Genomic DNA, 58,740 nt, shown 5'->3' on the forward strand with positions numbered 1-58,740 from the left:
CAGAACCCTTCCTTGTTATCTTCTCTCCCCCGTCCCCCACCATCTCTCTGTGCTGTAAAGGTTAACTCTCCAGTACCCACCAGTGTAGGAGACACGTGTGTCGCTCCGCTTTGCTTTTTATATAGCCCCAGAGATTTCCCCACTTTGCTTTCTCCCACTCCCTTCCTCTACCACGAAAGGATTTTTGTAATCTCTATGTCTCCTCCGTTTAGTCTAACGTATAAAATAAGTAGCAAAGAACAGCCATTCTCTGGAGCATTATCTCAATCTATTGAGATTGTGTTTTTCGGAAACTGTCAGTTTGGTTCAAATAATCTCTTTTGAAGACATCTTCTTAGGCTGGACTTCCCCTCCTCTACATTTTCAACCTTTATAACTTTTCCTGCGTCTGGGGAGGCGTCCTCTGTGGTTCTTTCCTGGCCATGGAAACGCAGCTGCGCGGCTTCCCCAGGCAATACGGCGTCGGGGCTGCAGTACTCGGGAGCTTACGGCAGCGCGGCGCCCACGCGGCCCGGAGTCCTAGCGACACCGCGCGGCCCGCCCGCCCCACGGTCAGCTGATGGGCCGCCCGCCCGGGAGGCCGCCGCCGCCGCTGCCGCCGCCGCCGCCGCCGCCGCGCGAACATGGCGGCTGAGATCCACTCCAGGCCGCAGAGCAGCCGCCCGGTGCTGCTGAGCAAGATCGAGGGGCACCAGGACGCTGTCACGGCCGCGCTGCTCATCCCCAAGGAGGACGGCGTGATCACCGCCAGCGAGGACAGGTCTGGACGGCGGGTCCGGCGCGGGACGCGGGGCGCGGGGCGAGGGGCGAGGGCCGGCGGGGGCGGCCCGTCCTCCCGTCCCGCAGGAGACAGGGTGCAGGGACGGAGGGGCCCGCGGCCCCGGCCCTCTCCGGTGGGGGCGCCCCGGCCCCTAGGACGCGCGGCCCGCTGCGCGCCTCTGTCCGCGGCGTTCCCGGTTCCCCCCCGCCGCTCCCCTCCGGTCCGGGACCCGGGACCCGGGCCCTGCCACGCCCCTCCACCCCGGGCCCCATGACCCCCGGCGCCCTTCCAGGCGGGGGACCCGGGTCCCGGGCCCCTTTCAGCCGGGGATGCCCGTCCCCATGCGCCCCACCCGCCCTGCCGCGCCTCTCCAGTCGGGGACCCCTGCCGCCCTTCCATCCCGGGACCCCAGTCTCCGCCTCTCCTTTGTGGGATTTCGTCGGGCTCCGGGGGGGTTCTCGGCCTGCCCTGGTCGGTTCCGAGCCTCCTTCTTCGGGAGCCGGGAGAACGGGCGCGGGGCACCGCGACTCCGGGTGTCCGGATTCCCTGATAGTGACGAACCACCAGGGCTTTCACTGTCTTCCTTCTGCTTCTCTCCGGGCTTGACGCGTTTCTTTCGCGCACCGCCAGTGTTCCTAGAGATCATTTATTTTTTGCACAGCTGCTAGAACCACCCGAACTTTTGTTTACTATATAGTTGTGGGTTGTTTTTTTCCCCTAACAGTGACTCTCCTTTTTTTTTTTTTTTTTTTAAGTCTTAGATGCTTTTATTTTCAAGGAAATTTTACATTCCCACCATCAGTGGAAAAACAGTGTCATCTGCCATAGAGAATTGAACTAATAGCTAAAACATATTAATGTGTGTGTACCTAAAAATCAGCTTTTTCTTGTATTAAGACGTCTTGCATTGAATTCCCATCGTACTTTGGGAAACACTGATACGATAAGGTTTTCTCTTTTTTTCCCAAGAGAAAAACTGAGGCTCATGGAGGGCACCAAGATACGGGTGAAGCTAGAAATGCAACCCTGGACTCGCCCTTGCAGCTATCTGGTCTGCCCAGCACTGTGTGAGGGACTGGAGAGGTAGTTACTTAAAACGTTAGAGTTTTTAAAACCCTCACCGTTGAACAGGTTAGTGCTTAACTGTGGGAACTCGGAGGAAATGACTGCTGCTCATTGTGGGAAAGTGTTTCCTTGGTACAGTGAATAGTCTTAAACGTTGATATTCCAAAAGTTGAAAGGCTTTGTGGAAGACAAAAGGTACTGCTGTTCTGGGAAAGCTGAAGGCATAGTGTCCAGCCTCTTGTAATCATATGTTTGCAAATGAGTAACTTTGAGAGCCCGTCCCGGAACCGGAAAAGAAAACCTGCAGCCCCCGTGCTTGTATGACGTCTGCCTGTATTTGGCTTTTGAGTGAGTTTATTGTGAGCAGGCACTGGCCTCTCCCTGCCTGGTTACAAGTCGCTGACCTCCAGCCAGGTAGGGGGTGCTAAGTAGGAACTTGCTGTGGGAGAGAGAGAGGTGCATGAGTCCTTAGGAGAAAAGGGGAATGTAAAAAAAAAAAAAAAAAAAAAAAAAAAAAAAGCAAAGGACAGAATAATGATATTTGCCTGATATGGATATAGATGGAGAGACTTTATAAAAGTTAGCTATTTTTATTCAGTAAAATATTTCATTTATGACTCATGCATATTGGGTAAATTGCTGAATATTTGAGATTATTGGCCAGGAGCAGTGCTGATAACTATTTTATGGAAAGCGGTTGCGTGGCTGCTCTGGGTCTGAGACTGCTCTGTTCTAGGGGAGCCTTAGGTCAGCTCTTTTCCCGCGGGCACAGCGGGGCACTGGCAGATGACTAAGCCAGGTGAGCCTGGGCACCTTGGGGTTCCGATTTGTGTTTCAGGCCCATGGAACGTCCCTTGGAGGTAGGACAGCCTTTTTAGCCGGTGCCACATTCTGTGAGATTTAATGAAAGAACATGGCTGTGGGTATACGTTTTGTTCTTGTTTGTCATGGTGGTTTGTTTTTACGTTGTCATACATTTGTGTCCTACTCTTCATTTATTCATTCGTTCACTTGCTCATTCATATATTTAGAAATGCTCTGTTTATTGAGTACCAGGCCCTGGGGTTACAACAGGGATCAAAAGCCACAGTACCTGCCCTCATATAACTTCTGATTCATTGAATTTTACGGCCCCTGACCTGGCGGAACTGGCATGTTAAGGAAACAGACTACTGGACCACCCTTATTAATCAAACAAGCATTGATTGGATACTTACTGTGTACAGATGTGCGAATAGAAAGTCAGAGGACTGCAAAATCGCTGTTTCCAAAGGGCTGGACAGTGTGGTGAAGAGCTGGCCCCATGCTCCCAGCTTCCAGGGTGCTGGGAAGGCAGGAAGGAGGGTCATTGGTGGGGGGGCAGAGCTCAAGGAAAGCCTCCTGGGGGACATGTCACCGGATGGAGGAGTGGTTGGCGTGCAGGAAGGAGGGTGCACATCCGCCCTACAGGCAGAGGGGAGGGAGGGAGGGATCAAGAACCACAGTTATTTCGAGTTGACGGGAGCAAAAGGTGTGTTGGGGACCATGGCAGAAGAGCGCAGTGACAGCTGAAAGAAGGCCCTGTGTCCAGTTTTGGAAAGGACATCATTTTGGACCTCTCGTAGAGTTTTGGACTTTCTTTTTCAGGCTGTGAGGAGCCATCAGATTTCAAAGCAATAGGTGACACAGTCAGAATTTGTACTTTAGAAATAACAATAGCTGGCTAATATTTTAGAAGTCCCTTGTCTGTCTGTGTCAGTTCAGAACTGGGCCTGCGTCTGTTACTGCATCCAGTCCGCATGCCTCCCCATGCGCCAGTCACCGTCCCTTACCAGCAGTTTCAAAACTCAGTACATTCTAATCGTCAGAAGTGATTTTATCTTTTTGTTTTTTGTTGTAAGTTGGGCCTGAAGACTCATTGTGCTAAAACTTGACCTGAGTAGGTGAGATTGTTTGTACTCTTTATTTATCCCATGCAACGTAAAGACTGTATTTGTTTCACTGCAGAAATAGCAATGCATCTAATTGCAGGTGCTGTCCCATCCTATTGCAGTGGACATTTGACAGTTTAGAAAACTGAGGAACAAAGACATTGAAGTAACTGCCCAAGGTCACACGGCTAGCAAAGAGTGGGACTGAGATGTGAAGCCAGGTCTTCCTCGGGCGCTAGTTCTTTCTGCCGTCCGTCAAGTTTTCTACTTATTGGGAGAAGCCGAGTCCAGGCAGTATCCGCCGGTAACTGACTGCTCTGGCAGCGAGTGTAAAATATTAGGATTCTGCCTTTTGCTATCGACCAGTTATCCTTCCTTTACACCAGTTTTCAGGGCTTTAGATACTGGCTTGCAGCCTTTCTCTACCGCTTCGGCTTTAAGGCTCAGAAAAAGAACTCGTCTTTGAAGTGGGACTCAGCTGACATTTCTTCATTTATAAAAGCTAAAAGCAGTGAGAACTGGCTGAGAGCATCTTGAGAGGAAAAGTGAAAGATGTGAGGATTGTCTTGAATTTTGTGTCCATTTTTTTTACTCTAAGCCAGTGATTCTCAGCCAGGTGTGACTTTGCCCCCCAGGGGACATTTGGCAATATGGTGAGACATTTTTGCTGTGACTGCTGGTACCAGGTGGGTTAGGACAGGGATGTGGCTCAGCCTTCTGTAGAGCACAGCACAGCCTGCACACAGACAATTATCCAGCCCCCAGCGGCAGAGGTTGAGCTTGAGAACCCCGGCCTGGGCTTCCGGTGCCTGCTCATCTGGTCTCGGTCAGACAGTGGTTCTCAAACTGGAGCGGGCATGGGGGTCATGATAACACAAGGATGGCTGGGCCCACCCCACCGGTTCTGATTCAGTGTGTCTGGGGTGGGGCCTAAGAGTCTGCATTTCTGCCGGGTTCCCAGGGATGTTGGTGCTGGTGCTGCTGGTCCCGGATTCACACCGTGAAACCACGGCTTGACGGGAATGACCAGTGGCGGGCCACTGTGCTTGCCTGCGTAGACCCCCTGGGAGGCAGACTGCGTACACTTCGTCTGCTTTGGTTGTTTTGTCGCCTTCTGGGTTATAATATCCCTGGAGGCATTTTCATGTGTCCACCTTTCCCAGTAAAACCAAACTATACATGACAGAACTAAATACAAGTAATCCCCCCAAAATGGATTAAACCAGTGAAGAATGTTGAGCTTAACTCCATCAGACCTGGACTCACTTGGTCGTGGCTCGGGCAGTGAGTCTAGAGGTCCGATCAGAAGCGTTCAAAGGGGTAACCGAGAATGGCTGTCTTCTCTTGTATGCGTTCATTTCTGTTTCCTTGGGGTGATGAATACCCTAAGCTCTTTTGTTTGAACTTGATTCACCCACTAAACCTAAGTTAGTATTTTTTTTTAACTGTAGTTTTAAGCGGCCTGCACTTTGGAATGAGAATATTGGAGCGTGCATACTTTTCAAAGGAGGAGAAGGATGCAGTTGTAAAGTTTAAAAAAAGATTCTTGCGTCAATCAAGTATGACTATCTTTCTAGACAGGAAACTGTAAAAATAAAAGAACCGAGCATGAACTTGAAGGATTTGAGCTGCAGCTGTCGTTTTCCTGACGGGCGAGCAGAAAACGAGGCTGCTTTCAGAACGCCGGTGACGCGTGGTGTGGTGACACGTGGTGTGGTGACACGTGGTGTGGTGAGGCTGCAGGAGCCGATGCCCCGGACCGTGTGCTTTCTGAACTTCTTTCTCGTGGAATGCGCCAAAATTTTCGAGGTCGGTCGCTGGAAGGATAGGCTTTTCGAAAGGCAAACGCTGTATTAGAAAGCCATATAAATAAGTGAAGGCTTGTGGGCCTGCTGTCTTCGTTTCTGACAAGTAGGGTTTGGAAATGAGCGTGCTTTTACACCAAAACCGACCTGCAGAATCTTGCAGAAGAAACTCAGTTTTGTCTGGCCTCAGTCAAGCATCGGCAGATCCCGTGTGTGTTAAAAGACTTTTTAGGATGTTGCACGTAGGCTGGTAAACAAGAACAATTACAGAAAACCAACTTTAAAAACTATCGGGGTAGCATTTTTTTGTTACACCAGCAGTTTACCTTAATGTATGTGTTTTCCCATTAGACATTTTTAAATATCTTAAGATGGTTTGAGGGGAAAGTTGTATATTTACAAACTGTTCACATGGAAACAGTCTGAGGGAAACAGCTGGATTGTGAAGTGCCGTGCTCAGGAGAGCTGGCGTAGCTGGGAGCTGATGGTTTGTGCAGAAGACCAGGCCACTACCTGCTGTATTTTTGTCGTCACAGTGTCTAAAAGTATACCATTTGATTCGTGTTAGAAAAACAAAGTAAAAAAGTGAAGAGTCAGGCAGCCTGGGTGGGAATGCCTTTATTCCTCTGTTGGGAGAGTGGCCCTCATTGCTACATTCATTTTCTTTTTGTATTGTGGTTAAGAACAGATTCTGGATCCAGAATGCCCAAGTTTGAATCCCACGTGACATTGGGCAGGTTACTTAGCATAGTTTTTTCATTTGCAAATTTGGGATAATAATTGTACCCATGTGGCAGGGTTTTGATATGTGTAAGACACGAAGAACAGTGCGCAGCGCAGAGAAAGGACTGGGGTTTTCACTGTTATTTTCATTCCCACCTATTTTCTGTGTAATTAATGGGAGTCTCACCACCAGCCAAAAGATTGTGTCTGTTTACTTGCCTGTATGGGTGTGTGAGTGTGTGTGCAAATAAAAAATTTTCTTCTGGATAGGACAGTACCATTTTGGGGGCCACTTATAGACCTAAGTTCTTATAACTATGAGCCACGCCTCTTCATCGTTTTATACTTGTTCACTTACAGGTCATGTCAGTCTTAAGTTCTTCTTAAGAAATCTTTGCCCTGTCCCTGGCCAGTTGGCTCAGTGGTAGAGCGTCGGCCTGGCGTGCAGAAGTCCTGGGTTCGATTCCCGGCCAGGGCACACAGGAGAAACACCCATCTGCTTCTCCACCCTCCCCCTCTCCTTCCTCTCTGTCTCTCTCTTCCCCTCCCACAGCGAGGCTCCATTGGAGCAAAGATGGCCTGGGCACTGGGGATGGCTCCTTAGCCTCTGCCCCAGGTGCTGGAGTGGCTCTGGTTGCAACAGAGCGACTCCCCGCAGGGGCAGAGCATCGCCCCCTGGTGGGCAGAGCGTTGCCCTCTGGTGGGCGTGCCGGGTGGATACCGGTCGGGCGCATGCAGGAGTCTGTCTGACTGTCTCTCCCCGTTTCCAGCTTCAGAAAAATACAAAAAAAAAAAAAAAAGAAATCTTTGCCCTGATGGGCTAGGGGATCGGGTTTGTTGATTGACTAGGGGGACTGCCACTCATACGCTCATACTCATGGCCATGATTTATTACAGCAAAAAGACACAGAACAAAATCGGCAAAGGGAGAGGTGTGCTGTGAAGTCCGGAGAGGACCAGGCCTGGGCTGCCAGGAGTCCCCACCGCATGTGGCCTTGGGAGGCACCCCTCCCCTCCAGGGCTGGGTGGTGGGCACATGCGTGAAGTAGGGCCTTCACATGCGTGAAGAAGCTCCCGCGATGCTCAGGGTTTATCGGGCCCTGTCAACTCCCTCTGCCAGCACGTGCCCGAATTCACTTAGAAGGAACGCGAGGTTCAGTGGTCCCTCAAGCATTAACTTAATGAACCAATAAACAAACCTGCAGAAATAAGGAAGCATGGAGCATGGGAGATTAAACCCGGGCTGCTCCTGACCGCCTCCAACTGCTTCTCTGGGGTTAGTTTAGCTTGTCTTTTAAGCCGTGGATGGAGTTCAAACCTTTTTTTTTTTTTGCAAGTGAAGTAACCGTGTTTCCTGGACCCTGCAACAACCCCCTCCTGTCTTTTCAGAGCTGGAAGTGGCTCTTAGCTTTCTTGGCACAAGGGTCACAAAAAGTTGTTTTGTTGCTAAGTGAAAAGATAGCAGGAATTTGTTTCTTGAATGAAAAAGAACACATCTGTCTCCAGGTAGATAAGCAGCCATCTGGCTTTAGGAGAGGAGTGATTCGATCAAGTTCTGGTGCAGATGTCACAGAAGTGACCCCTGTCCCCTTCATACAGACCTGCCAGCCAGGAAGTCCTCAGGCTGAGTGCCTGCGGCCTTAAAGCTGTCCGGGGTCCCTTCCCCAGACTGTAGACGGGATGGAAATGTAAATGTTTCTTAGTCAATCTCATTCTCTACAAGAAGAGGCTCCTTTCTCTCTGTCTTTTCACTTAAGAATCAATTCAATAAAAATCTCGTGCTTTCCCCCTTTGTGGCCAAAAGAGAAAGGGTTCTTTCTGCAGCAGGAATGCGGAGGGCAGAGTTCAGAAGACTTGGCTGGAAGGAAATTGCTATTTATTTGATAAAAGCAGATTGTACCGATGACCCTGTCTGTGCCTCTTCCTTTCAGGCTTAATGTTAGGGAATCCATCCAGGCTTCCAGAATTACACCTTTTTGTCAGACCAGGAAAAGTATCCATTTCAGTAGATAACAGAAATGTTTGAAGATTTAGGAGGATGAGACATAGTATGTATCAGCAGCCCTAAGAGCAAGGGGGAAATAAGTTTTCCTCAAGCTTACTATTTTGCTGGGAGTTTAAAAGAAATCAGCGGGGAGCTTAGTTTGTAACATATGCTATACTCTGTCTTCTCTTTTTCATTCATTAACTGAGTAATCCCTCTACATCACTTTGTAATTTAAATATGGCTAAATTGCCTTAATGTAGCTGTTTGGAGATGATTAGGATGTTTTTAAAGAAAGTTTCAGAAAGACTTGACTTGAGAAAGGCGGACTTGTCAGGCCAGGTAGAAGTTGGCCTCGTGATTTTCCAGAAACACGTGTGTGTTTACTGGAATCTGCCTAAGAGTGGGCATGATTTTCAAGGTAATCATACTGGAAAATAACATGTATTGAACCCAAATAAACGTTCTTATGGATTTACAGGTTTAAAAACAATACTGATCATGACTCCCCACAGATGTCTCCTGGCTTGAGAGAGTGCTTTTCAGAAGAAAATTCATTCTTTAAGTCTATAATTTCTCCTACTGTATTTAGCTTAACTAGATGAGGCTTTGTAGATTTGGTGATTCCATAAGGGTATTTTTAACTCCCTTTTAGTCAGCTCTTTGAGGGGGTTAAACAAAGTGGCTGGAAATATTAAAAGGAGCCTCTCTATCTATTCTGATCCTCTGGCATATATCTGAGCAGATCAAAGTTTAATCTTCCTGGAATAAGTACTTTTTTCTTAATCAGAATTGTGGGTTTTAGTCTACTTTTCATGTATCTACTATAGTAAGGTAAAAGAACAGAATTATTATCCTTGGTAAATGGTGAAAAATATTGAACAACATTGGCATCATAAATTCATTTATGCTTTTTTACAGGTAATTTTCTCAGTTGCTTAGGATTCAAGTTAGCTTACGTGCAAAGTTAGCATTCTGTATTTCAATTAAAAGTTGAAGTGGAGTTGTTTGTTTACTAAGTACTTTGAAACCCTTGACACTCAGTTAAGGATAGCAAAGGCTAGTTTTAATTTTAAGGTCAGATTCCTTAGAGTTCTTAAAGGTATATATTTGGAACAAATGACATTGTATCAGTTAGCTATTGCTACATAACGAACCACCCCAAAATTCAGTGCCTTAAAACAGAAAGTATTATCAATGTTCATGAGCCTGTGGGTCCCCCCCTCCCCCGACAGCCCTCTCGTCACACAGCCAGGATCTGTCATATGTGTGTCAGTCCTTCTGGTCTAGCTGGCCCTTTTACATGTTTGGGGACTAGTGAGCTATAAGGTGGTGGAAGGGTGTTCAGCCGGTCGTGCAGGGGTGTTTAACTGTTGGCTTGTTGTTAGTGCTTACCGAGTGGGGGGCTGGGCACCTGCTTTTTTCCTTTTCTCAGATCAGCTCCAAGTCCTTTCTCCGGTGGGGTGGGGGGCTACAAGGAGGCAGAGTCATTGCCTGCCTTTAGGTATGTTCCCTTCTGCCGTCCCTGCTCCTCCTCAGCCTCCTGACCCGCCCTCCGCAGCCTGATTCGGCATAGTTACGGAATTTAGTTATATCATTTTATATTTTGCTTTTCTAAAACAAGATAACATTTCATAAACTTTTCTCATGATTCCATTGTCTTCATAACTACTTTTAATGACTTTATAAGTTACTGAATTAATATATCATTAATCTATCCTTTAACGTGTTTTTCCAAATTTTTATCCCTTTGAATGATGCTCATATAAACTTTTTCAGTGTATAGTTCTTTTCCTTCCTATTAAATAATTTCTTTAACATCCGTTGCCATGCCTGGAATTATTAAATAATTTTATTGTTGTTGCCATTACTATTACTATTGTTATCATTGTTATATTAAGATTAGGTGGGAAATAATGTTTCTTGCTCTGTGGAGCAAAATTGCAAAATTCTTGCCCAAGAGTCAGTTCTAATTTACAATGCTGACAAAAAAAAAATTACGAGAACCCTAGAGACGGCACTTCATTATTGTTTTCAGCTGTTTCCTGCGCAGTAAAACATTTTTAAAACATTTCAGTCTGAAATATTTAAAATAAAAAAACTGCAACCTAACATTGGGGTTGCATTTACCTAGAAAATAAGTGGGTCATCTACCATGCTGAACACGATAGGTAAGTAAGGGAATGGCAGTGGTGTGTGCACTCTGTAGTTGTGTAGCTACAACACTGCAGAGATGCCTTCCCTCATCTGTCCGTGCAAGACATGCAGCAGCATGTGAGTCCGTCCTCCTCTAACTAGAAGGCCAAGGAGATGATGGTAGAGCCCTCCCTTCCCGAGGATATTAGCAGCATGGGGAAGTGTGAAGAGAAACATTTATGTAGCCCCTAAAAGAAATGACACATTTCCTTTCTAAATACCTTTTGGAAAAATATCAGACTATTGTTTTAAAGTAAAAATAAAGCTTGGCACAGAATGAACATGTTTCTCACTTTTTGATGAAGAGAAGACTTTTTTTTTTTTAAGCTGGACATTGTCTTGGAATATTAAAAAAAAAATCCATCCATTAGGAAAATGGATAGAATAAACAGCAAGAAAAGCACAAAGTGAGTTCAGGTGAGCGGCTGTCAGGTTGTCAGTCTGTTAAAGGAGAAGTCAAGATGTTCTATCTTAGTGGGAAGAGTTGCTTAGATATTCATCTAGGCAGAAAATATTGTGGTTTTTGTAAAAATGAAACCGTCTGATCTTGACACTTTGGTGATTACATGATTTATCAATATCGTCCTAGAGTTTTTACTAGTTCACTCCTGTAAAATGTTACCAAACTGTATTACTGTGTTGCTTTCAACTTATTGAATGGTAGATCTTGCTGCCAATTTACTGAATATTAATATTTTTTAATCAGTGGAAGTTGTTGACTTTAATAAGCAGCCCAATTTAAGCCTGTTTTTACAACCATTGTCTGAACAATGGGGCGTATTCAGAAAGACAAAATCAATTCCTATTATTACTTAGTAGAAATTGCACAACTTTGTTAGATTCTTGGGAGTACTGGAGTGTTAGCGGTCAAACTTAACATTGTTTTGATTTAATCTTGGAAGTGGGAGACTTGAATGCCTTTGTCTGAGGAAAGGAAGGAACAGGGCTTGAAGCCTGAAGGAGGGAGTCCCGACAGAAGGGGTGAATGCAGAGGTAGGCTGACCAGCGAGGGCGAGTACCTAATGTGGAACCTGATTCCCAGGCAAAGCTGGTCTTTTCTCAGCCTGGATGTGACCAACAATTAATTGTTGGATGAAACAGCCTAAGACATCATTTAGGCCTTGCTAATTTCCTAGTGTGGAAGCTGGGTACACACCACGTTGCAGCACTGTTGCTTGTCCTCCAAAAGAAATAAGACCGTGTTTCAGAAATGCTGGGGCCTGGGTGTTCCTGCCCAGTTCCACTTGACTCTGGGGGAATTTCAGTATCATTCTGATGCTGTGTGAAATTAAAACGTGACTCTGTAGGTTAGATAATTGTTTGGAAGAGACAACCTGTAGGGTCTCCCGCTCGCAGCCGCTTCTCTGCTGTCCCAATGTGCTCTTCTGTCAAGGGGACCCCAGGGAGAGAGCACGTGTCTCTAGTCCTCTCTTGAGCTCCCTGAGTCTTCATGACCCACCCTTTGGGGTTGACTTGAAGGGTTTTGGAATGTGTCAGCATTCTGTTCTTTAGATACTTAAAAAACCTAACAGATAGGAGACAGGTAGCTAGCAGGTTCAACCCCTTTGTGTTCCTGTGTGAGGGAAGGCCAGGGAGCTTGACAAGGCGCTGCGGGACACCCTGATCTTCAAGTGCCTTGGCCTTTCCTTGTCTCTGCACATAAATGGGGCAGGACCCTTGAGCAGACCTCATATCTCCACAGCGGTTGGTTGGCTTGTCACTTTGGCTTCATCCCCTATATTGAACATAAGTAATAAAACGTATCCATAAGCATTTGATGTTAAATGACATAGAATATAGTCAACAAAATATAATTCAGTGTTAGTAATTCGGGCCTCAGGATCATCATTGTAAGCTTCTACTGATTATTTTTGATGAAGGAGTTATTCTGAAATGGTTCCCATCCTGGTGCGTGCCCAGATAAACTGCTGTCTGGAGAGGAGAGCTCTTGGTGGTGGAGGAGGGCTTAGGACATGACCTGAGCTCTTCGTGTTTGGGCCACCTGAGGGTCACATCTCCCTTGGATGTAGGGTTCGGGTCAGGAGTCGTGAGCACTAAGTGTGTCTGTTGAACCCCTGATTTGAGACAACCATCCCCTGGTGGGCTCTGAGCACAGGCTTATTGGGATGCATGGCTCTCTGGGAGAGGGGCTGCTATGGTCGTTGTCATGCCCGACGTGGACCAGAAGCAGAGCCCAGGTAACCCGAGAGGAAGCTGCACTGTGGTGGGCACACTGAGAACAGAGAACAAGAACCAGCATCTTATTTAGAAATGATTGCTTCTGCTTAAAAAACAAACAAGCAAAAACCTGCAGCACCATTTCCACACCTAAAGAAATGAACAGCATTTTTTAAGTATCATGGCACATGATACTTAATGTAATAACTAATGAATAACTAATGAAATAACTAGTCAGTGTTTATATTTTCAATTGTTTCATGATTATATATGTGCATTTAACAGTTTGAATCAGAATCCAAATAAGTCAATGCACTGTGATAGACCTCTTAAACCTTTTTAATCACAGCTGGTCCTCCATCGCTCTTTCCTACCTTGCAAATGATTTGCAAACATCTGGGCTGTTTGTCTTCAGACTTTCCTGTAACCTCGATGTTTGCCAAATGCACCCCTGTGGTACTGTTGATTATGTTTCTCTGTATTTCCTATGAATTTGTAGTTGGGTCTAGAGGTTTGCTCAGATTGCATTTTGAAATAAAGTTGGTATCATACTGCATTTATCAGCTTTGTTTAGGACTTTTTCTTATCATATCGTGAATATTTCCCCATGCCATTAAGTATTTTCTATAACTTGATTTAAATGATTCCAAACTAGAAAGAGGCAGACCATGAAAAAGTCAGCCTCTGAGGTCTGTGAAGGAAGAAAGCCCAGTAATCATGAACGGTCACCAAGAACCCACAAATAACAGCAGAGCAGTTTAAACGTTACCTCAGAGACTGTTAAGTTTTGAATTAAGATGTTGAATTACAAACTGTAAAATTCGTAGATTCGTTCGTACATGCTTTAGTCTGAGCTCCCTCTCTCTGTCTTTTCATTTTGGATGTGAGCTTGGATTTCCTAGAACTTGGTATCACAATATAGGTACCTCAATAAGGAAGCCTGTCTGGTTATCTGACCTCGTTACACAGTATTGGAATAAAGAGACTGTGTTTGGGATTTCTCTTGGTGTCTCATGCAGACATATGTAGTATGTTAGTACCCGCTTACTGCAAACAGCAGAGGTAGCTTGGACTGGCTTAGCCCCTGAGGGTGTTTATGGGAAGGCTGCTGGGGCGTCTGCCTCACAGAACCCAAGGCTGTGGCTTGGGCTGAGGTCCGAGGACATAAGGACGTAGCTCAGCCTCCAGAGCAGCCGGCGTGACGAATTTTCCACCTCGACTCTCTTCAGCTCACTTCTGCTTCTCTCCACAGGCCAGCTTCTCTCTTACCCTTTTTTTTATGTACAGCATCCTCCAATCCCAATGACAAAACATAGGGCCAGAAACAGCCATGTTAACTTCTGGAGACATGCTGATCTATATATTTTTCTTTCTCCCGGTTTCCGATTTCCCGGGAAAGGGAGCGATTCATGCACCCAGGATCCGACGCCCGTTTCTGGTCTAGCCTGTTGTGTGTGAGCAGGAGTGGGTTGTAAAGCAGCATTCTGAGTGATTCACTCGGCTAGGGTTCCCCTGTGGCCAGCCCGCGGCGGCCGGAAGAGAGGGCGTGGGCGCACAAGTGCCTGCCCCGACAGGAAGGCCGTATGTAGTTCTCGCACAAAATGGCTTCGTGCCCACTTGCTGCCGTGTGATCTGATTTATCTGGATGAATGGAGGTCAGCACCAATCATTGTTTTCTTTTATTACCGTCTACTCTTATACAGTAATCTGCACAGATCTCCAGTACGGTCGGACAAGTCCTGGCAGACGCATACGCCCGTGTGCTCCACTCCCCTGAGCCTCTCCACTCACTGTCCTAGAAAGCTGCCCCGTGCTCCTCTGCACGCCAGCCTCCCTCAGAAGCAAGCTTTTTATCCTCCTGGACCCGTCTTCCTTGTCTTGAACTTCAATCAGAGTGGACACGTCCAGTGTCAACATTCAGTCTGAATGTGTTTTAGTTCGAGGTTGTAAACATCAGCCCTGCGCTGGCCCTGTGCCAGAATCTGGGCCGCTGCCGGAAGCACAGAAGCGGTGGTGACGGAGCCGACACGAAGGGACACGAGATGAGAGTCCTCGGGGTGGGTTCAGAAGAGGGAGAGGCCCGGGGCCTGGAGGAGTTCCTGCACGTAGACCGGCAGGGATCACAGCATTCCCCGTTGTTCCTTTGAGGTGGTAAACCGAAATATTAAACTTTGGCTGTTTTGGCGATTTGTCATTTTCCTGCCAGGGCACCGGATTTCCTCATCCCCTGTGTGTTTGCTGATGAAAGCAGAGGCCCAGAGGCCTGGTGTGGAACGGCCGCCTCCCCCACGGTGCGGGACTGGGAGTTCTGCGTGACGGAGCCGTGGCGTGGGCTCCCGGTGTGCACACACCTGTCCGGTCCCTTCCACGTGTCCGCCTCTCTCCACGCTGGGCTCAGATGCCAGGCGGCCAATTTACCAAGAAAAGCAGTTAATAATTCTCAATTTTCTTTTTATGGAGATGATTATATAATGAGCATTTCCCGTATTGTAAAAGTTATGTGAAATCCTGACTCCCAGCTACTGCCTAACTTACCATAGATGGCCATACTCTATGTAACTATACATAACGTGTGCGTATACACGCAGTGTATGTGCAGTCTATAAATACACCATGTACTGATGAATGTGTATGTGTACGGGCTGGGCAGACGGGGTTCGCCGCTGTTCACATGGGGAAGACACACGGGTTCTGAGTGTTGCCACCGCTTGGCCAGCTCCGCTCTGCGCACTGGGAACTGGGAGCCTCCGTCTGCCTGCCCCTGTGACACGTGCTTGTCCAGTTGATTAATTTTATAAGGTCGGTTGGGCCATAGTATCAAAAATAAGTAAGTTTTACCGGCATATTAAAAAAAGATAAAATGACTGTTTTTTTTCTTTGCTCCACAGAACCATCCGCGTGTGGCTGAAAAGAGACAGCGGCCAGTACTGGCCCAGCATTTACCACACGATGGCCGGTAAGCAGCGCAGCGCTTCTGTTCCGTATGAAAAAGATGTCTCTGATGTCTGGTGATTTGAATGTCAAAATGTCTGGTTAGAAAGTGCTGCTAGAGGTCAGAACGAGCTTCTTCATTGCCCCATACCTCCGGCAGGCTGGCCTGATTTCAGGACAACATGTCTTTTGCAGAGGAAGTTGGGTCTACTGGTTTAACTGAAGCCAACGTGAGCCAACCTGGAAAACCAAACAAAGAAGAGGAGAAGGGCGTGCCCCGGGTTTTGTTAATTCTGCTAACGTATACTCGTAGTGACTTTGCCCTTGGTAATGGCTGACACGCTGACACAGGGCTCTGGCCATGCCCCTGCCCTCAGAACCAGCTGTGTGCCCAACCTTTCCAGTCTCTTCTACTGAGGGATTTCATCCCAGGAGCATCACATTCTAAAGAGAGAATCTCAGTAGCTCAGTGTGTTCTAAAAATAAGTCCAGAAGCTCAGTCGTCGCACTGAGGTTTCCAAGAAGGCCCTGAGCTGCAGTGTCAGGATTGCATTTACATCCTAGCCCTTCCTGCAGCTCTGGGCTGCATGCCGACCCCTCCCCCAGGGCCTCGTCCTTTCTGCAGAGGACAGCCCTGCGGGGGACGGCTGGGGCCCAGATGGCCACATAGAGGGCGCCCAGAACTGCTCGTTTCCTTGTGGTTTGGGTCCTTAATGTGGGATCTTCCTCGGTTAAAGGTTCCAGTATTTAGAGGACCTGCTAGGGAAAGAGAAAGGACCCTGGGGCATACTTAAAGGTTTAACTTTTCTTTTTCTTTTTTCTTTTTTTTTTTTTTTTTTTGAGAGAGAGAGAGAAAGAAAGGTAGGAAGAGAGGGAGAAAGAGAAAAAGGGAAGCATCAACTCATTGTTCCACCTCATTGTGCATCCCACTGGTTGCCTCTCATACTTTGCTTGACTGGGGTCAACCTGGAGACTTTGGGATGGAGCCGGCGACCTTGCGCTCAAGCCAGAGATTCTGGGATCAAGCTGGTGAATCCAGGCTCAAGCTGGCGACCCTGGGGTCGAGCTGGCAACCTCAGGTTTCGAACATGAAACTTCAGTGCTCCAGGCTGACGCTCACCTACTGTGCCACCACTGGTTAGGTTGAATGGTTTTACTTCTGAAGACCATTATAGAATTCTCCAAAGAGGACCCCTTGTGTCCCAGACACTGGTGACAACTTTCTTAAGAATTGTTTGAGAGTCCTGGCCGGGTAGCTCCATTGGGTAGAGTAGGGATCCCCAAACTACGGCCCGTGGGCCACATGCAGCCCCCTGAGGCCATTTATCTGCCCCGACCGCACTTCCTGAAGGGGCACCTCTTTCATTGGTGGTCAGTGAGAGGAGCATAGTTCCCATTGAAATACTGGTCAGTTTGTTGATTTAAATTTACTTGTTCTTTATTTTAAATATTGTATTAGTTCCTGTTTTGTTTTTTTACTTTAAAATATGTGCAGTATGCATAGGGATTTATTCATAGATTTTTTTATAGTCTGGCCCTCCAACCGTCTGAGGGACAGTGAACTGGCCCCCTGTGTAAAAAGTTTGGGGACCCCTGGGTTAGAGTGTTGTCCCGAAGCCCAGAGGCTGCCGGTTCAATTCTTGGTCAGGGCACATACAGGAACAGATCAGTGTTCTGCCTCTCTCTCTCTCTCTCTCTCTCTCCCCTTTTCTCTCTGCTAAAATCAGTAAATGAAAAATTAAAAAGGAATTGTTCCAGAGGCAGTGGAGTCTGTTACGGGCTCAGGGCTGCCTGCACTCAGCAGGTCCCCTAGGATCCTCCTTCCCGGGCCAGGCTGTCTCCTTTGCACACATGCCCCCGTGTACGCGCACTCCTCAGACCCGTGACCAGTTCCGCACAACACGAGTCGTGTGTCAGGATGCTCGTGTGCTCTGTCTCCCACCTGCAGCGTGGGCAGGCTCCTCAGCTTCTGTCTTGATAATCATTCACTGAAAATGAAGCAGACGTTTTAGACTCCCAGTATGAAGATAACGATTACAAGAGGCCTTGAACTTCAGAATGAGGAGCACGTTAGAGGAAGACCGCACTGTCATTTAGTGTGCCCAGCAGCAGTAGCTCCGGTTCCCTGCACTAACCTGGGCCGCTCCTCTGAAGTACAGGCTGGCCGATGTGTTAATAAAGGTGCTCATGGAGCCCGTTTGATCAGTTTACTTTGGGATTCTTTTTGGAGTGCAGGGGGACAAAGGTGGGTGGGACATCTTGGGCTTCTGAGCTCACCCTTCACCCAACCGAAAAGGGCTTCTTTTAGACTGATAACTCCTTCCAGCGGCCCAGAGATAGATCCAGACCCGGAGGAGCCCGTGCCCGGGCGGGAGAGCCCTGTCCTGTTTGTGGACAGTGTTGTTGAAGCTGCTGCCATCATTCTCCCATCTTTCCTCGCCCCCCACCCCCTTATTTCATGTTTTGGCTGTAGGTTAATCTCCTTGAGTCCTCAGCCTTGGAGTTCATGCTCATTAAAATAGAGAGAGAGAGAGAGAGACCGAGATGGATTTTGTTCTACATTTAGTTCAGCCCCCTCTTTGACTTGAGTTTTCCCCGAGTGTTTACTACACAGTGTGGTAATTCACCTCTCTCCCAGGAAACCAAAACCTGGCAGGAGACATGGTTACTCTTCTCTGGCTTTTAGGTCTTGGGCGCCTGGCTTTGGCCATCCCTTGCTAACGTGGCTCAGTGGTGCCCTCTGGAAGTAGCTCCCAGAACGCTGGGGCTGGAAAGACCAGTGAGTAACAACGGGAAAGGTTGGGCCCAGCGTTTCTGCTGTTGGTGGCTGACACCCACATGTTTGTACCTACACATATTTGGCTGGTGGTGTCTAGAAGCTTCTTTGTTGCCTTGATCTGGAGATATATATCTGCCGATGAAACTGCAGGAACATTGCAAGAACATAGAATGAATGAGTGATGAGATAAATTGCTTTGTCTGTTTTAGGATGACCTTTATTTAAAAAAATAAATTCAAAATATGAGAAGGAAAGGCCCACGTTGGCTCTAAAAACTGTCTGTACATTACGGAGTTTTAGTGGTCACCCACCAATTTAGACCTTCTCCTATGACCTGGCAACGATCAGTGGGCCACACCTTAGCATATTGCTATACGTGGTCCGATTATGTCTTAGAACGTTACCTCCCGTAACAGAAATAACTTTCAGAATCTGCTTTAGCTGAAGAAAACTGGTAACTCCTAGTTTCTGTATCTCCTGTGTGCCTATGCCTTTACAAAATAATAATACCACTTTATGAAATCATCACAACTAGAGAAGGTAGACGATGTTTTCTGTTAGTGAGTGAGGAAATGGGGGCCAGAGGGGTTTAGTGGATTGCTGGAGTTGGGCTGCCAGTCCCCACCTGTCTGCCTCCAGAGCTGTGCTCCCCACCCTTTTTCTGAAAGGGCCAGACAGTAAATATTTAGACTCCGTGGGCCGAACAATCTCATCTCTGTGGCAACTGTTCAACTTTCTGCCCTTGTAGCGTGAAAGCAGTCATAAACAATACTAAAAGGGGGCGGAGCCAGGATGTGTTGCAGAAAAACAATAAAAAAGTTTATTTACAAAACCGAGTTGAAAATATATGAGTCGGGGCAGCAGTGATGACTTTTTAAAGGCAGCAGATTTGTATTTTGTCTGCTTATAAAACTATGTCAATCCCCAAACTTTTAAAATAATTATGTTTCTAATCTCACTAGAAGCTAATTATGTTTCTAATCTCGCTTTTTTTCCTCTAGGAAAAAAGATGCCAGCACATCTTTATATACAAAATAAATAAACTAGGGAAGTGTTTTTGTTTAAACTGTAAGAATTCTACAGCCTCATAAAATAACTCAGCACATGGCTATTAACTTTTACACAGAAGAGGGATCTTCCATATTTATGTACCATTTGTTAGAGGGTTGGGCATAAAAAGAATTGAAAAGACGTTTAAAACATTAAGATTTAGAACCAACTGAAAAGTAAGAAAAATGATGACAGTGAGTCTTTGACATCGTCAAAGCATGGTTTGATTTGTCGGTGATAATTTTATGCAATGATAATTTTATGCATGATTATTAACTAAACATGATTGTTTGTTGCAGTTTTTTCTCCTCCTCCTCCTCCTCTCTCCTTCTCCTTCTCCTTCTTCTTTCCAAGTGAGAGGAGGGAGATAAAGACTCCCACATGTGTCCTGACCAGGATCCACCCTGTGACCCCCATCTGGGGCTGATGCTCTGCCCATTTGGGGTCATGCTCACAACCAAGCTATTTTTAGCACCTGAGGTGGAGGCTCCATGGAGCCATCTTCAGTGTCTATGGCTGATGTGCTTGAACCAGTCAAGCCATGGTTATGGGAGGGAGAGGCAGAGGGGGATGGGGGGGGTGGAGAAGCAGATGGTTGCTTCTCCTGTGTGCCCTGACCAGGAATTGAACTTGCAACATCCACATGACGGGCTGACGCTCTACCACTGAGTCCACTGGCCAGGGCCTTGTTGCAGTTTCAACAGCAATGTGGTGAATAAGGATGTATAAGGTTCTGGTCACTTCTAATTGTTTTGTGTATGGATAAGTGCAATATCTGCCTTTCAACTAGGTATGTCTTTATAACTCAAACAGTCTCTTACTATATAGTCTGATTATGCAGGAAGCTGTGTTCTTGCCTTTGAGTACAGCCCAGCGTTATACTTCATTTCCTACCTTTGGTGGAGACTATCAGCTCATTGTAGAGAGAGAACTCGACATTAAATGTAATAATTTTCAAATGGTAACTTTGTGTATAGATATTTTTTTCTTGACTTTTTCATAAGAAATTTTATTTCAAAGTAAACTCAAGGTTGGTAGTTGTTATTTTTCCTGGCATGCATTGCCTTGTTGTAGTTCTTTTGTGGTCAGTTAAAATTCTTTAGGCTGAAATGAATGCAAACATTTCTTTTTCCAAATGTTCCATTTTCTGAACCACGTTAGTTCTGTGTGTGGCAGAGGATACGACGCGGAGTTCCTCCTGTCGGACTCGGTCTCTGGTCTGAGCTTGCTGGAAGGGTAGCTAGAACGGGGGGGGGGGTCTGAGCTTGCTGGAAGGGTAGCTAGAACGGGGGGGGGTCTGAGCTTGCTGGAAGGGTAGCTAGAACGGGGGGGGTCTGTCCCTGAGAAGGAACAGGGCTACCCAGTCACGTGCTAATGCCGTGGACAAGGAGAAGTGTCTGCACCTCACAGCTGCCCTTAGTACCAATGGGGGCTGTGTGTCATTGAACAAGGAAACATTTTTTGGCCATTGGGGGGGAAATGTAATTCCAAAGTGGCTCTCCGCTTGCTCACATGTGCCTTGGAATGGGGACTGTGGTGCTGGCACCCCTCTTTCCACAGATCCCAGCCACTGTCAGCTGTGATGGCGAAGAGGGGCGGGGCGGCACGCCCTGCTGAGCTCGGGGCACAGGTCACCCTGGGCAGCACTGGTCGGTCCTCGGGGCACAGGTCACCCTGGGCAGCACTGGTCGGTCCTCGGGGCACAGGTCACCCTGGGCAGCACTGGTCGGTCCTCGGGGCACAGGTCACCCACGGGCAGCACTGGTCGGTCCTCGGGGCACAGGTCACCCACGGGCAGCACTGGTCGGTCCTCGGGGCACAGGTCACCCACGGGCAGCACTGGTCGGTCCTCGGGGCACAGGTCACCCACGGGCAGCACTGATCGGTCCTCGGGGCACAGGTCACCCACGGGCAGCACTGGTCGGTCCTCGGGGCACAGGTCACCCTGGGCAGCACTGGTCGGTCCTCAGGGCACAGGTCACCCACGGGCAGCACTGGTCGGTCCTCGGGGCACAGGTCACCCACGGGCAGCACTGGTCGGTCCTCGGGGCACAAGTCACCCACGGGCAGCACTGGTCGGTCCTCGGGGCACAGGTCACCCACGGGCAGCACTGGTCGGTCCTCGGGGCACAGGTCACCCACGGGCAGCACTGGTCGGTCCTCGGGGCACAGGTCACCCACGGGCAGCACTGGTCGGTCCTCGGGGCACAGGTCACCCACGGGCAGCACTGGTCGGTCCTCGGGGCACAGGTCACCCACCGGCAGCACTGGTCGGTCCTCGGGGCACAGGTCACCCACGGGCAGCACTGGTCGGTCCTCGGGGCACAGGTCACCCACGGGCAGCACTGGTCGGTCCTCGGGGCACAGGTCACCCTGGGCAGCACTGGTCGGTCCTCAGGGCACAGGTCACCCTGGGCAGCACTGGTCGGTCCTCGGGGCACAGGTCACCCACGGGCAGCACTGGTCGGTCCTCGGGGCACAGGTCACCCTGGGCAGCACTGGTCGGTCCTCGGGGCACAGGTCACCCACGGGCAGCACTGGTCGGTCCTCGGGGCACAGGTCACCCACGGGCAGCACTGGTCGGTCCTCGGGGCACAGGTCACCCACGGGCAGCACTGGTCGGTCCTCGGGGCACAAGTCACCCACGGGCAGCACTGGTCGGTCCTCGGGGCGCAGGTCACCCACCGGCAGCACTGGTCGGTCCTCGGGGCACAGGTCACCCCGGGCAGCACTGGTCGGTCCTCGGGGCACAGGTCACCCTGGGCAGCACTGGTCGGTCCTCGGGGCACAGGTCACCCACGGGCAGCACTGGTCGGTCCTCGGGGCACAGGTCACCCACGGGCAGCACTGGTCGGTCCTCGGGGCACAGGTCACCCACGGGCAGCACTGGTCGGTCCTCGGGGCACAGGTCAACCCCGGGCAGCACTGGTCGGTCCTCGGGGCACAGGTCACCCATGGGCAGCACTGGTCGGTCCTCGGGGCACAGGTCAACCACGGGCAGCACTGGTCGGTCCTCGGGGCACAGGTCAACCCCGGGCAGCACTGGTCGGTCCTCGGGGCACAGGTCACCCATGGGCAGCACTGGTCGGTCCTCGGGGCACAGGTCAACCACGGGCAGCACTGGTCGGTCCTCGGGGCACAGGTCAACCCCGGGCAGCACTGGTCGGTCCTCGGGGCACAGGTCACCCACGGGCAGCACTGGTCGGTCCTCGGGGCACAGGTCACCCACGGGCAGCACTGGTCGGTCCTCGGGGCACAGGTCACCCTGGGCAGCACTGGTCGGTCCTCGGGGCACAGGTCACCCTGGGCAGCACTGGTCGGTCCTCGGGGCACAGGTCACCCACAGGCAGCACTGGTCGGTCCTCGGGGCACAGGTCACCCACGGGCAGCACTGGTCGGTCCTCAGGGCACAGGTCACCCATGGGCAGCACTGGTCGGTCCTCAGACCTTTCCAGAAACAGGTGGGAGTGTCCATCAGGTGAAACTTGGTGCTGGATCGCTTCACCCGAAGTGTTAGAGATAATTTTATATGAGAATTTTAAACTAAAACAACAGAAAGAACTTGAATGACATTTTCAGTTTACGTCACTGTATTTTACGGAACCACTTTGCCCTCTTTTTTTTTAAACCTGGGCCGTGTAGCTCTCTTTAGTGATGGATTTTGAACAGGGCACAGTGCTTAGCTTTGCTGGTAATGTGGTCTTTGTCCTTCCGACAGCTCCTTGCTCTGCTATGACTTACCATCACGACAGCAGGCGGATATTTGTGGGCCAGGACAACGGAGCCGTCATGGTAGGTACCTTCCAGAATGTATTCATTATGACAGAAAGTTAACAGTGAAGGCCTGATTAGCATAAACATGTTGACTTCAATATAGGTGTTAGACCTAAAAATGGGTTGATTGTAATGAGTGTTTGACTGTAAACCAGTTCCGTGGGACTGCCACGGTGGGTGGCGGGGTGTACAGGCCAGCCCGCAGAGCACAGTCTCCATGCAGAGAGTAAGAGACCGTGGCACCCACCCCTGAACCACGAAAGAGGCCAGGACACATTGGTGGTAGAGAGCGGGTGTGTTGCATGTGCACACGAATGAACTGAGTTGGGGTCTAGTCATTAAACCAACCACTGGTACAACTCTTTAAGTCAGTGCTTCTCAAGGTATCTTTGGTGAAGGGCCCGATATTGACATTCTCAATTTATTGTACATTGGTATTTTTGTGGGTCAGATTGTGTGTGTATGTGTATATATACCTATATTTTTTTCTTAATTGAGACATAATTCATTTACCATAAAATTCACCATTTTAAATTGTGCAATTCTGTGGTTTTGTGGTATGTCCACAAGATTATGCAACCATTAACACTAATTCCAGAGCCTTTTCATCACACCCCCTCCCCCGAAGACACCCCAGGCTCGTTAGCAGTCAGGCCCCGCCCCTTCCCCACCTCCTGGCAACCACCAGTCTCTCTTACTATGCTTTTCCTGTGCATTTGCCTGATCGCCAACGGTGTGGAGCACCTCTTGTACTTGTCGGTCATTTTCCATGTTCTTCAAATAAATATTCTTCAAGTCCTTTTGCCCACTTTTGATTTTCATTTCATTGTTGAGTAGTAAAAGGCTCGGACTTGCAGCTAGGAAGATGTTACCAGTGAAATAATTTATTGTCCTGGGTTTTTCATTGTGGAAAGTTTTTTGACAACTAAATTTATTTAATCTCTTCCTTGTTATAGAGTTCCTCTTTCTTCAGTTTGTTTGTTGTGTGTGTCTTTCTGGGCCAGGAAGGAAAGAGCCCTCACAAATGCAGGTTCTCGACCCACACAGTCCCTGCAGTAGCGGCAGGTGGCTGGTGGCCAGGGCTCGGGGGCTGCAGGGTTGGGGGTGCTGAGCTCAGTGCCATGAGCTCGGGGCTGCTGTAAATGCATCATGCCGTAGTCAATGCCAACCCTCTCGCTCTTCTTCTGAAGACTGTATGAGAATACCGTGGAGACGTGCATATACAGACGTTACAAGGCCCCACGAACTGCCAGGCTCCCATAGCTTCTCCAGTGGCGATGATGGTTCTGCATCCGGTTTTCTAGGGACCCTTCTAGAGGCTCCGGGTTCAAGGGTGTAAGTTACAGGACAGCCTATAGGAACTCTCACAGCTCCTCACTGGAACAGGGGCAGTGTCAATCCAATTTCTCATTAGTTAGCTATTGATCTATCATTTTCCTACCTAATACCGGTTAGTATCTAAAATGCTAATGCATTTTTGTAGTCTGCAAAAACCGAAGATGAAGAACAAAGGATTAGTTTTCCTTTGTGGGTATTTTTATTTTTCAGTAAGAGAAGTCAACAATTTATAAAGTTCCTGTTACCTAGAGCCTTGAGAACTTATCAATTTAGCATTGGTCAATAGAATTTTTTTATTAGGGTATTTAAGTTTTTAGAGTTGTATCTTTTTTGGTTTTATGTCGAAGCTAATTTTTTCTTTAAGAAGTATATATTTTAAATTTTTTTCCTAGTTAAAACTATTAGTCTACAAAAATTTTGCCAATAGAAGAGTTAAAAAAAAAGAAAATCAGCTACAACCTCTTAATTTCCTTTTTTTGTGTGTTTGTATATCAAATGGGTATTATTTTCCTTCTTCCGTTGCTGAAATACCCTGTTTTATTTTCACTGTAGCTGAGAACTCTGTTAGGAATGGGTCTTCACAATTCTGCTTTGAATATGTATCATCCTGAGGAATTATTGGCGTGGCCGAGAGAGGGAAATGTCCACGGTGCCTCCTTTGCAGTTAGAGGGAGAGGGAATTCAGAGCGCCCGCTCGGGAAGAACCGGCCAGCGTGCTATGCCAGTCAGCCGTACTTTCTTCTTCAGTCTGGTCCCCAAAGGAGAGGGTGGCCTGAGGACAGGTCTGATGAAAGAAGCAGTTCCGTACTATAGTACTGGTACATAGCTCACCTGGAGCCCCAGGACTGGTGATAGCTATTTTTGGATTTCACTTTGTTTGGAAAGTTCAGTTCTGTTGTTTTTAATACCGTGACTGTTTTGTTATTGCATGTGTTTCCTTTTAGGAGTTTCATGTTTCTGAAGATTTTAATAAAATGAACTTTATCAAGACCTACCCAGGTAATTGTAATAACACACACACTTACTTGCATACGTAATACACGTAGGTCTACACACACAAAAACTCGGACATCATCTTTTATGATTAGAATTAGGTTTTCACATGAACACTCAAGTTTTGTTACCCCAATTCTATGAGAGGCTGTTAGCTCTTCGGTGTCATTTACCATTCTTTCCCTGCTCATTAACATTTAAAATTTTGTGTGCTATTCCATTTGGGTGCGTGTATCAGATTTAATTTAACCATTCTTTTATTTTTGAATGTGAGCACTGCTTCCATTTTTTGTTACGATCTACTCACTAACATATATGATAGTGCATCTGTATGTATGTGTGTATATATCTGTGAGTCTGTGTATTTCATATATATGTATATATATGTGTGTGTGTCCTTGATTGTTACTCTGACTCTAATTACTTCTATTTAAGACAACTTCATAAATGTGGAATAACTGGGTCAAACGTTAAAACATTTTTTTTTTAATTTTTTTTTTTCCTTCGCATTTTTCTGAAACTGGAAACGGGGAGAGACAGTCAGACAGACTCCCGCATGCGCCCGACCGGGATCCACCAGGGGGCGACGCTCTGCCCCTCCGGGGCGTCGCCCTGTTGCGACCAGAGCCACTCTAGCGCCTGGGGCAGAGGCCAAGGAGCCATCCCCAGCGCCCGGGCCATCTTTGCTCCAATGGAGCCTCAGCTGCGGGAGGGGAAGAGAGAGATAGAGAGGAAGGAGAATGGGAGGGGTGGAGAAGCAGATGGGTGCTTCTCCTGTGTGCCCTGGCCGGGAATCGAACCCGGGACCTCCGCACGCCAGGCCAACGCTCTACCACTGAGCCAAAAAACATTTTTTAATGCTCTAGATTTATTTTACAAACCTCTTCCCAGCAATTGTGCAAATTTTGCAAACCTGTGAGTGGTGATTGAGAATGCCTGATCTTTAAATCTTTTCAACATTGGTCTTTATAAGTGATTTTTGCCAGTTTGATAGTCAAAATAGTTCTCAAGTTACAAATTATTTAAGCTCTATTTAATGTTAACTCTTTGTCATCTTTTATGAAATATCATGCTCTTGGCCATATTCCCAGGGATTGTGGTGTTTTCTAATTAATTTATAAGAGCTCTTCAGTTCTTCTGCAGGAGCTGGACAGCCGAGCACAAGGTTAGAGGTTTCTCTGTGCAGCCTCTGGCGTCATTCATCAGACTGGTCACTTACTAAACCCTGCTGCTGGTGAGGCGCGTACCAGGCGAAGCGGACTGCTCCCGCAGGGCCACATACTGAGCTCATAGACAGAACATCATCATCCCTCTTAGCTGTTATCTTTCAGTATAGAACTGCACAATACCAGTACTTTGTCTTTATAAATAATAAAAGGTGACACACGACTTTTTAAAAAATAAGTAGTTACACTACTTTTTTTAAAAAATATGTCTTTACTATTAATATACATATAATGTAATGAATCATGGGTAAGGAGTTTACAAAACCTTTAGAGTCATATATATTTAAAATTTTTTTTTAATTTATTAATTTTAGAGAGGGAGGAAGGAGGGGAGAGAGACATCGATTGTTGTTCCACTTACTTATGCATTCATCGGTGGCTCATTGTATTTGCCCTGACTGGGATTAAACCCACAACCTTGGTGTGTCAGGACGACACTCTAACCACCTGAGCCACCCGGCCAGGGCAGTGACACTACTTTTTAATTTTAGAAATTTATAGTTGCTCTTGTTTACAATGCCAGTGTTTTCTAAAAGACCAAAACACTAAAGTTATGGACCATAAGAATAATAATGCTCTTTTAGAAAAAAAATGGTTGCTTTCCATACGGAACTCATTGGTAGTTAAGGTTTTTTAGAGCAAAGTAAAAATCGGTTCTCTAATCTATTACTGGCATCTCTTTGAGCATTGCTTTTTAATGATTTGTAGCTTCTGAGTGTCTGCCCTGGGGGAGACAGAGGGCGGGGCTGGGGAAGCCCGTGAGAGGAAGGGGCAGGGGCGTGGGAAAGGTTTCCTGACACCTGCTCACAGTCAGGTGTCCCCATGATGGGACTGTTCATGCACCCCCAGGCCAGCCACAGAGAGGTCAGCCTCAGTTCTCACCCCAGGAGACTGGAGCCCAAAGGTCACCTTTCTCCCTGAAGGGTCGCTTTCCCTTTCTCTTTCTGCAGCTCATCAGAACCGGGTGTCCGCAATTATCTTCAGCGTGGCCACGGAGTGGGTGGTCAGCACCGGTCACGACAAGTGTGTCAGCTGGACGAGCACCCGGACCGGGGACACGCTCGGGAGACACGTCTTTGCGTCCTGGGCCGCGTGCTTGCAGTATCCTCTGGGGGTTGCGCCTCTGCCCTCGCTGGCCTCCTTGTTCCCACGATTCCTTTTGAATCTGATGATAAATTGCTAATTGACAAAACCCCAAGAGAATAGAATAAAAAGAAATGAAAAAGAAAAAAGACAAAGAAAAATACACAAAAAAAGAAAAGAAAGAAAAGAGCCCAAAAGAAAAAAAAAAAACAAATAAAAAACTAAAAAATTTAAAAGTAATAAAAATGTCAATTCAGTCCAGAGACTGAATGATTCCTGATATATCACATAAAATCTAAGAATTACTGTATCTATCTTTCTTGGTATAAAATTGTTTTATTACAAATCATTATTAAATGACTTGCTGTTCCCTGCTGGGAAGCGCTATATGTTTTTAATACAGAATCTTGGGAGACCTAATCCTTATTTAATGCAAACTCCTCCTCTCGTTCTTTTACATTTCAATCCAAAAGAAAAGACATTTTATATAAAGAAAGGGGGGAAAAAAGGAATTGCTCTTCTAATAATTGGTTATTTGCAGACCCTGCAATCGAATGTAAATATAAGGCTTGTGACCCTGGAATTCATCAACAGGCTACAAGTTTCATAGGTTTTTGTATGTGTGGAGAGGGTTCATAATTCTTGTGATACTCTCAGAGGTGCCTCAGCATCGCCCACGTGTTAAGAAATTGCTTTCACATTTTTCTACCACTAAACGAACGGAACCTTTGTAGAGTGCGCCCTGGCTTAAGGCTGACTGTGGCAGCCGCGCGTCTCAGGGACGCCAAGGTCGAGGTGTCCGCAGCTCTTTCGGAGTTGGACATCTGACATAGGAAAATGCTTTTTTTCACTGAAAGCCTTCATAAAAAGCCTTCTGCTATAAATGAATGTACAGCGTGAGATATTTAAAATAAACATTTAAAATAGTACCATTACACTTTGAATCAAACAAGGAAAAATACTCAGATATGTTATGGACTCGATTAGTTTTTCTGTCCTGGGTGAGGCTGTGCGTATGCATTGGCAGAAAGTGGCCCGGAACCACAGCCGTGGCCCGGCACAGAACCACAGCCCGGCATGGAACCACGGCCCACGTGCTCCTTCTGACCTTGAGATAGTCGTTACCCTAGTGTGTGTCAGCTACGATTTGCCACAAATTTCTATGGCCGTAACGTCACTGAGAAAGTGAGGAGTTAATATAGTTTTTAAATTTAAATTTACTATTGCCCCAGTGAACTGCCTTTTGGCCGACTGAACTGTCCACAGGGATTTTCAGTCAGCCACGCTCTGCACTTCAGGCTACGTTAATCCCGGCCGAGAGGAAGACGGCCTCATGTCTGTGTGGGCCGTCGGTTTTTACATCATTTCCAGAGGTACTTGCTTCATAATCACCCTTTTCCTCCAGTTCCTTCTTGCTTTTTTTCATTACTGCGTATGTTAATTTTCTGCATTTTATTATAATTTGATTATAATATTTATTTTCATGTCTGTCTTCTCTGTCAGTTCTTATCTTTTTTGATTGCATTGCCAGGTTAGAGTAGTAACAGATAATGAATTCTTGTTGAGTGACGGAATATTAATTTTTCCCATGATTCCAGCTTAAAACTGTTTTTCTTCCCTATTTATATATTGCACGACTTTCAGTTGGGTATTTCCTTTCTCTTAGTTTTTGGTTCGCTTTTAGTTTTTTGTAAAGCGCTTATTTCTGCTCTATCACTTTGCGGTGGATTGTGTTTGAGAGCCTTGACCGCTTCCCCACAGATACGACTTTGATACACAGTATGCTTTTGTTGGCGATTATTCTGGGCAGATCACCCTGCTGAAGCTCGAGCAGAACACCTGCTCCGTCATCACCACCCTCAAAGGACACGAAGGTGGGCTGCGGCGTCACCCCCAGGTCTCCGCCCCGTGTGGGTGCCCGGTTTAGCTCTCAGCTCCTCATGGTCCGTCACAGTTCAGCGTCACCGGCCAAGCAGGGGATTTAGGTCTCACAGAGTGAACACTAAGTGAAGGCAGAGGTATTGGGTTGGGTTTGGTATTGTCAAAACCCCGCGAGGTTGCTTGGGTAGATAATACTTCCTACTTTGTTCACCTTTTTTCCATTAAATTATTTTCAGAAGACTTTTTAAAAAATTTTTTTAAATTTTAAATGGTAAAACATTTGTAAGGATGTTGTTATTATTTTTTAATTGTCAGTTTCTAGGACACTGAACAAGAGCTACCTGGGTCAGTGCAGTCAGAAGAAGCGTGTGGGCTGACTCGGTCTCTACTTGGGAAACCCCCCGGGTAGGGACTAAGGGAAAATAGTGACCAGGTGGAATTCCGTTATTTCTACAGGGCCATGAGTTGGCAAGGCCCCAGGAAAGGGTCTTAAAACTCAGTTGTCCATATTGGTTAACAAATTAGAAGCTTTGAGGCTGTCTGCTTTAGATCCAGGAATTGAGGATTTGTTGAAAAGAATGATGGATTTTTATGAAAATGGTATCTTAAGTATAACAAGTTTAGTGTTCTCCACGCTATCCAACTCATCTATTTGGGTGAAATTAAGTCTGGCAGACGGGGACCTTGTAGCAGAGAAGGAGGAGAAGGGCAGTTAGTCAGAATAGATGTGGGCAGGAAAGCACAGCCCCTGGAGACACCGCTTTCTCTTCATGACTCAGTGGCTCCTGACTCCAGGCCGGGCTGCTAGGACAGAGCGCATCCGGGAGCTGCTGTAGTTGTGTTCTTATAGAAAGGTCATGCGGAGCTGCTATTAGGCCTCCAGCTGAATGGGGCGGGGCATGTGCTTAAACAAGGTCAGGATTTATACAAATGTATCCCTGAAGCCAGTTTTGCACAATACTCTTCTTTTTCCCACATTTGTTAAGTTTCTGTGAGAAACCAGTTCTGTTGTTGGCTTTTGAATATGGCTTCTTTTGTTTTCTATGTACTCACCAAAAATATTATTAGCTTGCATGACTGGTTCTGTTTGATTAGGTTTATTAATCGTTTTCTTCTAGGCAACCTGCAGTCAATGGAATAATGATAAGATCTGTGGAGAGAGAAATCTGTAGAAAGGTTTTCCCAAGGGTATATAATATAGGTTTAGCCAATATAGAGTGTGAAATGTAAGGTTGGGCTTGGGGTAGAACCACCTGCAAGGTCCCAGAGACCGGCAATAATCTAGATTTTTATCTCATTTAGGATGACTACAGTAAACATAGCTGCCTTTTCTCATTAAAGATTAACAGCTATTTTTTTTCCAAAAGCTTTTTCTGAACTAACCCTTCGTATACAGCTGTTTTGTAATTTTGTGGTACAGGACAAAGACAAATGTATCTGCACATCTTTGCACTTAGAGTACTGTGATGTACAACTGAAGATTAGAATCTTATAACTCGGGAGAACAGATGTGCAGGGTCCTCTCCGTGACTCGTGATTGAGTGTTGAATGTTCCCTTGTACAGCGAAGACACACTGTTACTGAAAGACTCAGCTGTCAAAGTGTGTGTGTCCGACCACAGAGTTACATTAACCAGGCCTCTCTCTCCCCACCCCCTCCCTTCCTTGCCCGCAGGGAGCATCGCCTGCCTCTGGTGGGACCCTATTCAACGGCTGCTCTTCTCAGGAGCCTCTGACAACAGCATCATCATGTGGGACATCGGAGGAAGGAAAGGCCGCACGCTCTTGCTCCAGGGCCATCAGTGCGTGACCGTTCTTGGGGGTGGGGGGTCTGAGTTTGGGGAAGGCGGCGGGAATATTAGTATTTTGAATGTGGCCATTTGATAGGGCCCTCCAAGTCCACTTAACGACTTTTCTGTTTGTCCTGAGCGTCTGTAGCAAAAAAAGGGGGGAGAAAAGAGCACAGGGTTTTCTTCCTTCTTAGTCCAAGGAGCACTTTCCACGTCTCTCTCCCAGTGAGTCACCTAGTTGAAAGGTCCACTTCGGGCTAGGGACCTCAGATGAGGACTTTGACCAGGAACATTGTGTGTAATCTGAAACTCAGCCATGCTCCAAGTGGACGCCTAACTCGTTTTCCTAAATTCTGAAAGGTACTTCTTTCAGAAGGAATGTGTGGCTTGACGCAATTGTAGTTCCTGAGCTGTGACACTGTGACACTCGGGCTCCTGCGGGCTGGTCTCAAAAGGAAACAGAGCCCTTTCCTCCCTGTTGGTTAGGCTGTCGCTGGTTAGCAGAACCAGGATCAAGCCGAAAAGTAGCCAGGGAAGGCTTCTCCATACAAGGCCACGGGCCAGCAGATTGTTTCCCAGCGCATCCAGAGTGTCTGCACATGTGTGTCTGCGTGTGTTCGTGAGTATTCATGTGTGCATGTGTGAGTGGCGTGTACATGTGAGCATTGCATGTGTGCATACATGAGTGTGCATGTCTGTGTGTATGCACATGCGAGCACATGTGTACCAGCAATCCCTGTGTGTGTGATCGCTTGTTCTTACGGTTGTGTCGAGTAAGGCAGTTACACCCCCGTTGTTCTTTGTTCTGAACGACTAGGTCAGTCTTGTGCACCTGCCAAGGAAATCATGGTGATTGGTCCAGAAAACCACAGTCGTCATCTCATCTCGGGCCTGCAGTTGTTAACGATTGACCTGAGAGTAGCGCTTGTTGTTTTGTGCACTGAAGTTGTAGGCTTCCAGATGGTTGACACTAGAGTCCATATTCCCATGCCCAGTGGTCAGTGATGAAAGGCCAATGGCTGACCCTACCCCGGGGAGCGGGGGGAGCCCACGTGAGGACAGCTGTTTCCCACGTTGAGACAAGCGCCGTGTGTGTTGTCCGCAGTGACCGGGTGCAGGCGCTGTGCTACCTACAGCTCACGCGGCAGCTCGTCTCCTGTTCCTCGGACGGTGGGATCGCCGTGTGGAACATGGACGTGAGCCGAGAGGAGGTAAGGGGGAGCGGGCCAGGCGGACGGGGAGGTGCCCCCGAGCCCCGGGCGTCCCCGTTTCCCACCCTGCCCAGGTGCAGGCAGGGCTGCGTGCCCCTGGGCACTGCGTCCTCTGCTCGGGTGAGTTTCCACGGGGACAAGCAGAGCACACAGACTGAGCATGTGGGCTGATTTTCAGCCTCAGAAGTACACTGAGGGGACCTGGAGACAGCCCCCAGCATGTCCAGGGAACGACCACACTGTGGGGGCCCCGCAGCGTCTCTGTTGCAGAACAGAGTCACTGAAGGGTGACTACACCAGGGACACAGCTGCGTGCCTGACGTTTTTCTCGGAAAATGTATCTCTGTTCTCTGCTTTTATTTTCCACTCAGTTCACGTCAACACAGTGTTCTTTTCTGGAGACCTGAGTTCTGACTTGTTTGGGCCACTAACTAGTTGTGAGGCCTTGTCTATTCTATTTTAAAATTTTTGTTGAGCCCTTGTTTAGATGAGTGCCTTAATTTCCCTGGGTCTCCGTTCTTCCTTCCATCACTTGAAATAGTCAAATGAGATGACTTCCCAAGGCCCTTCGGCTCTTTAGACAGACACTCTAATTGTCTTTCTGACCTTTTTCTCTTATTGTAAACAGTGTTTCTGTAAACATTCTTGACCTTGTCATTGTGTGATCATTCAGTTATTTATTGCAGGCAAATTTCTGAAAACAGGCCTTTTGGGCCAAGGATCTGTGCATCCTTATGGCTTTTTATAGCTGTTGTCAGATGACTTCCAGGAAGCAGCTCCATTCTCTCTGCCATCGTGGGTGCTATCCATCTTTCCCAGATGGCCTCGATGGCCTGTGACACAGGTGGCAAAGGAATAGATTCCAGAGAAGACTTGAGAGCAAGAGGGTGTTAAGGACTTAGCATCTACCTTCAGAAGCGTTTATTGAGCACCCACAGGGTGGCCCCAGAGTCTGGAAACTTAGTGGATATACACCATTAACGGTTTCCTGATACTGCATTGCACTACGTGCTGTGTGACCTGATGTCGCACGATTTGTTTAGGGCGCTGCCCTTAAACAATGTGGGGGTCAGTGTGCTGTGTGTGCATCTTGCGGGGGACACCAGAAGTGGCTGCAGGATTCCCACCATGCCACATGCACGTCTGCATTGTGTCGCCCGTGATCGCTGGTGAGTCTGAGTCTCACTGACCAACCTCGCATCTTCAGCATACCACTGCAGACCTGATCTAGGAGGTACAAGCAACTAAAAATAGTAGTGATGTTCCTCCTTTCCAGACTTTATGGTTATCATGTTCTGTACACAAAGATTCTTACCTACGGGAAGTTTATAAGCTAGTGATAGAAATAGACTACCCTGTAAATAGTACAGCGCACCCCATGATATGGACAAGTACTGGTTGCTAGTTTGTTTGCTTGTTTGTTTTTAGTGATCAGGTAGAAGAAATCTTGATCACATGTCTACTGGTTAATTTTTTGAGTTTTCTAAAAACCTTTTGATAGGGCTTAGAAAAACTTGTTATGCAACATATGTAACGTTGGTTAATACTACAGAATATATTTTACTTTCTGTGCAGAGATATATCAAACTGTGTTTTATATTTATATCAAGAACAGCTAGTGCACTGTCCTGTTTCCTGCTCTCTTGGCCGGTCATCTTGGTCATTATTTCCATCTTATTCTGAGACAGTGGAAAACTCAGAGGCTGTGTTCCCTGGGTCATGAGGGAGGAGACCACTGGGACACAGTGGCTCTTCCAAGGGGTTAACAACTTGGATTTCAACCCACTGTTCTTATCCTTGGTAAGTTCTCTTAGAAAAATTGGTTAGGGAGTATTTGTACATCTAGGGGAAGGAGAGAGAGACAGTCCCATTATTCAAGGTGCTTCCTGTGTGGGCAGCTCTCTTCCTTTTAGTCATTTTATGGGACATTACCCAAAATCACATGCGTCCTGGTTAGTAACACATTTTGTTTTGCAAGCTTATCTGTCTCACTGGTTGGCAGTGTTGGTGGAAAGGCAGTTTGTGCCAAAAAGTTGCATCATTCTAAGTAATGTGTTTTGTTTTGTTTTTATGTCTTTTTTTTTTTTTTGTATTTTTCTGAAGCTGGAAACGGGGAGAGACAGACAGACTCCCGCATGCGCCCGACCAGGATCCACCCGGCACGCCCACCAGGGGCAACCCTCTGCCCACCAGGGGGCGATGCTCTGCCCCTCCAGGGCGTCGCTCTGCTGCGACCAGAGACACTCTAGCGCCTGGGGCAGAGGCCAAGGAGCCATCCCCAGCGCCTGGGCCATCTTTGCTCTAATGGAGCCTTGGCTGCGGGAGGTGAAGAGAGAGACAGAGAGGAAGGAGGGGGGGGGGGGTGGAGAAGCAAATGAGCGCTTCTCCTGTGTGCCCTGGCCGGGAATTGAACCTGGGTCCCCCGCACGCCAGGCTGACGCTCTACCACCGCTGAGCCAACCGGCCAGGGCCTAAGTAATGTGTTTTTACTAGCTGGGAAAATATCAGTTCAGAAGTAAGTAGCCTATGATTCTGACCCTGAGTTAGGGTCTTATACAATTAGGCAGGGACGTAGAGAATTTACCCCCCATTCTCTTGCCTGGAATTTCGGAGTCACCTGGAAATTCGACGGGAGCACGTCTAAGCCATTGTGCCGGCAGCACTACCCGTGCAGGCGGGAAGCAGGCGTACCTCCTGCCGGGTCGGAATTACAGGGGCTCCTTTCTGGAAGCAGGCGTGAAACACAAATGAGCAAGTAACAATAATCAGGATGAATCCTCTTGAAAAGAGAACTTCATTTAAAACTAGTAGGTTGCAGAATGTATAATATTTTATACATTAGTGCAAAATAAATGAGCAAAAGTCCCATGGGATTATTTTCATTACATCATCTTTGTCCAGATTAGGCAGATGGAGTAAGATGTAGAAAAGAAAAGAGAGTGAAATGGTTGGAATACTTGAGGAATGTTCTCTTTTGCTTTTATCAGCACAAAACGAAACTTTTCCTCCTTACAGAATTAGCATATAATAGGATGTTTCATGATAGATTATAGCAGCAATTTCCAATCTTCCTCATCTCGTGGCACACATAATTGCTAAATTACTAAATACTATTGCAAATAACTAATGACTAAAATTTTGGGACATACCAAAAATATTTGTATTTTGCCAATCTGACAAAAAATATAGGTATAATTTTGATTCATTCACACTGGACAGTTATTGTTATGATGGCTGTGGTCATGTTTTTAATTTGACAGTCTAAGGGGAAAGAGGTCAATGCCCCTGACTGAATGGTCAGTATTGCATGTTTTAAAAATTCTTGTAGCACACCGGTTGAAAGTCACAGGTTTACCACATAACACTTACTCCCATTAACACAAAAAAATTATGGGTATTCCTTATATTAAAATGTGTGTCAAAAGCCTGATTATTTCTAATATGGGTTTTTAATTTATCTGAAATTATTTTAGGCATATTTTTATTCTTATGTGCCCTTCTACCTCCCAGCTCCACAAAGTGAAGTTCTTTCCTAAAGCCTCGGAAGTATTGCCGCCTGAGGGCAGGGGCTCGGTTGTGTCGGTTGTGGTGCCCCAGAGCCACGGGTGGAGACCCTCCCCTGTGGAAATGGGGAGACCGCACGGACAGGACGTGTGGAGCGTAGTGGACAGCGTCGGGTCTGCCTGGACCTCCACCTGCTCACTGACTGGACGGTTGCTTCCATCTCTGAGCCACCGTTAGTTTGCCTGTAAAGTGGGGATAATGTTGTTCTGAATCTCTTAGGCTTGTGCTGGAAATTAAGCAAAATAAGGCATAGAAAACATTGGGCACACTGCCTGGCCTCTTATGGCACTCGCTGTATAGCGGGCACTGCGTGAGCACGTCACGAGATTGACCCATTGGCCCCCACAGCCATCTCAGGTGTGTACTCACACTCGAGTAACGGTGCTGTCCAGAACACATCCTACACAGTGTGTTGTTTCACATTCGTGTGGGGCTGCAGGAGTCACACCGGCGTGTTCGAAAACTTAAAGCTGGTTATCGGCGCCCGCCTTCCTTCCTGCAGTCAGATGTCCCCATGCTGTTGGCAGCAGGACCTGCCGTGTCGTCGCTGTCCTTCAGGGACGGCGTTCATAGGCAGTATTCCCACACCGCCCTCCCCTCCCTCTCCCAGTGATCACAATGAGGAGTAACCCTCCATCGGGACAGCAGTCTTTGCCACACAGGCACACACCTCTTTGTCTCCTCTTATGTCCAGCATGGCTCCCGTTATTTAAGAAAACCTGTCTTCCAGCTCAGCCCGCTTCATTCTGTGTGAGTGCCCCTGCCCCCCGAAAGGGTGACCTTTGTGATGGCTGTCCTACGTAGAAGTAGCTCCAGTGACACGTCTGAAATAAGAAGTAGGGAAGCCAGCAGTTGTGGTGCAACAGGAAGCAAAGCAGCAGGGGCGCTCACCCTTTGATGCACTAGCGCCCCCTGTGGGGCTCCTGCAGAGCGCTCCGTGGTCCCTGCGCTCTCTGTGCCTCTGTGTAGGTCACTCGGTGTCTGTGCTTCTCCCGTCACGGCCCCCTCTTACCAGATACATTTTTCTTGAGTCTTAACTTTAAAGTTCAAGGTTGTTTCTTGGTCTGTTTTGTTTAATTTATAGAAATTCATATTTCCTGTTTTTATTTCTTTTATACTGTATAATCGGTCTATAATGATAAGCAACATTAAATAGGCTTTTCAAGAGGGTCATCTTGTTATTGAGGATAATTTGTAATGTTTTGTTTAGAGAAATATTCCCTAAGTTTTCAGGAAAGTCATTTCGAGACTCGAATTGCCCTGTTTCAACAAAAATTCATTGAGAACCTACTCTGACAGGCTGTACGTGTATAAAAATGAGTACGTCCAGTGAGTAACTCGCAGGTCAGTGGGGGGAAAGAAGAGTTCACAGAGAATTCAGCAGCGAGTTCACTGCTGTATGAGGTCTGCGGGCCGGCTGAGTGGGTGCACAGGAGGGCAGAGCCCTGGGAAGGGGGCGGACTCTCTGTGAGACGTGATCTCCACCCACAGGAACTCCCTGTTAGTGACCTGCTGACCCCACAAGCTGCCCCACGTGGCAGCTTCCTGGATTCTGCAAAAACGGGGTTTTGCTCAACTGGTTGAAGACTTCAAATAACTTTAGCATAAAAATGAAATAGACAAAGACAACTCTAAGACTCCACAGTGAAAATGGATGATTTCCTCTTATCTATGAGTTTGAAAATGGAACAATCATGTAAACATTACTGAAATTATAAAGGTTACTCAAAACACAAACATAATATTGAATATGGCAATAGCTACACTATATTGAGGAACTCTTTCTTAACGACCCCGGCGATGTCTAGAGGCGCTGTGCGGGTGTCTGAGACGTCGGTGTGAGGGTCGCCGTGCTCATGATGCTCTGTCTCTCCCTGCCCAGGCTCCTCAGTGGTTAGAGAGTGACTCCTGCCAGAAGTGCGAGCAGCCCTTCTTCTGGAATTTAAAGCAGATGTGGGACACCAAGACCCTGGGGTTGAGACAGGTGCGTGGCCAACACTGAATCACTGCCAGGTTCATCGTATAGTTTGTTGTGTGTGCAGTTAATCTGTCATTTTGTTTGGAATCACACTTTTCCCTATAAATGCTGTTGATCCATACTTCTTGATGTCACCGTCATGGTCTGGTAATAATGAGCCAGACCTTTCCTGGGGCCAGGGGGACTGTGACCTGACATCCCATTGCTTGTCCTGCGCTGCTTGTCCTGCGCTGCTTGTCCTGGAGACGCAGGGATGCCTGGGAGGCCCGAGAGCTTGTGTGGAGCGATGCCGCTCCTTCTCTTGAGGACTGCTGTAAAGTCACCGTTTCATGCTAGTTGAGCGCCAAGTCGGAATGAATTAGGGCGCCCGAGCCTTATGCTTCCACAGAGAGATGAAGAGTAACGTTTTAGCCCTCGCTGCAATGCTGCGACACAAATAATTTTAGACACTCCTAAATTGTTCCACGTAAACCTACCAGGAATATTTTTATTAAGCATGTTTCAAGTACTCATTTTTATTTTTTAAATTAAAGAAACATGCCCCAAATAACCTGTAGATGCCAAAGATACTCATGCTAGACGTTCATGTAATACGGAAGTTCTACAATAAAATAAAATATGTGTATGTATGTATGTGTGTGTGTGTGTGTGTATTTATATTTCTTCAACAGACTTGAAAGCAGAAACTCAGGTTTAATATGAAATTGTGCAAGTAAGTAAAAGTGAATGCCAATTTGACTCATTTTATTACTGGTTACACCCCTATGAAGTATTGGCGTAAAGTTTGTGTGTGGTAATAAACTTTCTCTGATTTTACTTACAAAGCTATTCTCCAGTAAGGTCTAATATGAGGCTGTCAGGCAATGCAGGAGTTATTTTAGTACTTACAATGTTCAAATATCATCTGAATTGTCTCATTAGCCTAGTTCCACAGTGCGTGTCTGGTGGCAGCAAGTACGTTGTGATTGGTGGGTGAGAGGTCCCTACTTCTGAAGGAAACACAAGTTAATTGTACTCTTATGAGTTAACAGCTAATGGAAGAGGAAATATGCAGCTCTTCTAGTGGTAAAAGAGTACATCCAAGTCAGTTATAACAACTGGACTATTTTGGAATGTTCTTGAAGCTTATTTACAGAGTCACAATTTGAAAGACTAAAATAAATAGTAGAATATCTAATTATGGATGTTGGTTCCTTAATAAGAGCATATTACATTTAATACCTTATTTCATAACTTTCTTTTGACATAGGAATAGATTGTACTTTCCCAAAATTTCTGGTCATTTGGGCTCATAAATGAAGTTGGTTTTAATGATGTTTGTTGACATTAAGGCATAATATGAGCGAACAAAAAAGCAGTATCTGACTCAACACAGTAAGGTTTGGAAATCCTTGTTAAATATTGAAATTGTCTACCTTTTGCTTATTAATTGCTGCATGGAATTGGGGTGATTATAATTCAAGGCGAGTCTTCCTTACTCCCACCCGATCCCCTGCTCTGAAGGGACACCAGGTACATTAGAGCAAAAGCTAACCCCTCCCTCTCCTCCTTCCGCGGCCCTGAAGCATCACTGCCGGAAGTGCGGGCAGGCCGTCTGCGGGAAGTGCAGCAGCAAGCGCTCCAGCTACCCCGTCATGGGCTTCGAGTTCCAGGTCCGCATGTGTGATTCCTGTTACGACTCCATCAAAGATGAGGAGTGAGTGTTTGCACGTCTCTGTCCTACTGTGCATTCGAAATGGGAAGTACTTCTGCACGGATGCACTTCTACCCACGTGTTTATTTCTTCCTGATTTTATAAACGATTGCCAGAGAGAGGATTCCATTCCAGCTTTATGACGTAAGACCGATTTCCCTCAAACACTGCAAGGAGTGATGTTGCTAGGACCAGCCGGGACACTGAGTGGACGTTCTTGAACCCCCGTGCCACCCACGATGCTGTGCAGGGTCAAAGCCACGTGCACACTGAGGCCGTGGCTGAGCTGGTTCTCTCCAGAAAGCATCTAACGCGCTGACCTTTGCTCACATGGGAATGGAAATTTAATTACTAGGGCAACTCTAGAGACCAATAGTCCTTTCCCCACCAAGATTTGACCTAGCGATCTGTTCTTACATAACTATTTGTGTTGAGACATTTCTGCCTGTTTCCCATTGTGTCCTGACTCAGGCAGATCCATTAGGGCAGAACCAGGATTCTTTCCCCCTCCCCTTTGAATTGGCTTTGAAAGCAGTAGACGGGCAAACCTGGGCAGAGGCCCCCGTTGGAAAGCTAGCGGGCACCTTTGGCGTTGGTCGGTGAGCTCGAGGTGGAGGCTAGGGCTGCAGACGGCAGAGCAGAGGGCTGCTCGCTGGACGGCAGAGAGGTCTGGAGGAAGCCGGCAGCCTTCCTGCGAGTGTGCCGCCCGCACTGTCCGATCTCATGCAGGGCAGTTTCCCCTACATGAAAGGCTCTTGATTTTATGTCAAGGAATATGTACCTTTTCACTAAACAAACCAAAAACCCAAACCAGTTATTTGGGGCGTTTTATAGATCTTTTATAAAACAGTCTTACAACTTATGCTTTTCTCATCCTTTAATTATAAAATTAGTTTTCAAAACTGTAGTCACACATTCTTGGGAGGAAATTTTAACACTATTATTATAAATACAGTTGACCTTTGAACAACATGGGGGTTTGGGGTGTTGAAGCCCTGGCGGTTGAAAATCTGTGAATAACTTTTGGCTCCCCAAAACCTACCTACTACTAAAAGCCTACTGTTGACCAGAAGCCTTGCTAATAACATAAACAACTGTTTAAACATATTTTTTATTAATTTTAATGGGGTGACATTGATAAATCAGGGTACATATGTTCAGAGAAAACATCTCCTGATTATTCTGACATTTGATTATGTTGCATACCCCTCACCCAAAGTCAAATTGTCTTCCGTCACCTTCTATCTGGTTTTCTTTGTGCCCCTCCCCTCCCTCCACCCCCTTTCTCCCCTTCCTCACCCCCTCCCCACCCCCCCTTACCATCACATTCTTGTCCATGTCTCTGAATCTCATTTTTATGTTCCATCTATTAAACATATTTTTGTTACATGTATTATATACTGTATTCTTACAATAAGTAAACTAGAAAAAAGAAAGTGCTAGTAAGAAAATTATAGCAAAGAGAAAATACATTTATAATACTGCACATATTTACTGAAGAATATTTGCATGTTAGTGGACCCACGCAGTCACGCAGGTGTTGTTCAGGAGAACTGTATTTGCTTTGTGTTGCTGAGAAAATGTATCCCTTAGCTCTAGGTACAGTCAGGTGAGTTCTGAATGGTCTCTTTTCTCTCTGTTAGTCGGACTTCTCTAGCAACCTTTCATGAAGGAAAACATAACATTTCCCACATGTCCATGGATGTTGCCAGGGGACTGATGGTGACCTGCGGGACCGATCGCGTTGTGAAGGTAACCTGCTTAATTGTCGCAATTAGCATCTCGGTAGATTTGCTGCCTCGTCATGCTGTGAATGGGCATAAGACATTTCTACTCCAGAATCGCATTCTGATGGCCACGCATGCCTTCCCTTCTCAGAAGCAGCCTATAGCCAATTAAAAGCCCGAACAAACTGCATGCCCGTGTTTCCAGGCCCTGGCCCTGGCTCACCCCCAAGGCATTTCCCTTTGCCTGGCGGCCCCTGAGCTGTCCGGCTGAGCCAGCCCAGGTTTTCCCCTCTCCAGCTGACCCTCGGCCGGAGACTGAGCCCTTGCTCTGGTCACTCCTTCCCCTGCTAATGTCCCTTCACCCTGGGCAAAGGGCTTCTGGTCGGAAGAAATAACCACACTCTTTCCCCCCCCATTAATTCCCACTGATACAGAAACTGAAAGTAACATATTTAGTACCGCTTTTGAGTTGTGAAGCTATGACATATGTTATTTCATAATAAAAAAATGGGCTTTTTCCCAGTGAACTCTTTTGAAATAAAATGAAATTAGGGTAAAACATCACTATGTTGTAATTTTCAGGTGTCTAGATACTACGTAAAAGCTTCTTCCTGGTTAGTGTTTTGTCACGTGTGATCTTGAGGTGGTTTTGCAGTGAAAGAAGAGGTTTGGGCCCCCTTCTCAGCGTCACTGTGTTGGCTGTCGCGGGCAGGCAGGTGACCCGTGCGGCCTCATGCACCTTCTGTCTTGCAGATTTGGGACATGACGCCCGTGGTGGGTTGCAGCCTGGCCACCGGCTTCTCTCCGCACTGACCGGGAGCCGCCTGTACCAAGTGCCGTTGTCACCTGAACGGACAGGAGCCACTCCAACACAGATCAACACTTTCAAAAGGAAAAGACATGTAACGGTGTGTTGGAAAGACTGATGTGGAAAAGGGTTGTCTGCCAAGTTCCCCGGAGGAGTGGAATCCTTCACCGAGACTTCCCTCAAACTGAGCTGGTGTGCGCCGAAAGGTTCATCCAGCAAATGAGCGTTTTAGAGAGAGAAAAAAAAAATGGAACTAAAGAGTGAATGCCTAGAACGTTCTTAAAGCACACTTGCCCGCAGACGGGCTGCCCCCCAAGGGCTCTGTGACTCTGCTGTTGGACGGGGAAGGGGACAGGGGCCGACCCCTCTGTCTGGAGCAGACGCAGTAAGGACTTCAGATCCCAGAGACTCCTCCTGGCTTACCGGCAGGATGTGAACACGCTTTCCACTTAGTTACAGACAGACTGCTAAAGACACCTGTTCCCTTCAGTGCCGATCTGCACCTCGTAATTGACTCATGTCACTCGTTTCTCCTGCCGGTCGGTATGCCAAGGGCGAAACTCACAGTTGTCGTGTGACTTGTGAAATTTCTGTAGTAACCAAGACAGTCTGCCTTCTTCCCTGCCCCGCAGATATGCTCTGAGGACAAAACGTTTTTATGGTGCCGTTACCCTGTGAGTCACACAAGCCGCCTGACTCTTTTGTCATCACAGTTTAGTAACAACTGATGGAAAACCCAGCCTCTGGCTTGCGTGTGGTGGGAATGACCCTTCTGTTCCATGGGACAGCTGAGTCCTCCCAACAGACGCAGTCTATTTCTATCGATAGTTCCAAGATGACGCCCCTGTGATAGTGTGGTGATTTACAAGTATACACCTCATACAAGAACTCCAAAGCTTTTTAAACAATATTGACTTGTAGGCATAACTAATATTAATATATATTTCATAGAGGGAAGTTGGTAACCCTGTCTCTGCACAGGAATTACCAATTTGTAAATTGCTTTCATAACGACTTGCAAAATCTATTGTATCAAATGGTGTTGGAAAGGGTTTTGGCCACTTAGTTTGGGATAGGGGCGAGGTGGGGGAAGGGGCGCCTACTTTTAATATTCAAATATTTATTGGCTGATTGTTTTTTAACAATAATACGTTTCTATTACTTTAGGACTATGGAATTGAATGGAGAGAGGCCTACTTTTTTAAGGATAAATTTAAAAATAGCAACAGTATTTTTGTTAGTCTTACTAATGGATCTTGATAAAAACTCACTACGACGTTGCTATGTTGGGATCATATCAAGACCACATGTCATTCTATATGAAACAGTTTAAGGACACACTCCATTTTTTTTTCAAAAGCAGCTAAGAGGGACTATATAACATTTGATAGGCAGTTAACCCGATATGTCTTAATGGCCAAGGGACACAAGTAATAAGGGCGGGGAAAGAGGTCAGACACAGCCCGTTTCAGAATGAGCAGCATTGGACGTTGACTTGCCTTCAAAAATGAGATGGAAGGGTTTTGTTACTTTTTGTAATTTCTGTATTATATCACCTGCAAAAGATGTTTCCTTTACAAACTTTACCTAGGCTTTCTGCAGAATGGACATTACTAATATAATCTGGAAGGAAAATCGAGTGATGGTAACTTCTACGTGGCAGTGCTGAATGCTGAGCTCAGTTTATAGATCAGCACACACAAAGGTGCTATCGCTGGGATTTTATGAAGTTTTGAAACAAACATTGACGATGATCAATTCCTTGCCGCTAGGAAGAGTGCTGAACGGTGGTTTTGTTTTCTTTATTCTGTGGAATGTGATTTTTTTTTTTTTTAATGTCTGTGGTAGACTGAGCAGAACATCACAGCTGCTGAGAATATGCCATAACTTTCAAACTTCTTTTTATTTACAACAATTTTTAGTGAAGAAGCCCAACATTCCATAGAGACTATGAGACACCTCATGGGGATTAAGCTCATATATATAAATCAAGGAGGAAATGCACATTTAAGGAAGAATTGGAGTGTGGTATCAGAAAAGGAGATGATTCCGTATAGTTTTCTCTCCACCCAAGCCTGTTAGCATTTTTCTGTTGGAAAACACATATGGCTGCCTTGTCGCGTCTCTGTCACACACTAAGTAGCAAATGGCACAATATTTTTTATAGAGGTGGGCAAGACTTATGTTCTCATTTTGACTGGCTGAGCACATAGGAAGTAGAGCTAGGCTTATAGGTATTGCCTTACTTTGTGTTACTCTTAAACGGATCGTTTAAAATAGTTCTTTAAGTAACGTTTACTGGTTTTTCCATTCCTGAATACCCACTTGTATGAATGGATTAAGAAGTACAGGATGGTGGAGAAGACCCTCATGTTTATGTCTAGCATGTATTGGATAAGAAAATGCCACCTCCTCATTTTCAACATGTTTTCAAATTGCCCTTTATCAGTACCAGTGATAGAAATCCCCTTTTAGCATTAGGTGGAGCCATTATTCATTTCAATGTAAATCTCTGTTTGCCATGTCCTAGTCCTGTCCTCCTGGGTGGGGGACATAAGCAAAACATTCTCTGGACGATGTCACTTTGCTGTCCCCGTGAAGAGTTCAGTTTGTTGGTATCCACATTTTTAAACAGTTGAAACTGGCCTCCATAGGCAATAAATACCACAGCGGCTCACACCCTTGGGGCTATTTTCTAAACTCAGTTTTTCTTGAAATTACTTTCTATTTCCATCACTGGATCTGGTGTCTCTTAAAATGTAAGAAGCCGGTTGCTATTAATGATAAACTATCTGCCTATTATAAACGTGAGGTTTAGCAAATAAGTAATACATGCTGTATTTATTAATTGTGAGCAGATTACTGAATGCCTACTCTATTTTCCAGAGTTTGTTATAACTCTTTGAGTAAATCAAAGTTAAATTGTACAACAAACTGACATTAGAATACAGTTGAAAGTGTTTTTTTCTGTAGTCTTTTTTGACTGGGGATGTTGGTGGGAACATTGTGTCCCAGGACTAGCCGTGTTTCTCTAAGGCGTAGTGCCCTGCGAATCAGAGAGCTAGAAAACTCTGTCCTTGGCTCCTATTTGTGGGTTCTGTTTTTGTGGGGGGTTTTGAGAAAATGCGTACAATAAAATATTCCTGCTTGTTACTCTGCTGCTTAAGTTAGCTTTTGTTATATTTGGTCTGGACCCTGGGTTGTAGCTGCTGTGTGTCCAGTGCCCTCTTCCAAAATCATGTTACTCAAGCCCGGCAACACCTCCGCCAGCCATTATTGTCCCATCGCCCGACGAAGAAACCAGAACGGTCCTGTCTGTCTGTCTGTCTGACTTGCAAGCACGTGCCTTCGTCATACCCCCTGCCTTAACGTGCTGGTGTGTAATGAGTGTTTTATGTAAGGGAGGCGGGCATGATGGTCTCTTTTGAAGTCTGTGAAGCCCTGGAGTCAGATGGCTCAGGAGGTCCAGGCCCTCTGAGTGCAGAGCCCTGAGGGCAGCATGTCCGTGCCCTGTCTTCCTCTCACAGCAGCTGTCAGCAAACAGGCTGGCTCTGACCCGGGAGAAGTGACCCCTCAGCTTCCCCGAGAAGAGGCTGCTTTGGAAACCCAAAGGGCAGTTTACTGTGCTACAAAGAGATACAGCTTTATTTTCTCTCATTCTCAAAACAGTATGTCTTTTCAAATAAAATAAAATAAAAAAGGAAAATAAAAAGGCAATACCAAAAAATACAAAAAAGATTTTTTAAAAACCTCCGGTCCTGCTAACTCAGAGAAAACACCATTAAACTTAGGCTGTGTATCTTTACAGTGTCTTTTTAAATGCATGTTTGCATATGTAACACACACTCTTAGGACACATCTCTAGTGGGGCAGCATTTTATTCCCACGTGATACAGTATGGATGGTTTGCCTTTCCAAGATTAGAGCTCCATGTTGGCACTTGTAGCTCTACGCAGTTGCTGTGGGCATTAGCTCTGTGCTGTCCCAGCATGCACTGACTGGGATTGCCAGTCTCCAGCAATCAGGCCACATGACTTGCTTTTAGCCAATAAGTGGGAGCAGAGCATTTAACTATAGTATAGTTGTCTCAGCCATTGGCAGTCATGGAAGCAGACACCAAGCCATCCCAGGGAACCCAACTTCCCTGGACCTGCAGTGGACTTTGCACAAGGAAAAAATAAATCTTTGTTGTGTTGGTCCACTGAGGTAGGGGTGTGTATGTGTTTTACCTACAGCATAATCTGGCCTAGACAGCCGAATTTCATGTTCCTAGTATGTGGCTAAATTATCATCAGTTTCACAAACCCCATGTTGAAAGTAAATTATACATTTTTAGGATATTTATAATTTTAATTAAAACACTAAATAGTTAACAGTACTAAACAGCATACTTGTATGTTCATCTTTGCTCACTTTTTCAATGATTTTCTTAGGGTAGATTCTTAGAAGTGGGGATTACTAGGTCAAAGAATATGCGTATTGTAACTTTTATTTTTATTGCTAATATCTTCACACCATCACCAACAATTGAATTTGTTTTACTGAATAGGCGATTTTAAAAAGTAGACCTTGGTGTCTTAATTTATGGAATTCTAGTTTATTAATTTACAATGAGAATTTTATCTGCTGAGCACACCTTAGTTTCTGTAGAACAGTCTAGAGAGAATCCAGTTCGACATGAGAAGGCTGTTCAGAGACCAAGGACGCAGAGGAGGACCTCTGCATGGATGGGTGGGTGGATGGATGGAAGAAAGGAGGGAGGGAGGGAGGAAGGGAGGGAGGGAGGGAGGAAGACATCGATGCCATCACAACAACCTGGTGTGCTTTTCGCCATGGGTGCTGGAGAGTCAACTGGTGTCACTGCACTTGGAAAGTGGGAACACTCCAGCAAGTTCTTGTTTCTGGATTTCCCTCTTTAGGTTCCACCTACCTTACCACCCCCTTGTAACAAACTATAGAAATGATCCCTGAAAGTATAGTCTTACCACCCCCTTGGAAAAACGTTCTCAGGTGGGAATGCAGGCACTTGAGCTTCAGCTTTCCTTCCCATCCATCACTCCCAATCCCTGAGCCTCCTTGACTATAAGTAGATGTCTCTCTCTAAGTCATTTCACTACACACACAAACCATTCCGTAGGAAGCTTATTCATGTTGGTACATGTGATTTCTCATGAAAGCGGGGCAATATATTCTGGTACCACCTTCTTGACTCTCGTCTCGTCATTTGTAGTATAGGAATGGAGCATGAAAGGTAACTTCCCAGGTGAAACCCAAGTGGAAAACTCAAGATCCAAACCCTGGTCTGTCTGACCTCAAATTTCATGCTCTTTTCTCTAGTTCCCATCTGGTTCTTTCATATTTGAAGAAATTTTAGATCCTGAATTTGACATTCTAGGGAAAGCTAAAGTAATAGGAATTTCTTTACACCACAAGCAATGGCAGTTTGGCAGTTTCCCACATTCTAGAGTTTAAAATAAAGAGGGGCTTAGAACTCTATTTACCATTTTATTTTTTTCCTTGAGATCATGAACCAGTGGTGGCACTGATAGGTAGCTTCTGTGATGATGTAACTTCAATCATTCATTTCTCATGCATTCTACAGAGCAGTGATCCTTAATCTGTATTTTATGATACTCTACCATTTTTAAGTCATTTTGGAACTGTTAAAAAATTTCTTTTAGAAAGTGAATTCTATTTTTATCTGAACTAGGTTAACATTAACGCACAGTAAAGAATATAGAGTTAATCCATCATCAAGATAATGAATTGAAATAACTTAAGGAATCCCTCTTCTAAAAATAGGACTGTTAAACTTGTTACACTCTTAAGAGACTATTACTTAAATCTACCCTGATGGCAGGGATTGTCATCTATTCCCATAAAATTTCAAAATAGCCAATAGCAAAAGAAAAAAAAAAATTAGCCAATAGCCTGTAGACTCTACCATGAAAATCAAACCCAACTACTAAAGTCATAAAACAGTCACATGATTTTAACATTTTAGAATTACAGCTATCATTCCCTTATTAAATAAATACTAAGTTTTGACACAAGAGTGATCAATAGCCAGATATTTTAATAGCTGTGAATTCTTTCAGTTACTTCTGTGATGACAAAATTTGCATGACTTCGTCGTTTGTTGAATTCAAAATACCTTAAGTCACAGAAAGGTAAATCATATTTGAACAATTGCACATTTATTTAAAGTATTCTTCTGGACCCACCACATGCTTTAACTCACATCATGAGATTTGACCATTTGCTGGGGTCCCGCCCCGGGGAGAATCCAGGGGTCCCACAGGAATGGATGGTGTCGGCGAGATATGAGTGAGAGAGCCAAACTCTTTAGTTCATCTGCCAGGCATCTCTGCCAATTGCTAGCATAGCTTATTTTTATACACTAAGTTATAATCACATGCTATGCAGAATACATTGACCAATAGTTATTTTTGCTTTAATGTGGATAAATATTCCAGGAAGAGGTTAGTACATTTCTTTAAGCTATAAATCAGGTGGTAAGCCATTCTAAGTACAGTTATACAATACCTTGAGTGGCAACAACAATATTGGCATCAGCCTTACACAAGCTTCTAAAAGGTCATTATTAATTAATAACTCTGCTTTACCTAATGGCCAATTGTCTAGTAAAATTATGTTTGTCTACTATTTTCATCTACTAGTTAAGTTCTAACTTTATTTTTCTCAGAGCATTCTACTACCTGAAGGTCAGGTATATAAGAGGAATGGAAAGTTTTTCTATTCTTCTATAATATGAAATCTTACATATCTTATACAAGGTTTCTCTGTGGGGTTTATAGGCTTTTCTGTGGAATCCACACCCTCTGTTTCATTTCCAGAGAAATTACTGCGAATCTGCAGGGAAAACACAGTGTGACTATTAACTCCAGACACTAACCTTGTGCCATAAGTGATAGCACACACACCCAAAAAAGGGGGGGGGGAGGAATCAAATAAACTCAAGAAGTTAGGGGGAAAGTATCGCTGTGCCTCTTCTTCATTGCTGTGACTGTGTCAACCAGCAGCTGTTGATCAGCTCCCGACAACCCTTGCATGGTAATGGTGGGCTAACCAGCTGTGGTTCTTGCCTGGGGCTCTGTTAGGCAGGGACCAGCATTTATGTCTGTATCCTCAGTGCCCATAACACAAGACCTGCTCAGTCCTTGAAGGCTTTATTAGCCCTTTGATTCTCTAAATTTCTTCTGTGTTTATTCGTTCAACAGATTAGAGAGCACACCTTGGCATGTTCTTCCCATCCATTGTCAATGCCACATTAGATCAAATATGCAAAAAGCTATGTTATGTGCCTTTCATTGAGCTGTTACCTGGAGTTAGAGGAACTCATTGGAGAGAAACATCTATAAATAAGTAGGAACATCTGGTTGAATTAATCCTGTGTGGTAGTAAAAAAGAGGAAGAAAGGGAGAGGAGAAAGCATATTGTCAAACCAAAATTTCATTTCTGGATTTATTGTGTAAAAATAATTCTTTTTTTTTTTTTTTTTTTTTTTTTTTGAGACAGAGAGAGAGAGTCAGAGTGAAGGATAGACAGGGACAGACAGAAGGAATGGAGAGATGAGAAGCAACAATTATTAGTTTTTTTCATTGTGACACCTTAGTTGTTCATTGATTGCTTTCTTATATTTTATGACATCTGCTATCTTTTGCTTCAGGAGTCACATCTGTTAATCTATCAGATGAATGCCAAATTGCAAATGTGTGCTGAAAACACAGGCAAGCTTGCAGATACACACCTCGGTACAAGCCTGTCAGCTCTACCTCCAAGCATACCCCAGAACACTTCTCGTCCTTAGACTGCTATTAACCCTGGTCCAGTCCACTGTCCACTGGATTCTTCTGTAGCCTCCTAACCGGTCTCCCTGATCCTACCCCTGTCCTTTCAGCCGGATCTCAACCCACCTGATAAAATACAACCCAGATCATGCCATTCCTGTACACAAAACCCTCACAGCTCCCCTCCCAGTGGAAGCCCAAATTCGAAAATGGTCCCTCATCTTCCTGACATCTATGATGCTCTCCCTGCTTACTCCTGTCTAGCCACACTTGTTTTCCTCCCTCTAACATCTGTGAAAACAGGGAATCTGTATACACAGCCAACCTTGAATGCCATGTCATGCTTGTATGTGTACAATTTGTCATTTATGTGCATAAAGGACAAGGAACTTATGCGCACTTTCGGAAGGAGTGAAACAGCTTGGAGTGGCTGTCTTTACCACCCCCATCATTTCAACCGGTCTCATCCCACCTGCCAAGCCACTGTTACAATTTCCAGAGACAGATTATAGCAGACAAGTACACAGTGAGATGTTTCTTGTTTTTCTAAAACATCAACAGCTAGCTCTGGGTGTCTGATCATCCTCAGACTTACTTTAAGACAACTTCACTTTGGTGGGTATGTTGCTTTTGAAATATTTCTGCAAATCCTTATACAATCTTACTGAGTGGTGGGATTTATGTTTTCTTCCCTTGAATCTGGGCCAGCCTTAGTGACTCACTAATAGAATCTGGCAGAAGTGAGAAATGACCCTGTGCAACGTCTGAGCTGGGGTTAGAAAATGCAGCTTCCACCTGCTTGTCCGCGGGGAGCCAGCGGCCTCTGCAACTTCCGGAGCCCTGAGCCGGGCTCCGGCTGACAGCCAGCATTAACTGCCCGCTGTGTACTGCACCAGCCTGGATGTCCCGCCCCTCTGAGCATGCAGTGGCTGTGTATCTGGCCAACAGGTGACTGCAGTAGCAGGAAGACTGATCGTGGGAGTCTTGTGAATTCCTGATCCACAAAAATGTGAACAGAATAAAATGGTTGTTTTAAGCTACTGAGTTCTGGAGTCGTTTGTTACACAGCAACAGCAACTTGAACAATGGGCCACGGGACCCTTAATTCCTCATATGGGGGCCACAGAGCAGAGTACCCCGCCCCCCGCCCCAAGCAAGAGAAGTAATGTGGACACCAGGCCACACAGTACAGGTGAGGGGCTGCTTCAGAAGCACGTGGAGTTACTTCCCCCTGAGGGTACTCTAGGAGCGGATAGCTACTGGGCGATGGTCCTCCTTACTCTTCATCAGACTTCCTCCACGCTCCTGCCAGGCAAGCCCCTCCTCTTACCTCCACTCCAAGGGTTTCTTTCAGATTGTCCTTTTGGCCACATTGAATTAGGTTTGGAACTAACCCAGTCTGGAGTAAGCCTATACAGATTTTTATATTGACCGTATTCAAAGATACTGAATTTTTTCAATGTTTTTGCCCACTATGTAAATGCAAGTTATGTACCAAAACCAGGGAGTTCTGAATTAGGGAATTTTCAGTTTTCCAAGCACTGAACCTAACTGTATACCATATGCAGTATGTATTATTTTAATACATATATATATATGGTTTTCTTATTGATTTGGGCTCTTAGACAACCCTTTCCTATACACAGGTTAAAGAGGCATTTATACGGTTTCTCTCTCTTTTTCTGTTTGTTTTCTCTCTTCCTTCCTCATGACCTCCCTTTCTTCCTTTCTTTTCTTTCCCATTTAGATTCCTGATTCCTGTGGAGTTTACTCTCATATGTGGTATGAAGTATGAAACTAATTTTATCTTTTCCCAAATGGTAAATCTGTGTTCCAGTAGCATTTGTTTATCAAGACTGTCTTTGCCTCAGTCATATGAGACACCAGCTTTGTCACAAACTTCCAAACATACTTGCGTCTATTTCTAGACTTACTACGCCCTTCCACGGGGCTGTTTCCTCCTGTTACAGTTCCACGCTGCGTTAATCCTGAAGACCTTACAGTACACGTTTGGCCCAGCAGGGCCAGTGCCATGGTGCAGCTCTTCTTCAGTGTTTCCCGACTGTTCCTGCATGCTTATATTTTCCATATGGACTTTATTCCTACTTGTTTAGCTCTGTAAGCAATGACTTGGGAGACCTGACATCTATATAATGCTGAGGAATCCCATGCAACACAGAGAATGTTTCCTCTGGTTCAAATCTTCTCTTGTGTCTCCAGAAAACGTCTGGTTTTCATCTAAGGTGTTAAGCCTAATCCGGAGGGACCCAAAACATTGAAGACACGGACAAGGTTGGTCGATTACACACCAAAGCTTTATTGTCTAGCTTGGCCCAGCGGCGGCAACTCCCACAGAGGTCTGAGGGAGCGCGCTCTGGCCCTTTGTTCTACCTAGTTTTTATAGTTTTGTAAGTGGGAAGTACAGAAGCAAAAATTGTAATTAGGGAGCCCTTTACTACTATTGGTTATAGTCATATGTCCTTTAACATGATAGGACCATGTTCAATTTGTAAGCCATACATCCTTTTGGAGAAAACAAAATTTACAAATCAACACGTTGGTAGAAAGATGTCTCTTTACATATTAAAAGGCATTCCTATATTTTCTAGTGTTCATCCGCCATCTCTCTGTCCAGAGTCACACGTGTTAACCACATGCATTTACATAGGAGAGGTAGTTTCCATGGGGACAAATGCCCGCAAATGGCTCATAGTTATAAGAAAAGGTTTATTTTGGCTTTTCTCTTCCTGCACCTGGCTAGCCATTCACCTCTTTCCCCACAGGTGTGGTGGAATGTCTGGGGATCCATGTTTTACTCCCCTTTGCATTTACAATACAATGCCAATCACAGAGAACAGAGACTATTCTCACAATTTCTCTGCACACCTTAACCCAAATTACTAAAATGTTCTCTAAGCCTCTTGAAATATTAATATTAATTCTGTAGTTTTTGGTACCTTACAACACCTGCGGGTGAAGTGGCTCAGTGGCTGGCTCCTCATAAGGTATTTCACATTTTATATTATATTTATTCCGAAGGTGTTTTTTTTTAAGTTTTAGTTGATATGGTTAATATGGGTTTCTCTACTATAATATTCTCTTACCAGTAATTGTGTATATAAAGGTTATTAGTTATTTTGTCTTTTGAATTTATCTTCTTGCCCAAATTCTTTTATTGTTTGAGTGCTTTAAAACAATTTTGTGTTTTCCCTCCTTCAAAATCCAGTTAGTCTTCATAAACCTGGACATCAGTGACATAGTTATAATGAATTATTTGAAGATCGTTTTCCTGCCATATTTCAGCTACAACTTGTGAACGTGGAAAATTAAGAAATGTACATTTTAACATAGTATTATCTCGAATCTTCGAACTTAATTATGGTAAGGAATTTCATCGTAAAATATTTCAAAATACTAATTAGGCAAAAAAGTTGATATTATGGCTGGTGTCTGGCAATGTGGAATGTATTTCTTTCACATAGTTCCTTACAAATTTTTTTGAAAAACTTTAACCATTGTTTACAAATACTATGCAGATTATACTTATGGGGATTTGAACCATTTAAACTGTAGTAATTATTGGCTTATAAGACTAGGAGAAACCTTCATATAATTTTCAGATTTCTGATTTCCAAATGTCAATAGACAAATGAATAAATAAATAAATAAATAAGTTCTATTGTTTTATGTGTTAAAATGAATTAACTAAGGCTGCTACACAATTAAGTACCTAATTGTGTTCAAAATGTAATTGCACATTTAGGAAAAATCTCACTAGTCTGAAGCTGTTTCTGTGCTCCTATAATCATTTCAATTGCTTTTTAATCTCCTCATTTAAACTCTTTATCTGCCATCCTAATGAAGGCAGTGGAAGCGACTAATTAAGTGCGTAGGGCTGGGTTTATGTACCCTTATTGCCAGAAGTCTCAAAACCAAGTCACAGTGGGGTCCAGGGGTGCGGTTTTTCAGCTCAGAAAATGAAATACAATTACAGACTGTCTCCGTGTTTGAACTTAGTGTCCAGGAATCAAATATTGAAAATAAGGAAAAAGCCTGACCTGTGGTGGCCCAGTGGATAAAGCGTCAACCTGGAAATGCTGAGGTCGCCGGTTTGAAACCCTGGGCTTGCCTGGTCAAGGCACATATGGGAGTTGATTCTTCCAGCTCCTCCCCCTTCTCTCTCTCTGTCTCTCCTCTCCCTCTCTCCTCTCTCTCTCTCTCTCCCTCTCCTCTCTAAAAAATTGAATAAATAAAAAATAAATAAAAATAAAAAACCTTAAAATAAAAAAAAAAATAAGGAAAAAGAAAGTATGTGTTATTCGAGTGAGTCTTGAGGTTAAGCTGCCTTTATTTCTAGCACCAGGGAACTTGGAAGAGTCAATGGAATGAAAAACAAACAGACAAGCATAGGTCTCAATATATTGCTCAAGGTATCTCTGGTGAATTGAAGGAAAATTGCATTATTAGAGGGAACTGGTAAAAGGTAGAACATGGAAGAACCGGAGTTTCAAAGAGGATAAATATTGATTCACTTATTTATTCATTTGAATATCCTCATCAGGCAATGGTACTGGTTTGAACAAAAGGCTAGGGATACAGTATCCCCTCAATTTCTTTTCTTATCCTATAACATTTCAAACCACACACACAGAGGGAACTTTGGAACTAAAAAATACTATGCTAATAAAAGTATTATTCTTTTACAAAATTTTAGTATAATTCTTTTTTCTAAGTAACAGTACTTGTTCAAAATGCCTATTTCCCAGGCTTATCAATAAAAACCATGTTGCTGTCCTAAAATTTAATTTGGAAAACATACTTGAGCACTTTTATTTGGTTATTTTAAAGTCCTTGTGTCGTAATTGTTTTAAAGATTTTGTTATTTTGGGGAGAGTGGGGAGCAGGAAGCATCAACTCCCATATATGCCTTGACCAGACAAGCCCAGGGTTTCGAACCGCAGACCTCAGTGTTTCCAGGTCAATGCTTTATCCACAGCGCCACCACAGGTCAGGCTCTGTCTTATAGTTCTAACATCTGGGCTGTCTCTGGGTCTGCTTCTTTTGATTATTCCTTACTTGACTATACATCCCATTTCCTTGCTTCCTTGTGTCTCATAATTTTTTGTTGTGTATGGTTTGTATAAAATACTGAAGAAAACATTTTTCTCTGGAAAAGGGCACCCGCTTCCTCGCACCAGGCCACTGGACTGGGGGCTGAGTCACCTTGATTATCTGGCTCTGCTCTTTCAGGAGCTGCTGTTGTTGAAACGTAGGCACCTTGGGCCACTTCTCTAGTTTCGCTCTTGTTTTTCCTGCTTTCCGTCTTTTTGTCATTGGTTCTACTTTCTGGAAGATTTCCTTAATTTTAATCTTAAAAGTTTCTATTAAATGTTTTGTTTTAGCTTGTAGATTTATATTTCCAAGAAGTCTATTTTGCTTTCTGAATTAAAAAAAAAAAAAAAAAAAGCCTCGGCCTGACCTGTGGTGGCGCAGTGGATAAAGTGTTGACCTGGAAATGCTGAGGTCGCTGGTTCAAAACCCTGGGCTTGCCTGGTCAAGGCACATATGGGAGTTGATGCTTCCGGCTCCTCCCCCTTCTCTCTCTCTGTCTCTCTCTCTCTCTTTTCTTTCTCTCTCTCCCTCTCTCTCTCCTTTCTAAGATGAATAAATAAAATTAAAAAAAAAAAAAAAGCCTTCTGTTCCAGGGAAATGGATGTAGAACCTCTGTTATTTTTCCACAGGTGTTAAGGACTGTTTCACTCAGCATTGTCTCTGTGTCTCTTTGATCCCCCTCGCCCATTTATTTGTTCCTGTTTGCTCGGAGTCTCTTTCATGGTAGAAGCCTTCCCGGAGCGTCTGGGACCCTCAGCTGGCTGCTCCTACCTCAGAGGACAGTTCTGAGAAGCTGACCCCTGAGAGCACAGGTTGGGTTCGTCAGCCTGTGGGCCTCTCTGTGGAGAGACCTGGCCGGACTGTCCCCCTGGGGGACCCCCAGGGTCACGATCCATCAGCCGGTCTTTACCCTGGGGTTCCGCTGAGTCAACTCTCTTACCTCTGGGGCGAGAAGATGAGCCTTCTGCATTCTCAGCTGGGTGAGGAAGGGAGCCTGCCTCATCTTTCAGGATGCAGAATTTCACCAAATCCCTGTTTTCAGGGCCCCGAGGAGGAAAGAGATCTGGTTGGGGCCACTGCTTCTCAGCCAGCTCTGTGGTCTGTAGGGTCACCTGCACCCCACCTTCAGAGGGACCTATACCTTTTGTTCCAGGGTGCTTTCAGGATGCCAGGGGCCAAATCAGGTTGCCTTTGTCTCCCCCCAACTACCAGCTGAGGTTGCAGCGGTTTGTGATCTGCGAAGCCAGGTACCCTACAGCCAGCCACCTACCTTCCAGCTTCCAAACTTTCTATCAGCTCCGCCTTTCCTTTCATACCTGTGGATTTCTTTTCTGTAATCTCCTTTTGAAATTTTAGGAAGAGTGAAAATTTGTGAAGTGAAGGAGAATGAATGGTTGTTTTACCATATTCAACTGGAAGACTTAACGTTCACATCTATAAAACGTGGTATATTATATATCTGTATACACACATATACATATGTACTAAATATACTACTTTATTAAAGATATACAGCTTGAGGAAAGTTTCCCTGGTGAAAAGATAAAAAACTGAGTAGGAAGTTAATATGCAGAAGATAGCTACATACTGAAGATTTTTAAAACACGCATAGGTAAATAGAGTTTCATTTTTTCATCTTTAAATTTTCCTACATTAGTTCTCTCTCATTGTATTCTTTAAAAAGCTTTTTTTTTTTTTTTGTATTTTTCTGAAGTTGGAAACGGGGAGGCAGTCAGACAGACTCCCGCATGTGCCCCACTGGGATCCACCCGGCATGCCCACCAGGGGGCGATGCTCTGCCCATCTGGGGTGTCGCTCTGTTGCAACCAGGGCCATTCCAGCACCTGAGGCAGAGGCCATGGAGCCATCCTCAGCGCCCCGGCCATCTTTGGTCCAATGGAGCCTCGGCTGCGGGAGGGGAAGAGAGAGACAGGAAGGAGAAGGGGAGGGGTGGAGAAGCAGATGGGCGCTTCTCCTGTGTGCCCTGGCCGGGAATCGAACTCGGGACTCCTGCACGCCAGGCCGACGCTTTACCTCTGAGCCAACCGGCCAGGGCTAAAAAGTTTTTTTAATGAGAATGTTCCTCTTCAACTTACTATATTTTTATAAAAATGAAATGAAAAATGCCCACCTTCAAAGAATAGCCTATTGCATGCTCATAAGGCTCACAGAATGTGAGATCTATTGCACTGACCATTTGAATCTGGTGCTGGCATCTCAGCCTGGGAGTTAGGCCTGGCACCATGGCACAGAACGTCCTCACTGCTCCGTGTTCCTGTCATTTGCTTTTTCTTTGCATGTCTGCATTTTCTCTATTTGATTTTAGGCTATTAATTTAAAAACTTTGAATCAGAGTTTACCTGATTTCCCTATTCAAAAATATGAGTTGTCAGCGTATGACTTTATATTGTGTTCATTTGAGGCCAAGCCTACCTGTATGTAAGGTTGGGTCTCTTTCTTTAGCCCCATGCTGTGTTCTCATCTTCCAGGGGTCCAGGCATCAGTGGCCTGGCATTACTGCCCCTGTGTGGGAGGTTTTTGTGGGACCACCTGCAGTTGGGGGGGGGGAGAAGAGGTGAGAAGGAGAGGAAGAGGGACTTCTAACATGCACCTGAGTGCCTATTCTTTTCTAATCACGATGCTAAATTCTTTATCTGAGTCATTTGATTTGATTCTTTGAAGACCCCTCTGTGTTAGGAACTATTTTTATTCCTTTTTTACAAATGAAATCATTCTCAAATTCCAGTTTTCCTGCTTCCAAAACATCCTCTCCTTCCCCACCCAAAGGGTAACTCCGGAATCGCAGAGGAGGCCGCAGAAAGTGCTAACAAATGCCATCCAGACACATCATGCAGAAGGAGCGCGTGGACTCGGACCCAGACCCATGTGGGTGTGCCTTTCAGGGCCACTACTCACCAGCTGTGTGAACAGCTGCCAGTGAGGCAAACATTCTGGGCACCTTTGCTTTCATTACCTGTCAAATGAGTACTGGTAATGTCATGTATGCAAAGATTAACGTATTTAAAGTAGCTAGCCTGGTATTCATAGGAGATAATAAACATTGGTTCCTTCCTTCTCCCCCTCCCCCAACTAGACATGGCGATGATCAGGTGGGGATGGAGAGTTGAGGGGTGTGGCCTATCCCATCCTGAGTTCCTGGTTCATGGCCTGAAAAGGTCATGGGTGCTGTCACAAAAGGTCAATAGTGGGCAGTGCCACACAGGCGTTCCCTGGCCCAGCCCCTAGGGTGCTTGTCAGCAGTTGGAGAAGGGACAGATGAAGACTGAACAAGCAGGATTGGAGCTGTGCCCTGTAGACATGGAGGAGACAGACCCCGGGGGCCTGGGGTAGAGCTGCTGCCTGAGAATCTA

General features: G+C 45.6%; 1 protein-coding gene and 1 pseudogene across 2 annotated transcripts; one reads left to right on the forward strand and one right to left on the reverse strand.

Moving 5' to 3' along the window:
• The first annotated feature begins 547 nt into the window (after positions 1-547).
• On the forward strand, positions 548-45,599 carry WDFY1 (WD repeat and FYVE domain containing 1). 2 transcript variants are annotated; one of them, XM_066279011.1, is made up of 13 exons: positions 691-760; positions 15,510-15,577; positions 18,239-18,331; positions 23,100-23,173; positions 25,438-25,492; positions 27,663-27,813; positions 29,557-29,669; positions 31,351-31,477; positions 32,571-32,676; positions 38,123-38,224; positions 39,784-39,914; positions 41,555-41,663; positions 42,392-45,599. In XM_066279011.1, exons 4-13 carry the CDS (start codon positions 23,114-23,116, stop codon positions 42,449-42,451), a joined length of 1,014 nt encoding a protein of 337 aa, XP_066135108.1. In that variant the 5' UTR covers positions 691-760; positions 15,510-15,577; positions 18,239-18,331; positions 23,100-23,113; the 3' UTR covers positions 42,452-45,599. The 2 variants fall into 2 exon arrangements, with proteins under 2 accessions (XP_066135107.1, XP_066135108.1); XM_066279010.1 differs by lacking the exon at positions 18,239-18,331 and having other exon boundaries at positions 548-760.
• A 1,730-nt stretch (positions 45,600-47,329) lies between these two features.
• Positions 47,330-47,429, reverse strand: LOC136307054 (small nucleolar RNA U3; annotated as a pseudogene).
• Positions 47,430-58,740: the final 11,311 nt, after the last annotated feature.

This window comes from Saccopteryx bilineata, chromosome 5, assembly GCF_036850765.1.
Source record: "Saccopteryx bilineata isolate mSacBil1 chromosome 5, mSacBil1_pri_phased_curated, whole genome shotgun sequence".
Taxonomy (NCBI): domain Eukaryota; kingdom Metazoa; phylum Chordata; class Mammalia; order Chiroptera; family Emballonuridae; genus Saccopteryx; species Saccopteryx bilineata.

Bases quoted from the DNA above. Each gene is read 5' to 3' on its own strand.
- WDFY1 (XM_066279010.1), top strand. From the start codon at position 624: ATGGCGGCTGAGATCCACTCCAGGCCGCAGAGCAGCCGCCCGGTGCTG. The intron at 29,670-31,350 runs GTGGGCTGCGGC...CCTTGCCCGCAG, and splicing joins CACCCTCAAAGGACACGAAG to GGAGCATCGCCTGCCTCTGG. The intron at 32,677-38,122 runs GTAAGGGGGAGC...CTCCCTGCCCAG, and splicing joins TGGACGTGAGCCGAGAGGAG to GCTCCTCAGTGGTTAGAGAG.